We start from the raw sequence: 72,089 nt of genomic DNA on the forward strand, positions 1-72,089 counted from the left end.
AGAGCTAGAAGACCTTATCGACTGGTCCTGGGAAGACCCCCAGTTGGCAGGTGGAGATGGGATCGAGGTCTCTCCACTGGCCCAAAGCGATGCTGGGCAGCCGGCCCAGATCTTCAACCCCAGGTGGAGATGTTAGGAGTGGGAACAGTCGGTCTCTCTCCCCAGCGACAGTGTGAGGTCCAAGGAGAGAAGTGTTCCGTCCTTTCTCCCCAGCGGCAGTGTATACAACAGGGAGTGGAGCGTGTCGCCCTTTGGGAGTGGAGATGGTTGGTCTCTCTCCCCAGCGGCAGACAGAGGTACAGGGAGAGGATAGTATAGACCTCCATCCCCAGCAGCAGTGTGTGTTACAGGGAGTGGAGACGGTTGGTCCCACTCCCCAGTGGCTCGGGCTGTCGCCCAGAGACAGGCCCCCTAGCCTGGATGGTGCAGATGGGACAGAGGTCTCTGCACCAGTCCTACAAGGGATGTTGGGCAGCCTACCCAGATCCACAGTTGTCCATTCCCAGCCATGGTCCAGGTGCAGGAGAGGGAACTATGGCCTCTACTGACCTCCTTCGAACAGAAGAGCTTGCATCTGGGCAGAGCACAGCTGGCCTTTGCCCTACCTACCCCTTTGTTCTGGGGGCTGATGACACACCAACCAACCCAGCTGAACCGCTGGCTATGGGACAGAGCGCCGCTGGCCTCTGCCCACTATGCATGGATAAGGGAAACTGCACCCTCCTTCCCCAGCGAGTACTTGGTCCAACCAGGGGGAAGTCTATCCAGGTTGTTTCCCCACAGGACACTGGATGTACAAATGGGCACTTGTGGCAGGAGGCCATCTGGACAACTACACCTTTTGGGAAAGGCCACCAGACTATCACAAACCCAGAACGATTGGAGGTCTGGGGTCTGGATAGCCTCCCCAGAAAGGGGAAGATATGTGACAAACTCCCCTCTCCAAGTGAGTTTGCCACGAGCTCCTGGAGGAGCCCGCTTGCCAGCCTCCTGCCCACACACTATGGGCCCTGCAGAGAAACCTGTAAAAGACTACTGAACTTGACCAACTATTAGCACTGATTTCCCTGGAACTGTTTTGGATATGGGGACATGCTTGCAGTCGGTCAATGACTTCCAGGAAATTCCTGAACCCCTTAAGTGATCTGGGTGATTTTTGGATATGTTGTTCACCCAGATCGAGGCTATCAGGGGATCTTACAGGGTTGCAAACTACCCCATTATACTACATGTTATCGACAACATATCTATCCTTAAGACACTCATTTGGCCAATCTCATGGGGTAATTGTAATACCTCATTGTAACGGATCCACTGGCACCCCGACTGGGTACCTCCGTTGAAAGATGCTCCTAGCGCTTCCAGAGGACTCCAAGCACTCCACCAGACACCATAAGCACCGCAGGCTGCAGCTATCTCCCTTCAGAACGAAGCAGGAACAAGCTCTTACAAGAGCTCAGTGATTATAGCAAGGGAATATGCCTAGCATAGCAATCCCTTGTAGCAGATTCCCCCAATAAGAGACAGGACTCAAGTTGAGGGTAAAAATAGAACTCTCTGGCTGCTAGCTTGCAGCCCTTTTTATTAGGTGCTCCCATGAAGGGGAGGGACACACACAGTAACGTACATTAACCAATCACACAATAGTTACATCCCACACATAGCCCTCCCCTCTACCTGTAAACGAATTATCTGTACACACAGGAAAATACAATTATCATAGGTAGGGAAAATACAGTTTTTACACAACATTCATAACTCCCAAAATATACATCACATTCGCATAAAAATACATATTCACAATCAATCCATTCGGGGGAACAACATACTCAAAAATCATACGAATTGGACCAGGGGTTCAAAAGTTAGTACAAATGTGCATTTGACCTTCTGGAAGCATGGTTTTTCCAGCTCAAACTAGTTCCACAGAATCCTCTATCCTGGAGTCAATGGAGAAGCTGATTTAATTATATCCAGGGACAAACACAGCCTCCATTAAGCACATGTTACCAGCAACCACCAAAAGACATAAAAATACATAACTCCTGTTATACTAAACAGAACCCCCACATTCAACCCATCCCCAGATGGCTTGGATCTGAGCGCTCAACATATCCAAACAGCGCTCAGATGCCACAAACACAGTTCAAACGCCATGGGGTTTAAGTTTCGTATGGGCTGATGAGAGGGCCCATAATCCTGGGGCAGCCCAATAACCCACAGTATGCCCAAATACCGTGCATAAAGGGCCAAATCGCCCAGGGACCGTAGTCACAGGGTAAGAGGCGGGCAAGCAGCCCCCTCCAAAACACAGTGGCGAAGTGGCTTTCGCTACACTCATTATGTACATTATCTTTACCTCACATTAAGCCCTTCGGTTCACCTATATCTATTTAGGCGAGTTTATTATATCCTTCATAGATCTGATATTGAAACTGCTCACATATAGCAAGGTTGTGAGTAAATGCTATCTTGGTCTTGTTTCAGGTCCAATGCCTTCACACGGCCATTCTGGGCCTTCATTTCATTCCCATCATATGGCCTTCTGTGGAAAGCCCAATACGACCAATTCAGCCCATCATTTGGGCTTTGCATAAGTATCTTCCTGCTTCATGGGGGTTATATGTATACACCACTCTTTCTTACATTTCATTACACCACTTATACTTGCTAGGCCTATACCAACCAGCCTATACAGCCCTTATTCTGCCTGAAAAACTCCATGGTATGTTAATCCCTTATTCTATACATTGTATCCTCACTTCACATACTGTCACTTTGTTCTTGCACATTATTTGCAATGGCTTGTCTCAAGCCACCTACGTTAAGACACCATATAATCTATTGTGTTGGTTGTATACTTGTCATCCTTTGGCATGGGCCTTTTAGTCAGCCTCCACTGAATGCCACGTTATCATCCTTCTAGCTTAACTACTCTTCCTACCTTTACAAATGGACTGGACCAAACAGGAGGGCTTCATTATTGGCCATTTCACAACACCTGCACCTTGGTATGCTTATCCTTCTTTTGTTCGTTCAATTCATCCGTACCCCTCATACATCCCTATTTCTCCATCCAGCAGTTCAGGACCAACATTGAGCACATCCAGGCCAACATATCCAGGCCTCCTCGGTCTGTCACTATTTTAACTGTTTAGTACCTCCACTTTGAGGCACTTGCTAGTTGTGGTATTTCGCTTCCTGCAGTACGCTATGTGATTTGATGTGATGGTTGGTTATTTCTCATACATTGTTCAGGTCCTTCTAGTTTTAGGATGTGCAGTGGGAATTCATGCCTATATTCAGTTCAATCAGGTATTCGGTACCAGCTTTTGATGTAAACTGTTAATTTTCAGTTACTCCACATGTCTGCACTGTTTTGTCTTATATCATACCTTTCTGTCACTATCTCTACTTGCTCCAAACTTGCGGCTGGTTATCCTCAACTTGATAATTTCTAAAATTGTACCTGTGGCAAACCTAGCCACTTCAGACTATAGAACTGTGACTCTAAAGGTTGTCCTAAACACTGCGGCCCTATTCTGTTTGAATGTACTTTGCATTCTGTATTGAAATGTATGTTTGCATGTAATCCTTATAGCATTCGTATGCTTGCAGCCGAAAGCCGCTAGCATTTACATGGTTGTTTCACGAACAGCAACTTTACTGGCTGTTCGTGAAACGAACTAAGTACCGAGCCCAAGTCCACACACTGAGGGTCGTGTGGCACCAATTACCAGATTGCAACATTGTTGCAATCGGTAGTTAAGTGCTTTCCTGGGTGGCCGTCGTTCGACTACCGACCACGCGGCGGTCGGCCATCTTGGATCCTTTGTCTCCCCAGCGGTGTTTTGTCGTTGAGCGCCTGGAACTGAAAACGGCTACTCGACGGCACGATCACCGCTGTACTTCCAAGCCGTTCGGGAGCTCCGGTCTTCTATTGTGGTTCCCCATCGGTGTTCGGTACTTTCAGACGACCTTAATAATAAAGTGTATTTCGTGCGGCGTTCGGTTGTTTTAGCTGGGATCTGAGCGGTACTCTCCCGAAAGGTGCACTTAGACCCCAGCTATCTACCGAACGTCCGTTCGTCAGAATAACATGAATATTGTACAAGTGGTGAATTTAAATGTAAAATGCCGGTTCTGCTGCACGGAGGGATAATCCACTTAACGGTATATTCCAGTGGGAGTATCCCTCTCGTGCAGCAGTGCCTGATGGGAGAAATGCTCCAAACGTTAAGTCACCCATGCAGTCCATTACTGTATTACCCCTGCTATGTCAGTAAGGAAACCCCTTGCATGGGGACTTGCATAAATACTGGAAGCTGTGAATGAAGACCTCAGTTGACTCCCAGAACTGTGTTTCGTCCGGTTACTGGGGGATTTGAGATATTGCCTTACTTTTCAGCGCTGACTGTAGATTACCTTTAATACCAGCGGAGATCGTGGGATTTAATATTGCCGCTCTGCTACAGTACCCTCACCTCTTGACATATACTTCACAGGGGTCTTGTTGTTCAATTATTCTGGTCACCTCCTTAATGGTCTATATCATTATGCCAGGTCTCAACAGGTATACTTTATACCGACCATTGCATATCTGGGGGTACTTTTGCATCTATGGTCAACTGAGTCATTTAGTTGCCCATTTCCTTTAGTTAGTTTGGTAACAGATAGTATTTTGTGTCCTGGGCTCATTGCACTTACTTTACCTGCCTTACCGGCAATCTCTGTTGCATTTTCATTGGTGTCGTAGTTCTGAATTATGAACACTAAGTTCTTGGGTCTCTCTCTCTGGTTGGATTTTGGATCTCTGTAAACATTTATTTTGCCCTCCACTTTCTATTCACCTATTCTTACCATCAACCTCTAGCATAGTTTTCATATATCTGCCAGGTGTATGCCTAATCATGCCACATTTATTGTTTTGCATTTACGGTTTTCAAGTCACCACGCAACCACTCGCTCTACAGAATTTATCTTTAGCTTGGTCTGGCTGTTAGGGTTCCCTAAGTGGCCATAGGTAGTTTTTCGGCTTCTTGTGCCATTATATAGCTGTCCCGCGAGGTCAACTCCCATCTTCAACTACGGAGGTATTCGCCCCTCGGGCCAAATCATAGTTACTGCCTCGCATCTCCGCCCTCTTGGCAAGAGCAGTTAGGGCCTCACATGTCACGGCCAACTTATTTAGAATCTCTTTAATCCTCACCGAGAGGCCAACACCCCACCACAACGCTTGTTGGCAAACAATCCCAACGGGCCAAATCCTAGGTAGAACTTCTCATCGCCACTTGGCAACTACTTAGGTTTCCAAGTCACCAATTTAGCGTAATTGTTTCGCCACTTGGCATAACATAGCTCAGCCACTATCTTGGTGTAATACAGTATCTCCCACTAACAAATTTTCTTTTTCAGGTATGGTTACAAATGCTGATAAAATGTAAAGTATTGATTGTGTAATGTAGACATGTATTAAAGTGTTAAACTATTAACTTTTTGCCCTCTTTTTACAGACCTACCCGAATGTCGGTTTTGGCACACCACAACCGACTTGTGCACCACTAACATAAATCGGCTTATTGTCCCCAACCACAAATTTAGTTTCTGCAGCCATTGCAAGCCCCTCCCCTCTTTCCCCATCTTTCTGGAAAATTGTCTGTTCAGAGTCTTCTCATTGAGTGGATTTTCATTCACAGAGCTATACTACAATATTTACAAGGGCTGTGCTAAATCAGCACTTTTGTAAATTGAGGATAAAAAAGGGCATTATTATTTATTTCACTGGTAAGTTATAGGACTGAATTCACAAGGAACCATATCTATACCAACATGGACTTCTGTTAGAAAAGCCAGGATATCGCCTCACAGAAAGGGTAGAACCAGGGACCACTTGCATATTTCAGAATACACATCAAGCTCTAAATAGGATGAAAGGCAATCACTGAGTATATCTGGTTTATTTATATTCCCCCACTCCAAACACATTACTATACTATTAGAGACACAATCTCAGTACCAGAACCAATACAGCTTAATGTAGTGTTTCCGGTGCAAAGAATCGGTCCCTACAGCCGCAGCAATGCAAACAACTGAGAGAAGGCAGTGTTTACATTGTGTACTAAGGCACCTCTAGAGGCTGCCACTCAGAGAGCCACTAGCGGAGCTTCCTATCGCAATCTCTGCAGGACCAACATTCGTATCTATAATGTGCTTTACACAGAGACAATGAACTCTGCCCATAGAGATGCACTGAGTCAAAGATGCTGATTTGCGCAGTGTTGCGTTTTGCCACGCATGTGCACTAGCCTCTAAATGGTTTCTAACGGGGAAGTACTGGATTAGCTGAGATTATCTTTGATGAAGATGATCCCAGTACGTCAGGGGATTAATAAGTAAATCTTATTTATTTATTGTACATGGGGGCCCTTAATCACATCCGTATTCACAACGTCCGATTTCCTTTCATATACGGTAATTAGAAATGTAATTGATGGAGAATATGGAATATTTTGGTTCTTTAGCCACAAACAAAATGTAATGTTTATATTTGAGAAGCCAGAAAATGGCAGGGTTATCTCCTCAAATGTTAAAGGAAAACTATAGGGTCAGGAACACAAACGTGTTACTGACCCTATATTGCTAAAAATGCCCCCACATAAATATAGTAAAATCTTACTTTTATTCCAGTTTGCTGCTGCTGGCTCTACCCCTAATCTGCCTTCTTGACTGACATCACCACAAGTGTTGATCAAAGCCCATCACACTGCTTTCCCACAGGAAAGCCTTGGATTGGCTGAGACTGTCAAGGAGGCAGATCACGAGCAGCGCAAGTCTAACACAGCCCTGACCAATCAGTATCTCCTCATAGAGATACATTGAACCAATGCATCTCTATGGGGAAAGTTCAGTGTCTCCATGCAGAGGATGGAGACAGTGAATGCCAGTCACACTGTGCAGCACTGCCCCAGGAAGCACCTATAGCAGTTTATTGCAAAAAAGTCTGAAGGGACTGATTATTCTCACAAAAACCAAATACAATATGTTGTAGTTGTTCTGGTGACTATAATGTCTTTTTAACATTTGCCCTCTCAAACTGAGCCTCTATGGGAAAAAAAACACAAACAAATGTTAAGTCCATGTCTGGTGTTAATCAGGTAGATCCATCATGTGCTGCTGGTTGATGGGTTTTTATTTTAATATCCCTGGTTTCCAACAGCCGTGTCAATTTGGGTGCAGAAACCCAGTGAAAAGACGTAACTATAATCCCATAAACTTAACCAAAGCATAACACTGTGAACGCAAGGCAACATATAAAAGGTAATAAAACAGACATATTACTTAATATAATCCACAGATACATTGATATCTGGTGTGAAGACAAACTGTAATTATAGTGAATGTCTGCTTTGACATAAACATACCGCAGAATAGATTTTAATTTAAAGGGTTATTCACCAAAGTGAGAATTCAAGTTGAATTAAAAAGGTAAAAATAGCTGAACTGGATACATTTTTAAAGTCCACTCTGCTTTCAGTTCGACTGCTCTGGCTTCTTTTGGAGTGAATAACCGTGCTAGTGCAGGCTCCCCGGTACACACAGCCGGAAGGCTAAATCTTTGTAGTGGGCTCTTTCACTGTTTTCTCTGTAACAGAAAGAAGCTTTGGCAAGTTCAGTGGTGACACAGCAGAATTGGAAGCAACCATTGAATTAACCTTCTTCTTGTTGTGGGATTTCTGGTGCTTGGTGAGGGTTGAACTACGGCTGAAAGGTTTCCCACACTCAGAACAGGTGTAAGGCTTTTCTCCACTGTGGATTCGAGAGTGTATGGCGAGGTGTGAGTGCTGGACAAAGCTTTTTCCACAGTGCGCACATGTGTAGGGTTTTTCCTTGGTGTGAATCCTAGAATGAGTCATTAAGTAGGTGCTTCGACTGAAACCTTTCCCACATTCCCCGCAAGTGTATGGTTTCTCTCCAGTGTGCGAACGCAGGTGATTGTTATAATCGGAGCTCTGAATGAAACGTTTCCCACATTCAGAGCAGGAATAAGGCTTCTCTCCCGTGTGAATTCTCTGGTGCCGCAGAAAAGCAGATTTGCAGGGACAGCCTTTGCCACAGTAACTGCAGACATAGGCAGCCTTTTGAATTTTGCCACCAAGGAAGCTGCTGGTTTCCGGAGGAATGGGACACACACTTTTGTAAGTTGTGTCATTCATCTTGTAACAATTTTGTAAGTCTGAATGTGGTGGATCTGCCTCCTCTCTTGTGGGGAGTGTGGCAGCTGCGCTTTTTGTAGGTTCTGTACATGATTTGTCTCTCCTAAACTCATATTCAGAGTTAATGTTTTGCATCTTTGTGTTGTCTGTGGTTCCTGACAAAGTACAGGAGTTTTCATAATCATTTTTGGGACTATCTTCCACTTTCACTACTCTTGTCTCTGTCAAGTGGTTGGACGTTTGAGTATCCCGGTTGCACGAGCTCTTATTGGTTTCACCAGGTAGGTAGTTCTTCTTCCGCTGAAACTTCCTATGGTGGGATATGGGTCTTATATTTTCTCCTGAGCCCTTATCATAAACAAGAAATTTGCCTAGACTGGTCCGCATGATTTTGCGTGAGATTTTCTTTTCATCTTTGTAACTTTTTTTACAGCTCTCTGTTTGCTGCAAATGATCTGGTGTTTCCTCATTTTCCAATTTCACCTCTGTTTGTTGTGAATTCAACAAGCTTTCTTCTTTTCCATCTATGAGGGCCTCCCAAGATTGTGTACTGTTGTATGCAAACAGGCCATGGTCATGTTCCTCATTCTTTTTCTTGTACATGTGAAGTGTTTTTCTCCTGTGGGATTTTTTATGTTTTACGAGAGTTGAGCTTCGACTGAAGCAGTTGCCACATTCTATGCAGATGTAGGGCTTTTCCCCACTGTGGATCCGAAGGTGTAATGACAAGTGTGAGTGTTGGATGAAGCTTTTTCCGCAAACAGTACATAGATAGGGTTTCTCTTTGGTGTGAGTTCTAGAGTGAGTGACAAGGTATGTGTTGCGGCTGAAGCTTTTGCCACACTCGGCACAGGAGTATGGTTTCTCACCAGTGTGTGATCGCATATGATTGTTATAATCTGAGCTCTGGATGAAACTTTTGCCACACTCAGTACAGTGATAAGGTTTCTCTCCAGTGTGGATTCTCTGGTGCCTGATGAAAGCAGATCGACATGGGCAGCTCTTTCCACAGTACGAACAGATGTAGGTCTTTGTGGAAGGCTTCCCTTTGATGATAGACTCCACGTTGATAAATGGATATTCTCCGCCAATAGTCTCATTTCCCAAGATTTCTTGAAAGTCCAGGTGCTTCTCAAGGCAATTAGGAGGACTGTTTGTAGAGTCTGAGTTACCGTTGGCAAAACTTTCATTATGATTTTTAACTGGGGCCTCTATAACTCTGTCAGCATAGGAGTCAGTCTTATTCATGCTATCTTCATCAGGCCTGGTAGAAGTGTCTGCTGTCTCACCAGCAAGGCTTCGGAGATGGGCAATGATACTGGAGATGTCACTGGGACTACGGTCAGATTGGATGCCCTTATCTGGGGAGGTCCTGGACAGAGTAATCTGCAGGGTACTAGCGCTACACATCCCCCAGCTGGAGTCTCTGGGATAGCACGAAGAAAGATCATTATTTGGCAGCTGCATCTCCTGGGGTATGAAATGTGGGGATGAAAGCCCATTCTGGCTGTTATTCATGGAGTTGCCATCTGTGTAGGAGAGAAGAAGATGGTACAAATCATAGCTTCAAAAGTTTCAAAAGCGCCCGAAGATTTTAAATCTAGACTGGTTTGTAAAAGCTGACATTGAAGAGGATAATGGCATGTGAGTCCTCAATGCATACTAAATGGAAATCAGAGAGAATTGATTTGTCAATTGCAAGAGACTGGAGTGAGTAAGGTGTTACAAGATCAATGAAATAGCGCTGTGATTACTGACAAGTCAATGGACTACAGAATTTAAAGCCAAAGCAACATTTTAACTTTTACTTACCAGAGAGAACATTCACTCCAGCTGCACCCCTTGTAGAGAGTTGCAGCGCCTCAGAACACGTATCTGCTCCACGGTCAAGCATGGACACAATGTCAGAATGGGCTGCAGGAGGCTCTGAATCTTAAACACAAAGACACACCATCAAAGTATTTTACAAACTTAGAATTCAACATTCATTACTAATGTTACTTCTCTTTACACAGGACCGACCCATTAACTATTCAGTAGGTCACTATACAAAGGGCCCTTAACCATCCAGCTGTTCACTATACACAGTGCCGGCTCCTTAGCCCATCAATAGGTCACAATACACAGGGCCGACCCCTTAACCATCCAGCAGGTCACTACACACAGGGCCGACCCCTTAACCATCCAGTTGGTCACTACACACAGGGCCGACCCCTTAACCATCCAGTAGGTCACTACACACAGGGCCGACCCCCTAACCATCCAGTAGGTCACTACACACAGGGCCGACCCCTTAACCATCCAGTAGGTCACTACACACAGGGCCGACCCCCTAACCATCAGAAGGTCACTACACACAGGGCCGACCCCTTAACCATCCAGCAGGTCACTATACACAGGGCCGAACCCTTAACCATCCAGTAGGTCACTACACACAGGGCCGATCCCTTAACCATACACTATACACAGTGCAGGCTCCTTAACCCATCATAGGTCACTATACACAGGGCCGACCCCTTAACCCATTAGCAGGTCACTATACACAGGGCCGACCCCTAACTATCCAGCAGGTCACTATACACAGGGCCGACACCTTAACTATCCAGCAGGTCACTATACACAGGGCCGACCCCCTAACCATCAGCAGGTCACTACACACAGGGCCAACCCCTTAACGCATCAGAAGGTCACTACACACAGGGCCGACCCCTTAACCATCCAGCAGGTCACTATACACAGGGCCGAACCCTTAACCCATCAGCAGGTCATTACACACAGGGCCGACACCTTAACTATCCAGCAGGTCACTACACACAGGGCCGACACCTTAACTATCCAGCAGGTTACTATACACAGGGCCGACCCCCTAACCATCAGCAGGTCACTACACACAGGGCCGACCCCTTAACCATCCAGCAGGTTACTATACACAGGGCGGTCCCTTAACCATTCAGCAGGTCACTACACACAGGGCGGTCCCTTAACCATCCAGCAGGTTACTATACACAGGGCGGTCCCTTAACCATTCAGCAGGTCACTACACACAGGGCCAACCCCTTAACCCATCAGCAGGTCATTATACACAGGCGGACCCCTTAGAATGGGCTGCAGGAGGCTCTGCATCTTAAACACAAAGACACACCATCAAAGTATTTTACAAACTTATAATTTAACATTCATTACTAATGTTACTTCTCTTTACACAGGGCCGACCTATTAACTATTCAGTAGGTCACTATACAAAGGGCCCTTAACTATCCAGCAGGTCACTATACACAGGGCCGACCCCTTAACTATCCAGCAGGTCACTATACACAGGGCCGACCCCTTAACTATCCAGCAGGTCACTATACACAGGGCCGACCCCTTAACCATCCAGCAGGTCACTATACACAGGGCCAACCCCTTAACCCATCAGCAGGTCACTATACACAGGGCCGACCCATTAACCATCCAGCAGGTCACTATATACAGGGCGGTCCCTTAACCATTCAGCAGGTCACTATACACAGGGCCGACCCCTTAACCCATCAGCAGGTCACTACACACAGGGCCGACCCCTAACCATCAGCAGGTCACTATACACAGGGCCAACCCCTTAACCAATCAGAAGGTCACTACACACAGGGCTGACCCCTTAACCATCCAGCAGGTCACTATACACAGGGCGGATCCCTTAACCATACAGCAGGTCACTATACACAGGGCCGACCCCTTAACCATCCAGCAGGTCACTATACACAGGGCCGACCCCTTAATCATCCAGCAGGTCACTATACACAGGGCCGACCCCTTAACCATCCAGCAGGTCACTATACCCAGGACATACTTGAAAACGAGAGAAATCTCAATGTATCTTTCCTGGAACCGGGGCGAGACGGAAAACGAGCATGAAATGCCTTGAGGAGACGAGGGGCATGCACATCTTCCCGGACCACCCAAGACCTTTCCTCAGGACCATAACCTTTCCAGTCAACAAGATATTGCACCCTCCCCCGAGAATCGAGAATGGACTTGACTTCATACTCCTCCTGACCCTCTACCTGGACAGAACGAGGGGAGGACACAGCGGAGGAAAACCTGTTACAAACCAAAGGTTTCAATAAGGAAACATGAAAGGAGTTCGGGATGCACAGGGCAGGCGGAAGAGCCAGACGATACGCAACCGGGTTTATACGAGACAGAACCCTGTAAGGACCTATGTAACGAGGAGCAAATTTCATGGAAGGAACCTTCAAGCGGATGTTTTTGGTACTCAGCCATACCCTATCACCCGGGGAAAAAACCGGAGCCACCCGTCTGCGTTTGTCAGCGTGTCGCTTGGACACCGTGGAATTATGAAGAAGAATTCGTAGAGTCTGATCCCACAACTTCCTCAGATTGGCAACATGAACATCAACCGACGGTATCCCTTGGGAAGGGGAAACCGACGGAAGAACGGAAGGATGAAAGCCATAATTCATGAAAAAGGGGCTAGAACGAGTAGAATCGCAAACGAGATTGTTGTGCGCAAACTCCACCCAAGGAATCAGACCGACCCAATCGTCCTGGTGTTCAGAAACAAAACAACGCAAAAATTGTTCAACCTTTTGGTTGGTGCGTTCGGCAGCTCCGTTGGACTGGGGATGATAGGCAGAAGAAAAATTCAATTTGATGCCAAATTGAGAACAGAAGGACCTCCAAAACCGGGAAACAAATTGGGACCCTCTATCAGAAACAATTTCAGAAGGAATACCATGTAAACGAAAAATCTCCCTCGCGAAAATCTCAGCCAATTCGGGAGAAGAGGGCAATTTAGGCAGGGGTACAAAATGAGCCATTTTAGTAAACCTGTCAATCACCGTGAGGATAACAGTATGTTTTTTAGAAACAGGCAAATCGACAATGAAGTCCATAGCCAAACAAGACCATGGTTTCTCGGGAATTTCTAGGGGGTGCAAAAGCCCACATGGAAGCGTATGAGGTTGTTTAGTCCTCATACAGACATCACATGCCCCGACGAAGTCTTTAACATCCTTGCGTAACGAAGGCCACCAGAAATCTTTAGAAATCAGAGAACATGACTTGCGTATGCCAGGGTGTCCGGCAAATTTACTGTTATGAAAACACTGCATCAGTTCCAGTTGGAGTTCAGGAGGAACGAAGTATCGATCCCCAGGAACAAGTCTGGGGGCCAGATGCTGTACTTTCTTGATCTCAGCAAGCAACGGGGAGTGAATCTTGATGCTCGTGTTGGCAACAATATTACACTTGGGAACTACAGAAGAAAAAACCATATCAGACATAGTAGAAGGTTCATGTTGGCGGGACAATGCATCAGCCTTAGAGTTCTTAGAACCAGGTCTATAAGTGAGCACGTAGTTGAAATGAGTAAGGAACAAAGACCAACGAGCCTGCCTGGCGGACAAGCGCTTGGCTTCCCCTATATAGGACAAATTCTTGTGATCCGTCAAAATAGTAACCGGGTGTAAAGTCCCTTCCAACAAATGTCTCCACTCCTTTAAAGCCATAATGACCGCTAATAGTTCCCTGTCACCAATATCATATCTGCTTTCAGGCCCAGACAATTTCTTAGAAAAAAAACCACATGGGTGCAGTGGTTTATTCAAACCTAGCCTTTGGGACAAGATAGCACCTATACCTGTCTCTGAGGCGTCTACCTCGAGTAAAAAAGGCAAAGAGGTGTCAGGATGAACTAATATCGGTGCTGAGGCAAACTGTTCCTTGAGTGTTCTGAAAGCAACAAGCGCCTCAGGAGACCAGGTCTTGGTATCAGCACCCTGTCTAGTCATATTGGTAATAGGAGCAATAATAGAAGAGTACCCCTTAATGAAGCGCCTATAATAATTGGAGAATCCGATAAACCTCTGAATGGCCTTGAGTCCCTTGGGCAATGGCCAATCTAAAATTGATTGGAGTTTAACCGGGTCCATCCTAAACCCGTCTCCAGAAATAACGTAACCAAGAAAGTTTATCTGAGATTGGTCAAAGCTACACTTCTCCAATTTGCAGTACAAACCATGTTGTAGAAGCTTGCGTAATACCCTTCTGACTTGTTTGTGGTGAGTCTCAGGCTCTCTAGAGTGTATTAGTATATCATCCAAATAAACTATAACACATTCATGTTGAAATTCCCTAAGAACCTCATTAATTAGGTCCTGGAATACAGCAGGAGCATTGCAAAGCCCGAAGGGCATTACCGTATACTCATAGTGGCCATACCGGGTATTGAAAGCCGTTTTCCATTCGTCTCCCTGCTGAATTCTCACCAAGTTATAAGCTCCCCCAGATCTAACTTGGTAAAAATCTTGGAGCCTTTCAGACGATCAAATAGCTCAGTAATCAAGGGAATAGGATAAGCATTTCTGATCGTTATCTTATTCAAGCCCCGATAATCAATGCAAGGCCGTAGAGTGCCGTCTTTCTTATCTACAAAAAAGAAACCGGCCCCGGCTGGAGAAGAGGATCTCCTAATAAATCCCTTGTCTAGGTTCTCCCGTATGTACTCCTCTAAGACTAAGTTCTCCTTAGTGGATAGAGGATATACTGTACCCCTCGGAGGCATAGTACCAGGCAGGAGTCTAATCTTACAGTCAAAGGACCTGTGTGGGGGTAAAGTATCAGCCCTCTTTTTATCAAAGACTGCCTTTAAATCCAGGTACTGAGATGGTATCCGTAAATATGTGGACTGGTTAGAGTTACTTGGTGCGTCAACTACGCAAACCGGTGAGACTTTCTGTAAACAACCTCTCTGGCAACCCTGACCCCAGGAGACTATCTCACCTTGTTCCCAATCAATAATAGGGTTATGCTTCTTAAGCCAGGGATACCCCAAGACTATTGGAACCGAAGGAGATGAGATAAGCATGAGGGATATTCCCTCCTCGTGTAAAATACCAATGGTTAACTTAACTGGTATAGTCTCACGAAAAATAACATGGTCTGATAATGGTCTACCATCTATGGCCTCAACGGCCAAGGGTGTATCCCTTAGCTGAGATGGGATAGAGTGGTTTGTGACAAAGGCTTGGTCAATAAAGCTTTCAGCTGCTCCGGAATCTATCAATGCCATAGCATTAAGTACTCCCTTTTCCCAAGCTAAAGAAACTGGTAACAGAAGCCTATGATCCTTGTAATCATATATAGAGGACAAGATAGAAACACCCAAGGCCTGTCCTCTTGAGAAACTTAGGTGCAAGCGTTTCCCGGACGGTTAGGACAATTTAGGCGTAGGTGACCTCTTACTCCACAATACATACACAGACCCTCCCTTCTCCTGTATTGTCTTTCACTTTCTGAGAGACGAGTGTTACCTATTTGCATAGGTTCTGGGAGAGCTAGAGTTGTAGATTCAGAATTCTGAAATGCGGGAGCTAGTCTTAAGGAAGGTCTATGAGTTCTATCTCGAGTGTTCTGCCTCTGTCTCATGCGTTCATCTATTCGAGAAATAAATGAAATTAATTCTTCCAAATTTTCAGGAAGATCTCTTGTGGCAACCTCATCTAGGATCTCATCTGATAATCCGTTCAGAAATACGTCCATATAGGCCTGTTCATTCCACTTGACCTCTGCTGCCAAGGATCTGAACTCTAACGCATAATCCACAAGGGTTTGGCTATGCTGTCTAAGACGTAATAGTAGTCTAGCTGCATTGGCCTTTCTTCCTGGAGGGTCAAAAGTCCTCCTAAAAGTAGCGACAAATGCATTATAATTATAGACTGATTATCATTTTCCCACAGAGGGTTAGCCCATCTAAGAGCTTTGTCAATGAGTAACGAGATTATGAATCCAACCTTCGCCCTGTCTGTAGGGTAGGCGCGGGGTTGTAATTCAAAATGAATCCCTATCTGGTTTAGGAAACCTCGACAGGTATCCGGAGAACCGCCATAGCGTAAAGGGGAAGTAACACGGGAAGAGGCTCCCACTGTGGCTACCTCTAGACCTGAATTAACAAGAGAGATGGATGGTGTATGCATCTCCTCTGATTGATTACTAGGATGGGATAGCAATGCTTGCAGCGCCAGAGCCATCTGGTCCATTCTATGGTCCATGGCTTCAAATCCAGCAGCAGGTCACTATACACAGCAGGTCACTATACACAGGGCCAACCCCTTAACCCATCAGCAGGTCACTATACACAGGGCCAACCCCTTAACCATCCAGCAGGTCACTATACACAGGGCCGACCCCTTAACCATCCAGCAGGTCACTATACACAGGGCCGACCCCTTAACCATCCAGCAGGTCACTATACCCAGAACATACTTTAAAACAAGAGAAATCTCAATGTATCTTTCCTGGTAAAATATTTTATAAATAATACACAGGGCCGACCCCTTAACCCATCAGCAGGTCACTACACACAGGGCCGACCTCTTAACTATCCAGCAGGTCACTATACATAGGGCCGACCCCTTAACTATCCAGCAGGTCACTACACACAGGGCCGAGCCCTTAACTATCCAGCAGGTCACTATACATAGGGCCGACCCCTTAATATGCGCCCAATGAAAACATGCATGCATTTAATAAGACTTTTTGTCATTGGGGGTATATCTAAAACTGCAGTCGGAGTGGTTTTCATTTGTATATATTTACAGTGAGGGAAAAAAGTATTTGATCCCCTGTTGATTTTGAAAGTTTGTCCACTGACAATGATCAGTCTATAATTGTAATGGTAGGTGTATTTTAACAGTGAGAGACAGAATAAAAAAAAGAAAAAAGAAAAAATCCAGAAAAACGCATGTCAAAAAAGTTATAAATTGATTTGCATGTCAATGAGTGAAATAAGTATTTGATCCTCTATCAATCAGCAATATTTCTGGCAACCAGGTGTCTTTTATACAGGTAACGAGCTGAGATTAGGAGCACTCTCTTAACCTCTTAAGGACCAAACTTCTGGAATAAAAGGGAATCATGACGTGTCACACACGTCATGTGTCCTTAAGGGGTTAAAGGGATTGCTCCTAATCTTAACTTGTTACCTGTATCGAAGACACCTGTCCACAGAAGCAATCAATGAGATTTCAAACTCTCCACCATGGCCAGGAAGAAGAGCTGACCAAGGATGTCAGGGACAAGATTGTAAAACTACACAAGGCTGGAATGGGCTACAAGACCATCGCCAAGCAGCTTGATGAGAAGGTGATAACAGTTGGTGTGATTATTTGCAAATGGAAGAAACACAAAATAACGGTCAGTCTCCCTCGGTCTGGTGCTCCATGCAAGATCTCACCTCGTGGAGTTTCAAAGATCATGAGACTGGTGAGGAATCAGCCCAGAACTACACGGGAGGATCTTGTTAATCATCTCAAGGCAGCTGGGACCATAATCACCAAGAAAACAATTGGTAACACACTACGGCGTGAAGGACTGAAATCTTGCAGCACCCACAAGGTCCCCCTGCTCAAGAAAGCACATGTACAGGCCGGTCTGAAATTTGACAATGAACATCTGAATGATTCAGAGTAGAACAGGGTGAAAGTGTTGTGGTCAGATGAGATCAAAATCGAGCTCTCTGGCATCAACCCAACTTGCCATGTTTGAAGGAGGAGGAATGCTGCCTATGACCTCAAGAACACCATCCCCACCATCAAACATGGAGGTGGAAACATTATGCTTTGGTGGTGGTTTTCTGCTAAGGGGACAGGACAACTGCACCACATCAAAGGAACAATGGATGGGACAATGTACGTCAAATCTTGGGCCTTCCCTCGGCCAGGGCATTGAAAATGGGTCATGGATGGGTATTACAGCATGACAATGACCCAAAACACACAGCCAAGGCAACAAAAGAGTGGCCCAAGAAGAAGCACATTAAGGTCCTAGAGTGGCCTAGCTAGTCTCCAGACCTTAATTCCATAGAAAATCTGTGGAGGGAGCTGAAGGTCCAAGTTGCCAAATGTCAGCCTCAAAACCTTAATGACTTGGAGAGGATCTGCAAAGAGGAGTGGGACAAAATCCCTCCTGAGATGTGTGCAAACCTGGTGACCAACTACAAGAATTGTCTGACCTCTGTGATTGCCAACAAGGGTTTTGCCACCAAGTACTAAGTCGAAGGGGTCAAATACTTATTTCACTTATTGATATGGAAATCAATTTAAACTTTTTCGACATGCGTTTTTCTGGATTTTTTTTGTTATTCTGTCTCTTACTGTGACAGATCCATCTGTATAGACTAGTATTGCTGGTTCGTCTGTTTGCCTTTATTTTCGCTGGATTTCCTGTCTGTATGCCCCTGTTTGTGTGATTCTGGAATACCGATTGAAACTACCGAACAGACGGCCACCCAGGAGAGGAGTGTGCTGCTGGTTAACCTCTTGGCACCAATTAGAACGTTGTGGTTAACTGCAGACACCTCTCCATTCCAGTCGTCCGGGTGGTCGTCGTTCGTATGCCGACCACGAGGCGGCGGCCATTTTGGGACACGAGGAAGATCAGCGGTGTTCGGTGCAAATCCTATGGAACTAAAAAAACGGACACTTTATCTACCGAACACCGCTGGAAGCTGCCGCCCGCCTTCTATTTCGTCGAGGCGTACGAACACCGGTCAGTTCAGGAGTTTTGTGACATTAGTATGGACTTTACCCAGATAGCCGTCCCATGGCGATTCAACTAGGTACATCGATTCTGAGCGCTATTCGGTAGAAATATGCACTCAGATCCAGGCTATCTGGGGATACGTTACACGAACCATATTTATTCGGTATTGCTTCATTTATGTATTTTACTGTATTTTTCTTATTGTATTTTAAAATGGTGATTGTCTCTATCCTGGGAGATAATTAGGTTTCTTCCCAATTATCTCCGGGATAGAGAAGAAGGATTTATGGGTAAGATGGGAAGGGCTTATGTTGAAGCCACTGCGATTGGCTACTGTCCAATATGTTTTACAGTCTTTCACAATGTCCACTAGGGGAGTGTCCACCTTGTGGAGACCTGCATAAATACCGGGCAGGTAGCCCACATTAAACACATTCCTGTTTGACCCTCAAGACGGAGCTTGGTCACGTTTGTGGGGGGAATTATTACTGGGACAGCGCTTTCATTATTTCTAGCTGTGGAAGGAGCTCGACTGATTTGCTGATCGGGAGTTGCCGCGTTTGTATTCTCTGTTCGGGAGTTTGACGATCGGCTGGATGAAAACTGCATTTCCGGAGAAGGGGATTATTCACTAAACGGCGGCTTCATCTACCTGGCGGTGAGTGTCGTAACACTTACTGTTAAAATACACCTACCATTTTGAATATGCTGGGCAATTTTGGGCACCTGTTCTAAAGAAGGATATTATGGCACTAGAAAAAGTGCAGAGGCGGGCTACAAAATGAATAAAAGGAATGGAACATATCAGCTATGAAGAAAGGTTAACAAATTTAAACCTATTTAGTTTAGAAAAACGTCGCCTGAGAGGGGATATGATAACATTATACAAATATATTCGGAGCTAATACAAACCATTGTGTGGAAATCTATTCACAAACCGGACTTTACATAGGACACAAGGTCATGCGTTTAGACTGGAAGAAAGAAGATTTCGTCTAAGGCAAAGGAAAGGTTTTTTTTACTGTAAGAACAATAAGGATGTGGAATTCTCTGCCTGAAGAAGTGGTTTTATCAGAGTCCATACAGATGTTCAAACAGCTACTAGATGCATACTTGCAAAAACAGAATATTCAAGGATATAATTGTAACGGACCGTTTCAGCAGACAAGGGGTAAAAATCCGTTTAGGCGATAATCCCCTTTCTGAGACAGGCACAGCTACTGTAGAATCACCAAAACTCACGAATTGGATAGAAGTGAATGCACCAAACTCCCGAACTGCATACAAGGGAATAAGGTAGCACTCCAAACTCCCGAACTGGAACCTCACGAATAGCTGCTAGCAGACGAACAGGAAAAGCTCCCAAGCAGCTTACACTCCTGGCAGTCAGTCTCTCTCAGCATACAGTGAATCCCCCCCCCAAGAACGAGATAAAGCTCCGTGTTGGGGGTCAAGCAGTGGTCTGTTTATTGAGGGCTACCTGCCCCTGTATTTATGCAGGTCTCCCACCTGGTGGACACTCCCCTAGGGGACCAAATGGGAGACTGTAACAACGGACAGACAAGTACCAATTACAGACATACAGAAGTAAAACATGCCCACAATGCATCCTGGCTTCCTCCCCTCTGCCCTGGAGAAGTAATTCAATTATCTCCCAGGACAAAGGCAAAACTCCATTACACACGTGGGGACACAAAGACAGACTATCACTTTAAAATACACAAAGTTACTTTTTGCACATAAAACACAGACATTTCACATATCCCCAGATAGCTCAGGTCTGCGTGCACATTATTAGGTGAATGGCACTCAGACCACACGAATACAGTTTAATTGCCATGGATTCAAAGTCTTTAATTACACTAATATGCTCCATGGCATGGCTATCTGGGTTAAAACATTTCTCCAACATAAAATACCGAATTTACATGCATTCGTTAAATCCGTACGAATTAGAACCAGGGGCTGGAGGTTCAGCTGTGCCTGCACGTAAAAGTGTCCAGGTTTGGTGCATGAAAGCCGGGCAGAAAAGCGCTGGCTGCCCGGGGAGCTCCAGAACACCGCCATCGTGTGGCAGCTAGGTGTAACCGCGACCACCCAGTAACAACCAATTAAGCTGCGGTTAACCGCAGCTTCAGGGAGGTAAATGGAGGGCACACGCCAGCTTCTGGGTGGCCAATTAACAGCGCCGGCCGGCTTCCCACGGCTCTGGGGAGGCTGAAAAATGACTGTTTGTTCGGTAGATAGCATCTACCGAACGGCTGTGCAGAAAGGAAGGAATAAATCCTTCTGCACAGTAAAATTAACCCTTTAGCTGCCGGTCCATAATCCAAAGGCAGCAGGCGGGCAACCAGGCTCCTCCAATGCAATGTGGCGAGATTGGTCTCGTCACAATAATCTTTCAATGTAGGGTAACAGCTTCTCGATCCAAGGATAAATCTGACTGCCATTCTGGGGTCAAGAAGGAATTTGTTTCCTAGCTTGTTGCAAAATTGTGCTTCAAACTGTTTTTTTTTTTGCCTTCTTTTGGATCAACAGCAAAAAACAAATGTGAGGAAGGCTGAACTTGATGGACACAAGTCTCTTTTCAGCTATGTAACTATGTAATTAAAATTAGACTGATCCTTTCTTTGTCAGTGGACAAACTAATCAAATACTTTTTTCCCTCACTGTATATGCTCATTTAGGTGTGATACTAATGGTGACTCCCAGTTTGGACTGCAATAATTAAGGGATGGAATCGGGTTTAGATGGAATCGGTTGTGAATTAATTCTCCCCAGGGATTTGCTGGCTGCAGTTTATCAAGTCTTCTTCCAATATCGTAGGAAACTCTTAGGGAAACAAAACCATGGTGTCATTTCTGAACCTTCCCCCCACATCTCCTGTACCATGGCATCATTTCTGAACCTTCCCCACATCTCCTGCACCATGGCTTCATTTCTGAACCTTCCCTACATTTCCTCCACGATGGTGTGATCTCTGAACCTTCCCCACAATTCCTGCACCACGGCATCATTTCTGAACTTTTGCCCCCACATCTCCTGAACCATGGCATAATTTCTGAACTTTTGCCCCACGTCTCCTGCACCATGGTGTTATTTCTGAATCTTCCCCACATCTCCTGGACCATCGTGTCATTTCTGAACCTTCCCACCTCTTCTGCACCACTGTGACATTTCTGAACCTTCCTCCACATTTCCTGGCCCATGGTGTCATTTCTAAACCTTTCCCACATCTCCTGGACCATTGTGTAATTTCTGAACCTTTCCACCTCTTCTGCACCACTGTGACATTTCTGAACCTTCCTCCACATTTCCTGGCCCATGGTGTCATTTCTAAACATTTCCCACATCTCCTGCCCCATGGTGTCATTTCTAAACCTTTCCCACATCTCCTGCACCATGGTGTCATTTCTGAACCTTCCTCCGCATCTCCTGCACCATGGCATTATTTCTAAACCTTCCTCACATCTCCTGTACCATGACATCATTTCTAAACCTTTCCCACATCTGCTGTACCATGGTGAAATTTCTGAACCTTTTCCCCACATCTCCTGGACCACAATGTCATTCCTGAACCTTCCCCCTTCATTTCCTCCACCATTGTGTAATTTCTTCCCCACCTCTTCAGCACCATGGTGTGAATTCTGAACCTTCCCCACATCTCCTGAACCATGGTGTCATTCCTGAGCCTTCCTCAATATCTCCTGCACCACTGTGTCATTTCTGAACCTTCCCCACATCTCCTGCACTATGACGTCATTTCTTAACTTTTCCCACATCTTCTGCACCTCTGCAGGTCGGACAGAAAAGCCAGAAGTGACATTATTGAAGACATAAGCACTGGGAAAATCATCCACAGAGCAATTCAACCCATATCAACCCTAGATAGTCCTATAAACAGCCAAAGAGCATGTATTATATTCAGAATTCACAAGAGACAACAGTATCAATTCCCAGGCTGTGTGTAAAAGGAACCTCATATTCACCATCTCAAGATCCTTCCATGATTCCATCATTCTAGGGTTAGAATACAGCCGTTGTGACATAGTAACAATATAGCTGGAGGGACACTGAACACAGAAAATGTCCAACATACCAAAGAAGAAGAGGTCAAGATCGAATTCTCCATCATCTCGACCCTGCAAGGTTCCTTCAGACATTTTCCTTGGTCTTTGTGGTCCATGGAGTGTTCAGCAATGTCTTCATAGAACCATCAAAGCACTAAAAATGGTGAGAGAACGTATGTGAGATGTGACCTATCAACTTAAATAGCTGATTGGAGTTAATGAATAACAATGACCAGGATGAAAGATCTGATTTTACATTAACTCTGGAATCCACTGGTGATGCTACAGAACTTGTATTAAAACTGAAATATCAGTCTGGGCCATGTTATAGCTTAGTGTTCAGTGCTGGCCCATCCATCAACACTCACTGCTCCCTGCTGATTATATGACCTCAGGACAGGTCTTACTGAATGGATACCTCCCAACTATGTCCACATACTCTATGTAACTGCTTGCGGCTTTACGTTTTACCACCAAGCCCCTTAGAAGACTTGTCTGGAAAGGCTTTGATGACAATTTGAAATGTCAGTGTCTAGAGCAACTGTTAATTTTTTTATCTTTTTTTTGAGGGAAACATACAGTGATTTATACAGGACATTTTGGGCAGGGATTCCATGTTTACAGGGACATTCAGAGCACTAAAACAACAATAAAGGTATTCTCTAGGCACTGTAATCTCCTCATCTCATTGAAATGGTTATGGTGTCTGGAGTTCCCTTGTACCCCACTGGTTATTGCTAAATGAGAGTCTCCAGCAGTCCATCCTCTCTGTGCAGCTTGGGCTAATGAGGGAGCATTAACTTAAACAACAATGGAAGGCTGTGATTGTCTGAGAGTGTCAGCTGACTGTTTTCTGCCAATCCCAGAACCCATTGCTGGTGTCAATTGTTAAGGCTAGAAGGAAGTGTGTAATCTGTGCCTTAGCCACACCTTTGGTGGGGGAGGAGCTATGGGAAGCCAGGAATTCTCATTCAGTGTTACACGGCTCAAACATTAAATGGAGGGACAGCGCCAGGGGAATCCAGGCACTATGACCACTTCAATGAGACGGAATGGTTTAACAGTGAATGGAAGGACAGCGCCAGGGGACTCCAGGCACTATGACCACTTCAATGAGACGGAATGGTTTAACACTGAATGGAAGGACAGCGCCAGGGGACTCCAGGCACTATGACCACTTCAATGAGACGGAATGGTTTAACACTGAATGGAAGGACAGCGCCAGGGGACTCCAGGCACTATGACCACTTCAATGAGACGGAATGGTTTAACATTAAATGAAGGGACAGCGCCAGGCTACTTCAGGCACTATAACCACTTCAATGAGCCGGAATGGTTTAACACTAAATGGAGGGACAGCGCCAAGGGACCGCCGGCACTATAACCACTTCAATAAGACGGAATGGTTTAACATTAAATGGAGGGATAGCGCCAGGGGACTCAGGACACTATAACCACTTCAATTAGACAGAATGGTTTGACATTAAATGGAGGGACAGCCCCAAGGGCCTTCAGGCACTATAACCACTTCAATGACAGGAAATGATTTAATATTAAATGGAGGGACAGCGCCAGGGGACTCCAGGCACTATAACCACTTCAATTAGATGGAATGGTTTAACACTAAATGGAAGGGCAGCGGCATTGGTCTCCAGGCACTATAACTACTTTAATGTCATGAAATGGCAACAGTCGCACTGCTCAATTCTCTGCCATTGAGGAGTTAAATCACTTTGCTTGTTCCACCATAGTCACACCTCCCCTGGACACATGAAAGTAGGGTTTAGAGGTCGGACACTTACATGGATGCATCCTTCATCCAATAGGAAGCTACAGGTGATACTCAAAAAATTAGAATATCATGCAAACGTTCATTTATTTCAGTAATGCAACGTAAAAGGGGAAACTAATATATGAGATAGACACATTACATGCAAAGCAAGATAGTTCAGTTCATGATTATGACTTACAGCTCATGAAAACCCCAAATCCACAATCTCAGTAAATTAGAATATTCCATGCAATCAATAACACAAGGAGTATACATAGAACAATGTCGGACCTCTGAAAAGTATAAGCATGCATATGGACTCAGTACTTGGTATGGGCCCCTTTTGCAGCAATTACTGCCTCAATGCGGCGTGGCATGGAAGCTATCAGCCTGTGGCACTGCTGAGGTGTTATGGAAGACCAGGATGCTTCAATAGCGGTCTTCAGCTCTTCTGCATTGTTCGATTTCATGTCTCATCTTTCTCTTGGCAATGCCCCATAGATTCTCTATAGGATTCAGGTCAGCGAGTTTGCTGGCCAATCAAGCACAGTAATCCCACGGTTATGGAACCAGGCTTTGGTGCTTTTGGCAGTGTGGGCAGGTGCCAAGTCCTGCTGGAAAATGAAGTCAGCATCCCCATAAAGCTCGTCTGCGGAAGGAAGCATGAAGTGCTCCAAAATCTCCTGGTTGACGGCTGTGTTGACCCTGGACTTAATGAAGCACAGTGGACCAACACCAGCAGATGACATGGCTCCCCAAATCAACACAGACTGTGGAAACTTCACGCTGGATTTCAAGCATCTTTCAGTGTGTGCCTCTTCATTATTCCTCCAGACTCTGGGTCCTTGGTTTCCAAATGAGATGCAAAAGTTGCTCTCATCAGAAAAGAGGACTTTGGACCACTGAGCAACAGACCAGGTCTGTTTTTCTTTAGCCCAGGTAAGACGCTTGTGACATTGTTTGTTGTTCAGGAGCGGCTTGACAAGAGGAATACGACATCTGAGGCCCATGTCCAGGATCCGTCTGTGTGTGGTGGCTCTTGATGCACTGACTCCAGCCTCAGTCCACTCCTTGTGAAAGTCCCCAACACATTTGAATGGCCTTTTCCTGACAATCCTCTCCAGGCTGCAGACATCCCTGCTGCGTGTGCACCTTTTTCTTCCACACTTTTCCCTTCCACATAACTTTCTATTAATGTGCTTTGATACAGCACTTTGGGAACATCCAACTTCCTTCGCAATTACATTTTGAGGCTTTCCCTCCTTATGGAGGGTGTCAATGATGGTTTTCTGCACAACTGTCAGGTCAGCAGTCTTCCCCATGATTGTGATTCCTACTGAACCAGAATGAGAGACCATTTACAGGCTCAGAAACCCTTTGCAGGTGTTATGGCTTACTTAGCTGCTTAGAGTGGGACACTGTGAGCCTAGAATATTGCACCTTTTCACAATATTCTAATTTACTGGGATTGTGGATTTGGGGTTTTCATGAGCTGTAAGCCATAATCATCGCACTTATGACAAATCACGGCTTGAACTATCTTGCTTTGCGTGTAATGCGTCTATCTCATATATTAGTTTCCCCTTTTATGTTGCATTACTGAAATAAATGAACTTTTGCACAATATTCTAATTTTTCAAGTATCACCTGCATGTAAAGACAGAGAGAAGACCCTCGGCAGGATCAAATTGTAATAGGTCAAATAATACACATAGGGCAATTGTAGTTAAATATTCACTTCCTGTTTTTTTTTTTTTAAGTTTACTACATTTAATGAAACAATGATTTTTATTTTTAAATGCCGTGTATTCCATCTCTCTTTTTATCTCATTTATTCATTTATGACGTATTCCACTGTTACGTTATTTGTCGGTGTTACTTTATTCTATATATTATTATGATTGGACCAAGTGTCAGCACTAGGATTTTTTTGATAGGTCTAGGAGTCAATTTGTGTATTTTTTTGTAGTTTGGGATTTGTTCTTGTGGCGGTATACCCTCTCGAAGATAGGTTATTACCGCCTAGGTCGCCCCTTCCAGGCGACCTTGTGATTATAGTCGCATGCCAAAGGGTAACCGCAGAATCACTAACACTAGTCGAGACTTAGTGAAGGGTGAAGAAGAACTGTTTTATTCCAGCCAGATGGCCCACTTATATACAATTCCAGTGTACAGAAACCACGCCCAATACCAAACCCACAATATGCCCTCAGTGTCTGCATGACTCAGCACAAAATCATATAAACATCAAAAATATACATAAAACATATATTCACTGTGCCATGCCCTATATCTCCCGAAAGGTCTCTTTGGAGCGCCCACTGTGTCCAAAAAGTGCTGGAATGGGAGCTGGCTAGCCCGAATTACATGGAGGGTTGAAGTTCAGCGGTACGCGGCTAGCCCTGATCCGGCACAGAGTTCCAATGTCCTGGGTGGGTCTCCTCGGTCATTAATTAACTGCAGCGCTTTCGAACAATCATAGGCCAGTGAAATAGCGCCCTGATCCATGGGCCAGGGTCGAAAAGGGGTTTTGTTAAAGTTTTACCGACTCGTGTTGTTCGCTCGAGCCGAATAGGGGTTCCAGACTGGTTGATGGTAGCTCTCGGTCACACCCCTTTTTCCTCATTGGTTAAAACCGGCAACTGGCACGGCTCTTTTGAGAGGTCCATCACAGTTCTCTATATAACCTTGCATGGGGTCATTCCTGTATTTATTTCATGACTTTTCTTAGCGCTGACTCTTGCGTTATTTACCTTCCTACTTTCTGCTTGGTGTGTATTTTCATTACCAAATCTGCTCCTGTCCACCATCTTGTCTATAGCATCTTTCCTCCGAAATCTTGCATTTTGCTATATTTCGTTCTTTTGATAATCAGCCGTAGAGTGATTCTTCCTGTCAGAAAGGGGTGTTAATTATATGTTTGAATTTTATGATTTGTCCTATCATGTGTAATTTACCACAAATACTATTATTTTTCAGGAGACGGCTAACTTCCAGCAACACCCAAGGATGAAACCCAAAAGAATAAGCAATGACCTGGACACTACCAGAGTGGTGGGAGCAGTGACATGCCCCCTCTCAATCCAGTAATAATATTAATAATACTTTGCTCCCCCCAGTAGTAATAATAATACCTTGCTCCCCCCAGTAATAATATTAATACTTTGCCGCCCAGTCAGTAATAATATTAATACTTTGCTCCCCCCAGTAATAATACTTTGCTCCCCCAGTAATAATAATAATACTTTGCTCCCCCAGTAATAATAATAATACTTTGCTCCCCCGGTAATAATAATAATAATAATAATAATAATAATAATAATAATAATAATACTTTGCTCTCCCCCAGTAATAATAATAATAATAATAATAATAATAATAATAATAATAATAATACTTTGCTCCCCCAGTAATAATAATAATAATAATACTTTGCTCCCCCAGTAATAATAATACTTTGCTCCCCCCCAGTAATAATAATAATAATAATAATAATAATAATAATAATAATAATAATACTTTGCTCCCCCCAGTAATAATAATAATAATAATACTTTGCTCCCCCAGTAATAATAATAATAATAATACTTTGCTCCCCCAGTAATAATAATAATAATAATAATACTTTGCTCCCCCAGTAATAATAATAATAATGATAATACTTTGCTCCCCCAGTAATAATAATAATAATACTTTGCTCCCCCAGTAATAATAATAATACTTTGCTCCCCCCCAGTAATAATAATAATAATACTTTGCTCCCCCAGTAATAATAATAATAATAATAATAATAATACTTTGCTCCCCCCAGTAATAATAATAATAATAATAATAATAATAATAATAATAATACTTTGCTCCCCCCAGTAATAATAATAATAATAATAATAATACTTTGCTCCCCCAGTAATAATAATAATAATAATAATAATAATAATAATACTTTGCTCCCCCAGTAATAATAATAATAATACTTTGCTCCCCCCCAGTAATAATACTTTGCTCCCCCAGTAATAATAATAATACTACTTTGCTCCCCCCAGTAATAATAATAATACTACTTTGCTCCCCCCAGTAATAATAATAATAATAATAATAATACTTTGCTCCCCCAGTAATAATAATAATAATAATAATAATACTTTGCTCCCCCCAGTAATAATAATAATAATAATAATACTTTGCTCCCCCCAGTAATAATAATAATAATAATAATAATACTTTGCTCCCCCCCAGTAATAATAATAATACTTTGCTCCCCCAGTAATAATAATAATACTTTGTTCCCCCAGTAATGATAATAATAATAATAATAATACTTTGCTCCCCCCAGTAATAATAATAATAATAATAATAATACTTTGCTCCCCCAGTAATAATACTTTGCTCCCCCAGTAATAATAATAATAATAATACTTTGCTCCCCCCAGTAATAATAATAATAATAATAATTTGCTCCCCCCGTAATAATAATAATAATACTTTGCTCCCCCCAGTAATAATAATAATACTTTGCTCCCCCAGTAATAATAATAATTCTTTGCTCCCCCAGTAATAATAATAATAATTATTATTATTTGCTCCCCCCAGTAATAATAATAATAATAATACTTTGCTCCCCCAGTAATAATAATAATAATAATAATACTTTGCTCCCCCAGTAATAATAATAATAATAATAATAATAATAATAATAATACTTTGTTCCCCCAGTAATAATAATAATAATAATACTTTGTTCCCCCAGTAATAATAATAATAATAATAATAATAATAATAATAATAATACTTTGCTCTCCCCCAGTAATAATAATAATAATACTTTGTTCCCCCAGTAATAATAATAATAATACTTTGCTCCCCCAGTAATAATAATAATAATAATACTTTGCTCCCCCAGTAATAATAATAATAATAATAATACTTTGCTTCCCCGGTAATAATAATAATAATAATAATAATAATAATAATAATAATAATAATACATTGCTCCCCCAGTAATAATAATAATAATAATACTTTGCTCCCCCCAGTAATAATAATAATAATAATAATAATAATACTTTGCTCCCCCAGTAATAATAATAATAATAATAATACTTTGCTCCCCCAGTAATAATAATAATAATAATAATAATAATACTTTGCTCCCCCCAGTAATAATAATAATAATAATAATAATAATAATACTTTGCTCCCCCCAGTAATAATAATAATAATAATAATAATACTTTGCTCCCCCCAGTAATAATAATAATACTACTTTGCTCCCCCAGTAATAATAATAATAATACTTTGCTCCCCCAGTAATAATAATAATAATAATAATAATAATAATACTTTGCTCCCCCAGTAATAATAATAATAATAATAATACTTTGCTCCCCCCAGTAATAATAATAATAATAATAATAATACTTTGCTCCCCCAGTAATAATAATAATAATAATAATAATAATGCTTTGCTCCCCCAGTAATAATAATAATAATACTTTGCTCCCCCAGTAATAATAATAATAATAATAATAATAATAATACTTTGCTCCCCCAATAATAATAATAATAATACTTTGCTCCCCCAGTAATAATAATAATACTTTGCTCCCCCAGTAATAATAATAATACTACTTTGCTCCCCCAGTAATAATAATAATAATAATAATAATACTTTGCTCCCCCAGTAATAATAATAATAATAATACTTTGCTCCCCCCAGTAATAATAATAATAACAACAATACTTTGCTCCCCCCAGTAATAATAATAATAATAATACTTTGCTCCCCCCAGTAATAATAATAATAATAATACTTTGCTCCTCCAGTAATAATAATAATAATAATAATAATAATAATAATAATACTTTGCTCCCCCAGTAATAATAATAATAATAATAATAATAATACTTTGCTCCCCCAGTAATAATAATAATAATAATACTTTGCTCCCCCAGTAATAATAATAATAATAATAATACTTTGCTCCCCCAGTAATAATAATAATACTTTGCTCCCCCCCAGTAATAATAATAATAATAATAATAATAATACTTTGCTCCCCCCAGTAATAATAATAATAATAATACTCTGCTCCCCCAGTAATAATAATAATAATAATAATACTTTGCTCCCCCAGTAATAATAATAATAATAATAATACTTTGCTCCCCCAGTAATAATAATAATAATAATAATTTGCTCCCCCAGTAATAATAATAATACTTTGCTCCCCCCCAGTAATAATAATAATAATGATAATACTTTGCTCCCCCAGTAATAATAATAATAATACTTTGCTCCCCCCCAGTAATAATAATAATAATACTTTGCTCCCCCAGTAATAATAATAATAATAATAATAATAATAATAATAATACTTTGCTCCCCCCAGTAATAATAATAATAATAATAATAATAATACTTTGCTCCCCCCAGTAATAATAATAATAATAATAATAATACTTTGCTCCCCCAGTAATAATAATAATAATAATAATAATAATAATAATAATATTCTCCCCCAGTAATAATAATAATAATAATACTTTGCTCCCCCCCAGTAATAATACTTTGCTCCCCCAGTAATAATAATAATACTACTTTGCTCCCCCCAGTAATAATAATAATACTACTTTGCTCCCCCCAGTAATAATAATAATAATAATAATAATAATAATAATAATACTTTGCTCCCCCAGTAATAATAATAATAATAATAATACTTTGCTCCCCCCAGTAATAATAATAATAATAATACTTTGCTCCCCCCAGTAATAATAATAATAATAATACTTTGCTCCCCCCCAGTAATAATAATAATACTTTGCTCCCCCAGTAATAATAATAATACTTTGTTCCCCCAGTAATAATAATAATAATAATACTTTGCTCCCCCCAGTAATAATAATAATAATAATAATAATACTTTGCTCCCCCAGTAATAATACTTTGCTCCCCCAGTAATAATAATAATAATAATACTTTGCTCCCCCCAGTAATAATAATAATAATAATTTGCTCCCCCCGTAATAATAATAATAATACTTTGCTCCCCCCAGTAATAATAATAATACTTTGCTCCCCCAGTAATAATAATAATTCTTTGCTCCCCCAGTAATAATAATAATAATTATTATTATTTGCTCCCCCCAGTAATAATAATAATAATAATAATACTTTGCTCCCCCAGTAATAATAATAATAATAATAATACTTTGCTCCCCCAGTAATAATAATAATAATAATAATAATAATAATAATAATAATAATAATAATACTTTGTTCCCCCAGTAATAATAATAATAATAATAATAATAATAATAATAATAATACTTTGCTCTCCCCCAGTAATAATAATAATAATACTTTGTTCCCCCAGTAATAATAATAATAATACTTTGCTCCCCCAGTAATAATAATAATAATAATACTTTGCTCCCCCAGTAATAATAATAATAATAATACTTTGCTCCCCCGGTAATAATAATAATAATAATAATAATAATAATAATAATAATAATAATAATAATAATACTTTGCTCCCCCAGTAATAATAATAATAATAATAATACTTTGCCTCCCCCCCCAGTAATAATAATAATAATAATACTTTGCTCCCCCAGTAATAATAATAATAATAATAATACTTTGCTCCCCCCAGTAATAATAATAATAATAATAATAATAATACTTTGCTCCCCCAGTAATAATAATAATAATAATACTTTGCTCCCCCCAGTAATAATAATAATAATAATAATAATAATACTTTGCTCCCCCCAGTAATAATAATAATAATAATAATAATAATAATAATAATAATAATACTTTGCTCCCCCCAGTAATAATAATAATAATAATAATACTTTGCTCCCCCCAGTAATAATAATAATACTACTTTGCTCCCCCAGTAATAATAATAATAATACTTTGCTCCCCCAGTAATAATAATAATAATAATAATAATACTTTGCTCCCCCAGTAATAATAATAATAATAATAATAATACTTTGCTCCCCCCAGTAATAATAATAATAATAATAATAATAATAATAATACTTTGCTCCCCCAGTAATAATAATAATAATAATAATAATAATGCTTTGCTCCCCCAGTAATAATAATAATAATACTTTGCTCCCCCAGTAATAATAATAATAATAATAATAATACTTTGCTCCCCCCAGTAATAATAATAATAATAATAATAATAATAATACTTTGCTCCCCCAATAATAATAATAATAATACTTTGCTCCCCCAGTAATAATAATAATAATAATACTTTGCTCCCCCAGTAATAATAATAATACTTTGCTCCCCCAGTAATAATAATAATACTACTTTGCTCCCCCAGTAATAATAATAATAATAATAATAATAATACTTTGCTCCCCCAGTAATAATAATAATAATAATACTTTGCTCCCCCCAGTAATAATAATAATAACAACAATACTTTGCTCCCCCCAGTAATAATAATAATAATAATACTTTGCTCCCCCCAGTAATAATAATAATAATAATACTTTGCTCCTCCAGTAATAATAATAATAATAATAATAATAATACTTTGCTCCCCCAGTAATAATAATAATAATAATAATAATAATACTTTGCTCCCCCAGTAATAATAATAATAATAATACTTTGCTCCCCCAGTAATAATAATAATAATAATAATCCTTTGCTCCCCCAGTAATAATAATAATAATACTTTGCTTCCCCCAGTAATAATAATAATAATAATAATAATACTTTGCTCCCCCCAGTAATAATAATAATAATAATAATAATACTTTGCTCCCCCAGTAATAATAATAATAATAATAATAATAATAATAATACTTTGCTCCCCCCAGTAATAATAATAATAATAATAATACTTTGCTCCCCCCAGTAATAATAATAATAATAATAATAATAATACTTTGCTCCCCCCAGTAATAATAATAATAATAATAATAATAATAATAATAATAATACTTTGCTCCCCCAGTAATAATAATAATAATAATAATACTTTGCTCCCCCCAGTAATAATAATAATAATAATAATAATAATACTTTGCTCCCCCAGTAATAATAATAATAATAATAATAATAATAATAATAATACTTTGCCCCCCCCCAGTAATAATAATAATAATAATACTTTGCTCCCCCAGTAATAATAATAATAATAATAATACTTTGCTCCCTCCAGTAATAATAATAATAATAATACTTTGCTCCCCCCAGTAATAATAATAATAATAATAATAATAATACTTTGCTCCCCCCAGTAATAATAATAATACTACTTTGCTCCCCCAGTAATAATAATAATAATACTTTGCTCCCCCAGTAATAATAATAATAATAATAATACTTTGCTCCCCCAGTAATAATAATAATAATAATAATAATAATACTTTGCTCCCCCAGTAATAATAATAATAATAATAATAATAATACTTTGCTCCCCCCAGTAATAATAATAATAATAATAATACTTTGCTCCCCCAGTAATAATAATAATAATAATAATAATAATACTTTGCTCTCCCCCAGTAATAATAATAATACTTTGCTCCCCCAGTAATAATAATAATAATAATAATACTTTGCTCCCCCAGTAATAATAATAATACTTTGCTCCCCCAGTAATAATAATAATAATACTTTGCTTCCCCCAGTAATAATAATAATAATAATAATAATAATACTTTGCTCCCCCCAGTAATAATAATAATAATAATAATACTTTGCTCCCCCAGTAATAATAATAATAATAATAATAATACTTTGCTCCCCCCAGTAATAATAATAATAATAATAATACTTTGCTCCCCCAGTAATAATAATAATAATAATAATAATACTTTGCTCCCCCCAGTAATAATAATAATAATAATACTTTGCTCCCCCCAGTAATAATAATAATAATAATAATAATACTTTGCTCCCCCAGTAATAATAATAATAATAATAATAATAATACTTTGCTCCCCCAGTAATAATAATAATAATAATAATATTTTTCTCCCCCCAGTAATAATAATAATAATAATAATAATAATAATAATAATAATACTTTGCTCCCCCCAGTAATAATAATAATAACAATAATAATAATAATAATAATAATAATACTTTGCTCCCCCCAGTAATAATAATAATACTACTTTGCTCCCCCAGTAATAATAATAATAATAATAATAATAATTTGCTCCCCCAGTAATAATAATAATAATAATAATAATACTTTGCTCCCCCAGTAATAATAATAATAATAATAATAATACTTTGCTCCCCCAGTAATAATAATAATAATAATAATAATAATACTTTGCTCCCCCCAGTAATAATAATAATAATAATAATAATAATACTTTGCTCCCCCAGTAATAATAATAATAATAATAATAATAATAATAATAATACTTTGCTCTCCCCCAGTAATAATAATAATACTTTGCTCCCCCAGTAATAATAATAATAATAATAATAATACTTTGCTCCCCCAGTAATAATAATAATACTTTGTTCCCCCAGTAATAATAATGATAATACTTTGCTCCCCCAGTAATAATAATAATAGCTTTGCTCCCCCAGTAATAATAATAATACTTTGTTCCCCCAGTAATAATAATAATAATAATACTTTGCTCCCCCAGTAATAATAATAATAATAATAACTTTGCTCCCCCAGTAATAATAATAATAATAATACTTTGCTCCCCCCAGTAATAATAATAATAATACTTTGCTCCCCCAGTAATAATAATAATAATAATACTTTGCTCCCCCAGTAATAATAATAATAATACTTTGCTCCCCCAGTAATAATAATAATAATACTTTGCTCCCCCAGTAATAATAATAATAATAATAATAATAATAATACTTTGCTCCCCCCAGTAATAATAATAATAATAATACTTTGCTCCCCCAGTAATAATAATAATAATAATAATAATAATAATAATAATACTTTGCTCCCCCCAGTAATAATAATAATAATAATAATAATAATAATACTTTGCTCCCCCAGTAATAATAATAATAAATAATAATAATAATAATACTTTGCTCCCCCCAGTAATAATAATAATAATAATAATAATAATAATAATACTTTGCTCCCCCAGTAATAATAATAATAACAATAATAATAATAATTAATAATAATAATAATAATAATAAAACTTTGCTCCCCCAGTAATAATAATAATAATAATAATAATACTTTGCTCCCCCCTAGTAATAATAATAATAATAATAATAATAATAATATTAATAATAATAATAATACTTTGCTCCCCCAGTAATAATAATAATAATAATACTTTGCTCCCCCAGTAATAATAATAATAATAATACTTTGCTCCCCCAGTAATAATAATAATAATAATACTTTGCTCCCCCAGTAATAATAATAATAATAATAATAATAATACTTTGCTCCCCCCAGTAATAATAATAATAATAATAATACTTTGCTCCCCCAGTAATAATAATAATAATAATACTTTGCTCCCCCCAGTAATAATAATAATAATAATAATAATAATAATAATACTTTGCTCCCCCAATAATAATAATAATAATAATACTTTGCTCCCCCAGTAATAATAATAATAATAATACTTTGCTCCCCCAGTAATAATAATAATACTTTGCTCCCCCAGTAATAATAATAATAATACTTTGCTCCCCCAGTAATAATAATAATAATAATAATAATAATACTTTGCTCCCCCAGTAATAATAATAATAATACTTTGCTCCCCCCAGTAATAATAATAATAACAATAATACTTTGCTCCCCCAGTAATAATAATAATAATAATACTTTGCTCCCCCCAGTAATAATAATAATAATAATACTTTGCTCCCCCAGTAATAATAATAATAATAATAATAATACTTTGCTCCCCCAGTAATAATAATAATAATAATAATAATAATAATACTTTGCTCCCCCAGTAATAATAATAATAATAATAATAATAATAATAATAATAATAATAATAATACTTTGCTCCCCCAGTAATAATAATAATAATAATAATAATAATAATAATAATAATAATAATACTTTGCTCCCCCAGTAATAATAATAATAATAATACTTTGCTCCCCCAGTAATAATAATAATAATAATAATAATAATAATAATACTTTGCTCCCCCCAGTAATAATAATAATAATAATAATAATAATACTTTGCTCCCCCAGTAATAATAATAATAATAATAATAATAATAATAATAATAATAATAATACTTTGCTCCCCCCAGTAATAATAATAATAATAATAATAATAATACTTTGCTCCCCCAGTAATAATAATAATAATAATAATAATACTTTGCTCCCCCAGTAATAATAATAATAATAATACTTTGCTCCCCCAGTAATAATAATAATAATAATAATAATAATACTTTGCTCCCCCCAGTAATAATAATAATAATAATACTTTGCTCCCCCAGTAATAATAATAATAATAATACTTTGCTCCCCCAGTAATAATAATAATAATACTTTGCTCCCCCAGTAATAATAATAATAATAATAATAATAATACTTTGCTCCCCCAATAATAATAATAATAATAATAATAATAATACTTTGCTCCCCAAGTAATAATAATAATAATACTTTGCTCCCCCAGTAATAATAATAATAATAATACTTTGCTCCCCCAGTAATAATAATAATAATAATACTTTGCTCCCCCAGTAATAATAATAATAATAATAATAATACTTTGCTCCCCCAATAATAATAATAATAATAATAATACTTTGCTCCCCCAGTAATAATAATAATAATAATAATAATAATAATAATACTTTGCTCCCCCCAGTAATAATAATAATAATACTTTGCTCCCCCAGTAATAATAATAATACTTTGCTCCCCCAATAATAATAATAATAATAATACTTTGCTCCCCCAGTAATAATAATAATAATACTTTGCTCCCCCAGTAATAATAATAATAATAATAATAATAATAATAATAATAATAATACTTTGCTCACCCCAGTAATAATAATAATAATACTTTGCTCCCCCAGTAATAATAATAATACTTTGCTCCCCCAGTAATAATAATAATAATAATAATAATAATAATAATAATAATACTTTGCTCCCCCAGTAATAATAATAATAATAATAATAATAATAATACTTTGCTCCCCCAGTAATAATAATAATAATAATAATACTTTGCTCCCCCCAGTAATAATAATAATAATAATAATAATAATACTTTGCTCCCCCCAGTAATAATAATAATAATAATACTTTGCTCCCCCAGTAATAATAATAATAATAATAATAATAATAATACTTTGCTCCCCCAGTAATAATAATAATACTTTGCTCCCCCAATAATAATAATAATAATAATAATACTTTGCTCCCCCAGTAATAATAATAATAATACTTTGCTCCCCCAGTAATAATAATAATAATAATAATAATAATAATAATAATAATAATAATAATAATAATACTTTGCTCCCCCCAGTAATAATAATAATAATACTTTGCTCCCCCAGTAATAATAATAATACTTTGCTCCCCCAGTAATAATAATAATAATAATAATAATAATAATAATAATAATAATACTTTGCTCCCCCAGTAATAATAATAATAATAATAATAATACTTTGCTCCCCCAGTAATAATAATAATAATAATAATAATACTTTGCTCCCCCAGTAATAATAATAATAATAATAATAATACTTTGCTCCCCCCAGTAATAATAATAATACTTTGCTCCCCCAGTAATAATAATAATAATAATAATAATAATAATAATAATAATACTTTGCTCCCCCAGTAATAATAATAATAATAATAATAATAATACTTTGCTCCCCCAGTAATAATAATAATAATAATAATACTTTGCTCCCCCAGTAATAATAATAATAATAATACTTTGCTCCCCCAGTAATAATAATAATAATAATAATAATAATACTTTGCTCCCCCAGTAATAATAATAATAATAATAATACTTTGCTCCCCCAGTAATAATAATAATAATAATACTTTGCTCCCCCAGTAATAATAATAATAATACTTTGCTCCCCCAGTAATAATAATAATAATAATACTTTGCTCCCCCCAGTAATAATAATAATAATAATAATAATAATAATACTTTGCTCCCCCAGTAATAATAATAATAATAATAATAATAATACTTTGCTCCCCCAATAATAATAATAATAATAATAATACTTTGCTCCCCCAGTAATAATAATAATAATACTTTGCTCCCCCAGTAATAATAATAATAATAATACTTTGCTCCCCCAGTAATAATAATAATAATAATACTTTGCTCCCCCAGTAATAATAATAATAATAATAATAATAATAATAATAATACTTTGCTCCCCCAGTAATAATAATAATAATACTTTGCTCCCCCAGTAATAATAATAATAATAATACTTTGCTCCTCCAGTAATAATAATAATAATAATAATAATAATAATAATAATAATAATAATACTTTGCTCCCCCAGTAATAATAATAATAATAATAATACTTTGCTCCCCCCAGTAATAATAATAATAATAATAATAATAATACTTTGCTCCCCCAGTAATAATAATAATAATACTTTGCTCCTCCAGTAATAATAATAATAATAATAATAATACTTTGCTCCTCCAGTAATAATAATAATAATAATAATAATAATAATAATACTTTGCTCCTCCAGTAATAATAATAATAATAATAATAATAATAATACTTTGCTCCCCCAGTAATAATAATAATAATAATACTTTGCTCCCCCAGTAATAATAATAATAATAATACTTTGCTCCCCCAGTAATAATAATAATAATTATAATACTTTGCTCCCCCCCTAGTAATAATAATACTTTGCTCCCCCCCAGTAATTATATTTTGGGGTCCCACCCCGGCTCCCTCTAACCTGCTCTCAGGCCGGTGGTGTTGAGCTTAGTCTGTCTCCCCAGCGCTGACAGTGAGGAGGAAGAGCCTGGCGCGGTGCATGCCGGGATATGGAGTCCTGTTGCTGCCACTCACTGCGTTACATCCCGGCACTGGAACTACATATCCCGGCAGCAACAGCCCGCTGTCTCGCTCTGACAGAGCCGGGCGCGGTGTGTGCCGGGATATGGAGTCCTGCTGCCGCCACTGACTGCGTTACATCCCGGCACCGGAACTACATATCCCGGCAGCAGCAGCCCACTGTATCGCTCTGACAGAGCCGGGCGCGGTGTGTGCCGGGATATGGAGTCCTGCTGCCGCCACTCACTGCGTTACATCCCGGCACCGGAACTACATATCCCGGCATGCAGCGCGGCTCCGCCTTCCCTGGCTGCGTCAGAGCTGGGACCCCGAGATGGGCAGTTGGGGGGCACTGGTTGGCACCCTGCCGGGGTGAGAGGGGCAGCTGGGTGAGGGGGAGAGGGGCAGGATCTGGGCAGGAACGGGCGGAGCCAACAGCTGCTTCCGGTGACTGGAGCCTCCCTGAGCAGCAACATCAAGGTAACACTCAGGTGGGATTACCCAGAGAGCACCGCGACTGGGGGGGGGGGCACTGACTGACTGACTGGGGGGGGCACTGACTGGGGGGGGCACTGACTGACTGACTGGGGGGGGCACTGACTGACTGACTGGGGGGGGCACTGACTGGGGGGGGCACTGACTGACTGACTGGGGGGGGCACTGACTGACTGACTGGCTGACTGGGGGGGGGCACTGACTGACTGGGGGGGGGCACTGACTGACTGGGGGGGGGGGCACTGACTGACTGACTGACTGACTGACTGACTGACTGGGGGGGGCACTGACTGGGGGGGGCACTGACTGACTGGGGGGGGCACTGACTGACTGGGGGGGCACTGACTGACTGGGGGGGGCACTGACTGACGGGGGGGGCACTGACTGACTGGGGGGGGCACTGACTGACTGACTGGGGGGGGCACTGACTGACTGGGGGGGCACTGACTGACTGACTGGGGGGGCACTGACTGACTGGGGGGGCACTGACTGACTGGGGGGGCACTGACTGACTGACTGGGGGGGCACTGACTGACTGGGGGGGCACTGACTGACTGACTGGGGGGGGGCACTGACTGACTGGGGGGGCACTGACTGACTGACTGGGGGGGCACTGACTGACTGGGGGGGCACTGACTGACTGGGGGGCACTGACTGACTGACTGGGGGGGCACTGACTGACTGGGGGGGCACTGACTGACTGACTGGGGGGGGGCACTGACTGACTGACTGGGGGGGCACTGACTGACTGACTGGGGGGGGGCACTGACTGACTGACTGGGGGGGCACTGACTGACTGACTGGGGGGGGCACTGACTGACTGGGGGGGGCACTGACTGACTGGGGGGGGCACTGACTGACTGACTGACTGGGGGGGCACTGACTGACTGACTGACTGGGGGGGCACTGACTGACTGGGGGGGGCACTGACTGACTGGGGGGGCACTGACTGACTGACTGACGGGGGGGGCACTGACTGACTGACTGGGGGGGGCACTGACTGACTGACTGGGGGGGGGCACTGACTGACTGACTGGGGGGGGGGCACTGACTGACTGACTGGGGGGGCACTGACTGACTGGGGGGGGCACTGACTGACTGGGGGGGGCACTGACTGACTGGGGGGGCACTGACTGACTGACTGACTGGGGGGGCACTGACTGACTGACTGGGGGGGGGCACTGACTGACTGGGGGGGCACTGACTGACTGACTGGGGGGGCACTGACTGACTGACTGGGGGGGCACTGACTGACTGGGGGGGCACTGACTGACGGACTGGGGGGGGGGCACTGACTGACTGACTGACTGGGGGGGCACTGACTGACTGACTGGGGGGGCACTGACTGACTGACTGGGGGGGCACTGACTGACGGACTGGGGGGGGGCACTGACTGACTGACTGACTGGGGGGGGGCACTGACTGACTGACTGGGGGGGGCACTGACTGACTGGGGGGGCACTGACTGACTGACTGGGGGGGCACTGACTGACTGACTGGGGGGGCACTGACTGACTGACTGACTGGGGGGGCACTGACTGACTGACTGACTGGGGGGGCACTGACTGACTGACTGACTGGGGGGGCACTGACTGACTGGGGGGCACTGACTGACTGGGGGGGACTGACTGACTGACTGGGGGGGACTGACTGGGGGGGGCACTGACTGACTGGGGGGGGCACTGACTGACTGACTGGGGGGGACTGACTGACTGACTGGGGGGGCACTGACTGACTGGGGGGCACTGACTGACTGGGGGGGCACGCACTGACTGACTGACTGGGGGGGCACTGATTGATTGACTGACTGGGGGGGCACTGACTGACTGACTGGGGGGGGGCACTGATTGATTGACTGACTGGGGGGGCACTGACTGACTGACTGGGGGGGGCACTGACTGACTGACTGGGGGGGGCACTGACTGACTGACTGGGGGGGGGCACTGACTGACTGACTGGGGGGGGCACTGACTGACTGACTGGGGGGGGCACTGACTGACTGGGGGGGGCACTGACTGACTGACTGGGGGGGGGCACTGACTGACTGACTGGGGGGGGGCACTGACTGACTGACTGGGGGGGGCACTGACTGACTGGGGGGGGCACTGACTGACTGACTGGGGGGGCACTGACTGACTGACTGGGGGGGCACTGACTGACTGACTGACGGGGGCACTGTCTGACTGACTGACTGGGGGGGCACTGACTGACTGACTGGGGGGGCACTGACTGACTGACTGACTGGGGGGGCACTGACTGACTGGGGGGCACTGACTGACTGACTGACTGGGGGGGCACTGACTGACTGACTGACGGGGGCACTGTCTGACTGACTGACTGACTGGGGGGGCACTGACTGACTGACTGGGGGGGCACTGACTGACTGACTGACGGGGGCACTGTCTGACTGACTGACTGACTGGGGGGGCACTGACTGACTGACTGGGGGGGCACTGACTGACTGACTGACTGGGGGGCACTGACTGACTGACTGGGGGCACTGTCTGACTGACTGACTGGGGGCACTGTCTGACTGACTGACTGGGGGGGCACTGACTGACTGACTGGGGGGGCACTGACTGACTGACTGACTGGGGGGCACTGACTGACTGACTGGGGGGGGGGGGCACTGACTGACTGACTGACTGAGAGAGACAGACAGACTGACTGACTGGGGGGAGACAGACAGACAGACTGACTGACTGGGGGGAGACAGACAGACAGACTGACTGACTGGGGGAGACAGACAGACAGACTGACTGACTGGGGGAGACAGACTGACTGACTGACTAGGGGGAGACTGACTGACTGACTGGGGGGAGACAGACAGACAGCCTGACTGACTGGGGGGAGACAGACTGACTGACTGGGGGGAGACAGACAGACTGACTGGGAGGGGACAGACAGACAGACTGACTGACTGGGAGGGGACAGACAGACAGACTGACTGACTGGGAGGGGACAGACAGACAGACTGACTGACTGGGAGGGGACAGACAGACTGACTGACTGGGGGGGACAGACAGACAGACTGACTGGGGGGGGACAGACAGACAGACTGACTGGGGGGGGACAGACAGACTGACTGGGGGGGGACAGACAGACAGACTGACTGGGGGGGGACAGACAGACAGACTGACTGGGGGGGGGACAGACAGACAGACTGACTGGGGGGGGACAGACAGACAGACTGACTGGGGGGGGGACAGACAGACAGACTGACTGGGGGGGGGACAGACTGACTGGGGGGGGGACAGACTGACTGACTGGGGGGGGACAGACTGACTGACTGACTGGGGGGGGGACAGACTGACTGACTGACTGGGGGGGGGCAGACTGACTGACTGGGGGGGGGGCAGACAGACTGACTGGGGGGGGACAGACAGACTGACTGACTGGGGGGGGACAGACTGACTGACTGGGGGGGGACAGACTGACTGACTGGGGGGGGACAGACAGACTGACTGGGGGGGACAGACAGACTGACTGGGGGGGACTGACTGACGGGGGGGACTGACTGACGGGGGGACTGACTGACGGGGGGGACTGACTGATGGGGGGGACTGACTGACAGGGGGGACTGACTGACTGGGGGGGACTGACTGACTGCCCTGGGGGGACTGACTGACTGACTGGGGGGGACTGACTGACTGACTGACTGACTGGGGGCACTGATTGACTGACTGGGGGGTCACTGACTGACTGACTGGGGGGGCACTGACTGACTGACTGACTGGGGGGGGCACTGACTGACTGGGGGGGCACTGACTGACTGACTGACTGGGGGGGCACTGACTGACTGACTGGGGGGGCACTGACTGACTGACTGGGGGGGCACTGACTGACTGACTGGGGGGGCACTGACTGACTGACTGGGGGGGCACTGACTGACTGACTGGGGGGGCACTGACTGACTGACTGGGGGCACTGACTGACTGACTGGGGGGGGCACTGACTGACTGACTGGGGGGGGGCACTGACTGACTGACTGACTGGGGGGGGGCACTCTCTGACTGACTGACTGACTAGGCGGGGGCACTGACTGACTGACTGACGGGGGGGCACTGACTGACTGACGGGGGGGCACTGACTGACTGACTGGGGGGGCACTGACTGACTGGGGGCACTGACTGACTGACTGGGGGGGGCACTGACTGACTGACTGGGGGGGGCACTGACTGACTGGGGGGGGCACTGACTGAGTGACTGGGGGGGCACTGACTGACTGACTGGGGGGGCACTGACTGACTGGGGGGGGCACTGACTGACTGGGGGGGGCACTGACTGACTGGGGGGGCACTGACTGACTGGGGGGGGCACTGACTGACTGACTGGGGGGGGCACTGACTGACTGGGGGCACTGACTGACTGACTGGGGGGGCACTGACTGACTGACTGACTGGGGGGCACTGACTGACTGACTGGGGGGGCACTGACTGACTGACTGACTGGGGGGGCACTGACTGACTGACTGGGGGGAACTGACTGACTGACTGGGGTGGCACTGACTGACTGGGGTGGCACTGACTGGCTGGGGGGGCACTGACTGACTGGGGGGGGCACTGACTGACTGACTGGAGGGCCACTGACTGACTGGGGGGGCACTGACTGACTGGGGGGGGCACTGACTGACTGGGGGGAGGGTTCGGCGACAGTCTGTGTTTGGGGGGACAGTACGACGACAGCCTGGGTTTGGGGGGACAGTACGACGACAGCCTGGGTTTGGGGGGGACAGTACGGCGACAGTCTGGGTTTGGGGGGACAGTACGGCGACAGTCTGGGTTTGGGGGGACAGTACGGCGACAGGGTTTGGGGGGCAGTACGGCGACAGACAGGGTTTGGGGGGGCAGTACGGCGACAGTCAGGGTTTGGGGGGGCAGTATGGAGACAGTCACGGTTAGGTGGGCAATACGGCGACAGTCAGGGTTCGGGGGGGGGGGCAGTATGGAGACAGTCTGCCCCCAGAACTCTGTTCCAGGCTGGTTAATGTCAATTCTGTGCATATTTTACATCTATTCTCGGCACGCACAGTACGCCTGCAAGGGGAAGATGCCTCTCCTCCTCCCCCTCCTCCCCAGCTATGTTATCCCCTCCTTTTTTCTTCTTTTTTTTTTTTTTAATGATAATCTCTCTCCCCTTCTCCCTCTTTCCCATTCTTCCACAGAGTGGATTCAAGAAAAGAGGAGTGAATTCAGGAGAGAGAGAGAGATCTTGAGGACTTGGGAGAGAGATGGAATAGGTTGAGAAAGATGAGGTTGTGTCGACCATGGAGTGGATACAGGGGACACAGAGATGGGGACAATTCAGGGCAAAACATACTTAGTGGCCCATGGGGACATTAGCACTTTCCTCGCACTGCTTGCTTACGCGTACACAGAAAAACACAGGTCTATGCGACCGTCTGATTGAAATAGGGGAGTTTTTTTCAGCTGCAGGCTTAAAACGTGGGGACATGGCACCCAGATGACTTCATTGAGATAAAGTGGGTATAGAGTCCCTTTAACCCAAAATATAGTGGCTTAGAGCTGGAGGGTCTACCCCCTTTTGCCTGCTGTTTGTATGACGTATGTATTAATTGACCTCTCTCATTGGTTCTCCTGAGAGGTATGAAGTTCTCCTTCTCTGTGTGACTGCCTCTGCATCCTGAAACTGGATCTGAACTCTCTGACTTGTGGTCGTCATCACGCTCCTTTTTTAAGGTGACTGCACCCATCAAAATCCATATAAACACACTGGGTCTGCTCTTGGTGAGAAATGTGGGAATCAATTCAAGTATAAATAAAGCTGATGGTGAGAAAAAGTCATACCTTGCTAAATAAATGCATAGAGCTAAAGAAATGTTGCTACATGTAATGAGGCTGGATTTTTTTCTTAGTGCCAGTAAGGTCCTGGTGGATGGGGGCAGATGGGCGCCTAAGCCAGCTATGTTATCTGTTTGCCCTTGGTCTTCACCGCACTTATGCTGGGAGAGAATGCACTGGAAACTCCACGATTTGCTGCATAATCTCACACATAAGGGGACGCATGAGGACAGCAAATATCTCACTGGGATCCCTGTGTATATATAACCCGAGTCCTGTGTATGTGCTACATGTAGTGATTGGCATCTGACCTCCCACAAAATGGTGGGGCCTGTATAGACACTTTCTTCATCGTCATGCTTTGTTCTTCAGATGTCCGTTGTTGCCTTTGGCTAATAAGGCCACAAACAATTTGTAGACACTGTGGTGGATCACCAGATTATCACCGCCAGATGTTCCCATTCCCTCAGTGGTTATAGCTCTCCAGAGTAGCTTCAGTGATTATAGCTTTAGACGTATAGCCTCCCTCCCTCCCGCCCCCTCCACCACCCCCCACCCAATACATTTGACAAGTCTTAATACAGGGGGGAGTGGAACTGATTTATTGAACCACAGCACAAACCTATATAGAAGTAATCACAACAGGGAGTCATCAAACAAAACAAGTCACTCCCCGGAATCTTGGTGTCTAGGACATATTTAGATTAAGACTCCATAATTGAATTACCTGCCTGACACTAATAGCTGCAATAACTTAAAGGAACACTATAGGGTCAGGAACACAAACACCATCTAATCCCCCTGGCCCTCCCCTTACTCTCCTAAATATAGTAAAATCTTACCTCTATTCCTGTTTGCTGCTGGCTCTACCTCCGATCTGCCTGCTTGGCTGACATCAGCAGAAGTGTTGATCTCAGCTAATCACAATGCTTTCCGATAGGATTGGCTGAGCATGCCAAGTAGGCAGAACAGGGGCACAGCCAGTACAAGCCAAACACAGCCCTGGCCAATCAGCATCTCCTCATAGAGATATATTGAATCAATGCATCTATATGAGGACATTTGTCAGTCACACTGCGCAGCACTGCTGCAGGAAGCACCTCTAGCAGCCATCTGAGGAGTGGCGAAAGGAGATATCCTTAGTCTGTAATGTAAAAATAGCATTTTCTCTGAAAAGACAGTGTTTACTAAAAAAAAAAGCCTGAAGGGAATGATTCTACTCACCAGAACAAATGCAATAAGCTGTAGTTGTTCTGGTGACTATAGTGTCCCTTTTAATTACCTTACCTTCACTTTTACATTTAAACAATAACTCAACAATGACAGAGTAAGATGACTTAATAAATAATAACTTAATAAAATAAGTTCAAAAGACAAAAGGGGTCTCTGGAACCAGGCCCCCAGTCACAATGATTATTGTCTTTTATGGGTGAGGTGAAGGACTACAATTCCTGGGTGACCGGTCACATACACAACTAGAAATTTAAAAGTGTCTTCAAAATGTCCTGATAACTTACGCTACCTGGAGAGGTAAAAGACAGACAGAGGTCTTCTTTCAAGATGTTTTCTGGACATGGCGATTTACCGCCAGCAATGTATCTGTCACAAGCCTGCCTGCAGCATAACAATGGAAAGAGCCGTGGAAAAGATTCATTAATATTTTTAGTGCCCAGAGGAAACGTTTTATAAGCAGACAATAGACTTAGAACCTCCGGTCTGCTTTTGTAATAAAGGAACAACTGTTTTTTATTTAGCGTGACATGCCTAAAACTGGGCAGAAACTCACATGTACTTTGGCTTGCTCTTCTTTCCATCCCAGTGTAGAAAATGTTCTGTTTATGTATACGCTTGTAGGAGGGATATTGTTTTTTCATTGCCCCCATTACAATGGGAGAAAGTGTGTTTTACTTATCATTGTTATGTAGAACATTTTACATATGTTCTCTGACCCTCTGTCTTCTTTTCCTTCTAGGCAGACGTGATGAGCGATCAGAGGGAGCGGACATTTGTGTGGGTTCATCCGCCCTCTGATGAGGAGACACCTGAAAGACCTTATGTCGGTAAGGGGAAACCCAAAATCTTTCTACCCAAACACAGAATGGATTATGAGGGAGAGGGTGTGTGTAGAACCAGGTGTATAGATGAGCCTGAAAGAACTGTGTAAAACCAGAGAGATGGATGGAGGAGAGGGTATGGGTAGAACAAGGTTAATGGATGAGAGTGAAAGGACTGTGGGTAGAATTAGGGAGATTGATGAGAGTGAAATGACTGTGGGTAGAATTAGGGAGATGGATGAGAGTGAAAGGCCAGTGGGTAGAACCAGGATAATGGAGTGGGTTAAAGAACTGTGGAAAGAACCAGGGAGATGGATGGGGGATAAAAAGACCATGGGTAAAACCTAAGGATTAAAGGTCTGAGGGTAGAACCAGGGAGATGGATAAGGATTAAAGGTCTGAGGGTAGAACCAGGGAGATGGGTGGGTGGGAGATGCATGATGGATGAGAATTTGGTGGGACATGGATGACCCGTGAAGGTGCATATTGAGGCCTGTATTTACTGATTATTCCAATTCCTAAATGCTCTTCCTGCATATTCTGTCTGCACTCTTTACTCCCTGTGAATCCATGCTAATTTTAGCCTGTTAAGCCATTTATATGTACACTTCAGGAGTAGAACATATTTTCTTGTTCTTTCTCTTATTGTTTTTAATTGGGACTTTTGGAACATCGATTATCTTTGTTTTTTTCACAGAGGGCTTTGGCCCAATTAATGGCGATGAAGAGAGTGCTGTGTTTATCGAGCAGTGTGGGGTGCTCTTGGACTGTCATGATGATGTTTCAGAGTCAGCTCCTGGTGAAGAGAGCGAGGAGAGTTTATTTGACCCCGATAAGAAAGACCTACTCTCTAGTAGTCCGTCTGTGAAGCCAGGCCCCAGTGGCAAGAGCGCCAGCAAGCTATCCAATATCATCGCCCATCTTCAGAACTTGGCGAGTGAGCGGGAGTCTACACGGAGAGAGACAATAGTGGAGGACTCAGGTGGGTTTCAGATGGGAAATAGTCCTTACACCTTTACCAACGAGGGAATGGCCTTTGAAGAACACACAGAAAGTCTAGCCTCCGCAAGGGCTCACTCGCACTCTTCAGATCAAAGGCTAAAGGCATTTAAAGCCATAAAAATCCTACAGGACACGGACGCAAAAGACAAAAAGTATATTTGTGTAGAGTGTGGAAAAACGAGTCGTTATAAATCTGCTTATTTGCGGCACAAGCGAACGCACACAGGTGAGAAGCCTTTTAGTTGCACAGATTGTGGGAAATGTTTTCGGAGAAGCTCCCAGCTTGTGACTCACCAGAGAATTCACACTGGTGAGAAGCCCTACACTTGCTTACGTTGTGGCAAGAGTTTCAGTTGCAATTCCACTTTGGTGACTCATCAGAGAACCCACACAGGGGAGAAACCCTACACTTGCTTAGAGTGTGGAAAAGGCTTCATCCACAGCTCCGACTACAATAGACACCACCGGGTACACCGAGGGGAAAAACGCTACACATGCAAAGAGTGTGGTAAAAGCTTCAGCCAAAGCTCTTATCTGGTCATTCACCAACGCATTCACACGGGTGAGAAGCCGTTTGTGTGTAACGAATGTGGGAAGTGCTTTAGCCGCAATTCATCACTGGTAACGCACCAGCGGGTGCACACAGGAGAGCGGCCCTACACATGCGCCGAATGCGGGAAGAGCTTTCGTCAAAGCTCCCATCTCCTCATCCATCAGAGGACACACACACCAGACAGTCACCTGGCCCTGCGCGCTATGATGTGAGACGTTTTCAATGTAACTGGGTCTCTGGTGGCCAACAGGGGATTATTGGTGCACAGTAGCTGCCCCCCTACCAAAGATAGCAAGTATGTAGGAAACTCCAGCAATGCTCCATCTACCAAGGGCTACATCCATCCCCTGCAAGACCAAGCTAATGGACTTCTTGGTGCTAATGGAGACACGTAGGAAAAACACAGTGACTGCCATTGTATTCCGTATAGTTGGCTAATGTTTCAGGTCAGCCATGGCCATCCCACAGCAGGCCCCTAGCCCTCTTCCCTTCTCTAGTCCCTGTCGCACTATCTATTTATACACAATAGCTAGATATTCCATAAGAGCCCTATCAGTGGTCTGGCTGTTCCCTGCATAGCCCTGATTGCATGCTTCGGTCGCCATTCACGAGCCGCTCGTAGTGTTTGCTATCTTATTATGTTTAGGATTTTGGTTGTTTCATTTAAAATGTGTTAAATGAGAAAATTGATGTGTGTTTCTTCGTCTTGCCGCCTTGCTCTGTTTGTCATCCTGGCCTTTAAGTCAATATTCCCTTACCCTCCTATTAGGATGTAGTAAGACCTGACTTCATTAACACTGCTTAATCTAAATTCAAATGGTTTTAATGGCTCTAGCAGTGGGGTGAGACGTGCTTTGTCACACCAAAATATATTTCCAGTAAACACTGAGTGATTTCTGCTTCTTGTGTAAAGCAACCCATCTATCCCATACGCTCTATGCTCATATTATGTGCCCCATATACACATCAATGAGCATGTATCTTGTATATATACATGTTGCACTATTCCAGATGTTCTATAGATCTGTCTATCCCATATACACACTGCGCTAATCCTAACTGTCCCGTATACACACTGCGCTAATCCTAACTGTCCCGTATACACACTGCGCTAATCCTAACTGTCCCGTATACACACTGCGCTAATCCTAACTGTCCCGTATACACACTGAGCTAATCCTAACTGTCCCGTATACACACTGCGCTAATCCTAACTGTCCCGTATACACACTGCGCTAATCCTAACTGTCCCGTATACACACTGCGCTAATCCTAACTGTCCCGTATACACACTGCGCTAATCCTAACTGTCCCGTATACACACTGCGCTAATCCTAACTGTCCCGTATACACACTGCGCTAATCCTAACTGTCCCGTATACACACTGCGCTAATCCTAACTGTCCCGTATACACACTGCGCTAATCCTAACTGTCCCGTATACACACTGCGCTAATCCTAACTGTCCCGTATACACACTGCGCTAATCCTAACTGTCCCGTATACACACTGCGCTAATCCTAACTGTCCCGTATACACACTGCGCTAATCCTAACTGTCCCGTATACACACTGTGCTAATCCTAACTGTCCCGTATACACACTGTGCTAATCCTAACTGTCCCGTATACACACTGTGCTAATCCTAACTGTCCCGTATACACACTGTGCTAATCCTAACTGTCCCGTATACACACTGTGCTAATCCTAACTGTCCCGTATACACACTGCGCTAATCCTAACTGTCCCGTATACACACTGCGCTAATCCTAACTGTTCCGTATACACACTGCGCTAATCCTAACTGTCCCGTATACACACTGCGCTAATCCTAACTGTCCCGTATACACACTGCGCTAATCCTAACTGTCCCGTATACACACTGCGCTAATCCTAACTGTCCCGTATACACACTGCGCTAATCCTAACTGTCCCGTATACACACTGCGCTAATCCTAACTGTCCCGTATACACACTGCGCTAATCCTAACTGTCCCGTATACACACTGCGCTAATCCTAACTGTCCCGTATACACACTGCGCTAATCCTAACTGTCCCGTATACACACTGCGCTTATCCTAACTGTCCCGTACACACACTGCGCTTATCCTAACTGTCCCGTACACACACTGCGCTTATCCTAACTGTCCCGTACACACACTGCGCTTATCCTAACTGTCCCGTACACACACTGCTCTAATCCTAACTGTCTCGTATACACACTGCTCTAATCTTAACTGTCCCGTATACACACTGCGCTAATCCCGTTTTTCCCATATACACACTGCTAATACTGTCCTATATATACACTGCGCTAATCCCAATCTACTAGTTGAGGAAATAGCTAAAATGACAATGAAGGGGGAAGTTATCATCATGGGTGACTTTAATCTTCCTGATGTGAACTAGAAAACCATAATAGCTGCTTGTGCCAGGAGCACACATATTCTAAACTCCCTGTTTCATTTAAAATGTGTTAAATGAGAAAATTGATGTGTGTTTCTTCGTCTTGCCGCCTTGCTCTGTTTGTCATCCTGGCCTTTAAGTCAATATTCCCTTACCCTCCTATTAGGATGTAGTAAGACCTGACTTCATAAACACTGCTTAATCTAAATTCGAATGGTTTTAATGGCTCTAGCAGTGGGGTGAGACGTGCTTTGTCACACCAAAATATATTTCCAGTAAACACTGAGTGATTTCTGCTTCTTGTGTAAAGCAACCCATCTATCCCATACGCTCTATGCTCATATTATGTGCCCCGTATACACATCAATGAGCATGTATCTTGTATATATACATGTTGCACTATTCCAGATGTTCTATAGATCTGTCTATCCCATATACACACTGCGCTAATCCTAACTGTCCCGTGTACACACTGCACTAATCCTAACTGTCCCGTATACACACTGCACTAATCCTAACTGTCCCGTATACACACTGCGCTAATCCTAACTGTCCCGTATACACACTGCGCTAATCCTAACTGTCCCGTATACACACTGCGCTAATCCTAACTGTCCCGTATACACACTGCGCTAATCCTAACTGTCCCGTATACACACTGCGCTAATCCTAACTGTCCCGTACACACACTGCTCTAATCCTAACTGTCCCGTACACACACTGCTCTAATCCTAACTGTCCCGTATACACACTGCGCTAATCCCGTTTGTCCCATATACACACTGCTAATACTGTCCTATATATACACTGCGCTAATCCCAATCTACTAGTTGAGGAAATAGCTAAAATGACAATGAAGGGGGAAGTTATCATCATGGGTGACTTTAATCTTCCTGATGTGAACTAGAAAACCATAATAGCTGCTTGTGCCAGGAGCACACATATTCTAAACTCCCTACTGGGATTGTCTCTAAAACAAGTTGTTGAGGAGCCAACTCGTAAGGATGCCATACTAGATTTAGTGTTAACAAATGGAGATTTAGTATCAGATATTACTTTAGGTGAAAGTTTAGGATCCAGTGATCAGTCAGTGTGGTTTAATATAAGAACAGTGACTGAGTCACACCACACAAAAACAAAAGTTTTAGACTTGAAAAAAAAAATGACTTTTCTAAAATTAGAATAAGTGTAAAGGAGTCATTATCAGGCTGGAGCAGTTTAAATTGAGTCCAAAAGAAATGGGATTATTTAAAAGTTGCACTACTGAAGGCAGCAGAAATTGCATTAGGCTTGTCAGTAAGAGCAAAAAATAAAGAAACCACTGTGGTACTCCGCAGATGTGGCCACAATAGTAAAAAACTAAAGTTAGCATTTAGTAATTATAAAAAAAAAACAGAGTGAGGAAGACAGAATGACCTATAAGATTAGGCAGAAAGAGGCTAAGCAAGTTATAAGAGCTTCCAAATCACACACAGAAGAGAAAATAGCACAGTCAGTAAAAAGAGGGGACAAAACATTTTTTAGATACATAAATGAGAAAAGGAAAGGAAAACAAGGGTTAGTTAGATTAAAAACAAAAGAAGGAAGGTATGTAGATGAGGATAAAGGTCTAGCTGACTGCCTCAATGAATATTTTTGTTCAGTATTTACAGAAGAAAATGAAGGAAAGGGACCTCAGTTAAGAAAATGGATAAATTAGTGATTTGTTACATGTGAGTTTACAGAGGAAGAGGTTCTATTTCAACTGTCAAAAGTAAAGACAAATAATTCAATGGGGCCTGATGGAATACACCCAAAGTTATTAAAAGAGCTTAGTGGTGTACTAGCAAAACCATTAACAGCTTTATTTAACCAATCATTGTTAACAGGAGTAATCCCAGAAGATTGGAAGTTAGCGAATGTTGGCCTATTCACAAGAAAGGTAGTAGGGAGGAGTCGGGCAACTATAGGCCACTAAGCCTAACTTCAGTAGTCGGGAAAGTAATGGAAACCATGTTAAATGATAGGATTGTTGAACATCTAACATTACATGGACTTCAAGATCAGAGACAACATGGGTTTACTTCAGGGAGATCATGCCAAACTAATCTTATTAATTTTTTTATTGAGTAACTAAAATAATAGATCAGGGTGGTGCAGTAGACATTGCTTAACTAGATTTCCGTTAGGCTTTTGACACTGTTGCACATAGAAGGCTTATCAATAAACTGCAATCTTTAAGTTTGGATTCCAATATTGTTGAATGGGTAAAGCAGTGGCTGAGTGACAGGCAACAGAGGGTTGTAGTCAATGGAGTATATTCAAAGCATGGGCTTGTCTCCAGTGGGGTACCTCAGGGACCTGTACTTGGACCCATTCTTTTTAATATTTTTCTTAGTGATATTGCAGAAGGTCTTGATGGTAAGGTATGTCTTTTTGCTGATGATACTAAGATATGTAACAGGGTTAATATTCCAGCAGGGATAAGCCAAATGGCAAATGATTTAGGTAAACTAGAAAAATGGTCAGGGTTATGGCAGCTGACATTTAATGTGGATAAGTGCAAGATAATGCATCTTGGACGTAAAAACCCAAGGGCAGAGTACAGAATATTTGATAGAGTCCTAACCTCAACATCTGAGGAAAGGGATTTAGGGGTGATTATTTCTGATGACTTAAAGGTAGGCAGACAATGTAATAGAGCAGCAGGAAATGCTAGCAGAATGCTTGGTTGTATAGGGAGAGGTATTAGCAGTAGAAAGAGGGAAGTGCTCATGCCATTGTACAGAACACTGGTGAGACCTCACTTGGAGTATTGTACGCAGTACTGGAGACTGTATCTTTAGAAGGATATTGATACTTTAGAGAGAGTTCAGAGAAGGGCTACTAAACTGGTTCATGGATTGCAGGATAAAACTTACAAGGAAAGGTTAAAGGAACTTAACATGTATAGCTTGGAGGAAAGACGAGACAGGGGGCATATGATAGAAACATTTAAATATATAAAGGGAATCAACACAGTAAAGGAGGAGACTATATTTAAAAGAAGAAAAACTACCACAACAAGAGGACATAGTCTTAAATTAGAGGGACAAAGGTTTAAAAATAATATCAGGAAGTATTACTTTACTGAGAGGGTAGTGGATGCATGGAATAGCCTTCCAGCTGAAGTGGTAGAGGTTATCACAGTAAAGGAGTTTAGCATACGTGGGATAGGCATAAGGCTATCCTAGACTTAAGATAAGGCCAGGTAATGAAAGTATTTAGACACAGACTAGATGGGCCGAATGGTTCTTATCTGCTGCTGCCCGTTCTCAGCACTCTCTTGCGACCCATTTTTTTGCTCTCCACAAGTTTAAAGGGTAATCCAGACGTGGATTGCCTAACAAGGCTGAAACTATTGTCTGGGGTTGCTGTGTCTCTCGTGCAGAGGGAACCTATTGGCATTTCGGATCTGGACTGCCCGTATGGGTGGGACCAGTCTGATATGTTTCATAGATGTTCTCTCTGTAATGGCACAAGATGAGCAAATACCAGCTTGAGATCTGAGCGGGGACCCACCGAAGGGCAGGCTATTTCATCTGCTGCCCGTTCTCAGAATACTCTTGCGACCCATTTTTTTGGTTCTTATCTGCCGTCACATTCTATGTTTCTATATACACACTATGCTAATCCTAACTGTCCAATGTACACACTGTGCTAATCCCATATGTTCCATATACACACTGTGCTAATCCCGTCTGTCCCATATACACACTGTGCTAATCCTGTCCGTCCCATATACACACTGTGCTAATCCCGTCCCATATACACACTGTGCTAATCCTGTCCGTCCCATATACACGCTGTGCTAATCCTGTCCGTCCCATATACACACTGTGCTAATCCCGTCCCATATACACACTGTGCTAATCCCGTCCCATATACACGCTGTGCTAATCCTGTCTGTCCTATATACACGCTGTGCTAATCCCGTCCCATATACACGCTGTGCTAATCCCGCCTGTCCCATATACACGCTGTGCTAATCCCTTCCCATATACACGCTGTGCTAATCCTGTCCTATATACACACTGTGCTAATCCCGTCCCATATACACGCTGTGCTAATCCCTTCCCATATACACGCTGTGCTAATCCCTTCCCATATACACGCTGTGCTAATCCTGTCCCATATACACACTGTGCTAATCCCGCCTGTCCCATATACACACTGTGCTAATCCCGCCTGTCCCATATACACACTGTGCTAATCCCGCCTGTCCCATATACACGCTGTGCTAATCCCTTCCCATATACACGCTGTGCTAATCCTGTCCCATATACAGGGGCGGACTGACCACTCGGGCATATCGGTCATGGACCGAGGGTCCGAGGCAGCCAGGGGCCCGGCAGCAAAGCCATGCTCCAGCTGGAGAGATCAGAGATCTCTCCAACTGGAACGGCAAAAAAATAAAAAAAGTATTTTCCTTTATTAGGTTGCTGGGGCCCCTGATGCAGCGCAGGGCCCCAGCAACCTACCGCTCTGTAAATCTCCCCCCTCTCACCCTCACCCGAGACCTGGCAGCTTCACCTCCTCTCTGCCAGGTCTCCTCCTTCCTGTCCCATGCGGCTCTGTGTGATGGGAGAGGCGGAGCCAGGAAGTGACATCACTTCCTGTATTCTCCTCTCACACAGAGCCCGATCACAGCCACCAGGGGAGGGAGCAGCAGCCTGGAGAGAAGAGGGAGCAGAGAGACAGGTAGGCACTAATCACCCCCCCCCCCTGTCACTAGTCACCCCCCGTCACGGTCACCCCTCCCTCTGTCACTAGTCACCCCCTCTGTCACTGTCACCCCCCCTCTGTCACTGTCACCCCCCCTCTGTCACTGTCACCCCCCCTCTGTCACTGTCACCCCCACTCTGTCACTGTCACCCCCCCTCTGTCACTGTCACCCCGCTCTGTCACTGTCACCCCCGCTCTGTCACTGTCACCCCTCCCTCTGTCACTAGTCACCCCCCTCTGTCACTGTCACCCCCCCTGTCACTGGTCACCCCTCCCTCTGTCACTGGTAACACCCCTGTCACTGGTTACCCCCCATCTGTCACTGTCACCCCTCCCTCTGTCACTGTCACCCCACCTCTGTCACTGTCACCCCACCTCTGTCACTGTCACCCCCCCTCTGTCACTGTCACCCCCCCTCTGTCACTGTCACCCCCCTCTGTCACTGTCACCCCCCCTCTGTCACTGTCACCCCCCTCTGTCACTGTCACCCCTCCCCTGTCTCTGTCACTAGTCACCCCCCTCTGTCACTAGTCACCCCCCTCTGTCACTAGTCACCCCCCTCTGTCACTAGTCACCCCCCTCTGTCACTAGTCACCCCCTCTCTCTGTCACTAGTCACCCCCTCTCTCTGTCACTAGTCACCCCCTCCCTCAGTCACTAGTCACCCCCTCCCTCACTGCCACAAGTCACCACTCCCTCCGTCACTGTGTCACTAATCACTCACTCCCTCCGTCACTGTGTCACTAATCACTCCCTCCCTGTGTCACTGTGTCACCCCCACCCTCCCTCTGTCACTAGTCACCCCACCCTCTGTCACCCCTTCCCTCCCTCTGTCATTGTGTCACCCCCTCCCTCTGTCATTAGTCACCCCTCCCTCTGTCATTAGTCACCCCTTCCCTCCCTCACTCTGTCCTTAGTCACCCCCTCCCTCCGTCACTAGTCACCCCATCCCTCCGTCACTAGTCACCCCATCCCTCCCTCTGTCACTAGTCACCCCTCCCTCTGTCACTGTGTCACCCCTCCCTCCCTCTGTCACTAGTCACCCCTCCCTCTGTCACTGTGTCACCCCCTCCCTCCCTTACTCTGTCACTAGTCACCCCCTCCCTTACTCTGTCACTAGTCACCCCCTCCCTTACTCTGTCACTAGTCACCCCCTCCCTTACTCTGTCACTAGTCACCCCCTCCCTCACTCTGTCACTAGTCACCCCCTCACTCTAGTGACAGTGAGGGAGGGGGAGGGTGTGACTAGTGATAGAGGGAGGAGATGACTAGTGACAGAGTGAGGGAGGCATAGGGTGACTAGTGACAGAGGGAGGGAGGGGGTGACTAGTGACAGAGGGAGGGAGGGGGTGACTAGTGGCAGAGGGAGGGAGGGGTTGACTAGTGACAGAGTGAGGGAGGGGTGACTAGTGACAGAGTGAGGGAGGGAGGGGGTGACTAGGGACAGAGGGAGGGTGTGACTAGTGACAGTCACCCTCTCCCTCCCTCTGTCACTAGTCAACCCTTCCCTCCATTACTCTGTCACTAGTCACCCCCTCACTCACTCTGTCACTAGTCACCCCCTCTAGTCACCCCCTCACTCTGTCACTAGTCACCCCCTCACTCACTCTGTCACTGTCACTAGTCACCCCTTCCCTTCCTTACTCTGTCACTAGTCACCCCCTCCCTCACTCTGTCAGTAGTCACCCCCTCACTCTAGTGACAGAGTGAGTGAGGGGATGACTGGTGACAGAGTGAGGGAGGGAGGTGGTGACTAGTGACAGAGTAAGGGGGACAGTCACCCCCTCCCTCACTCTGTCACTAGTCACCCCCTCCCTCCCTGACTCTGCCTCCAGGTACCCCCTCACTCTGCCACCTGTCACCCTCTCCCTCACACACTCTGTCACCTGTCACATATGCATTCACACTGACACTACATCCAGACATGCACAAGTGCATTCACACAGACTCAAATACAAACATGCATTAATACACAGGTCTTCACAATATACACATCCAAAGGAATGCTGTATTATATGAGAGTTGTATTTAAAGGGACACTATAGTCACCCAGACCACTTCAGCTCAATGAAGTGGTCTGGGTGCCAGGTCCCTCAGGTTTTAACCCTTCAGATGTAAACATAGCAGTTTCAGAGAAACTGCTATGTTTACTTAGCAGGGTTAATCAAACCTCTAGTGGGTGTCATCCTGACGTGCAGAACGTCTATAGGAAAGCATTGAGAAATGCTTTCCTATGGACTGTTTGAAAGCGCACTTGCCGCGCATGCGCATTTCGCTCCACTCATGAGCTGACGTCGGCGGGGGAGGAGAGGTCACCAGCGCCGAGGGGGCCCGGTGCTGGATAAAGGTAAGCTGCTGAAGGGGTTTTAACCCCTTCAGCGCAACGGGAGACCCTTAGGGCACTAGTGTCAGGAAAACAAAGCGGTTTTCCTGACACTATAGTGATCCTTTAACATTTATTTAATGCACATATATTTGTGCATTCAAAGGGCCTGGGATCTAATTTTGCCCGGGGGCCCCAAAGGCTCTCAGTCCGCCCCTGCCCATATACACACTATTGCTAAGGCAGTGCTCCACACTGATCTAATCATAACTTTCTTAGTTATACACTGCACTAATCCTGCCTGAAATTGAGAAAGTAATTTGTTTGTATAGTCATTCACAAGGATTGCACAATGCCAATAGGACTGGAAATAACAAGAAGTGATTTGACTGTGACAAAAAATATTGTTTTTGCTATAAGATTATGGTGTAAAGAGGTCCTCTGTCTCCCTGCACACAGTGTATTATAACTGCAGCTATAAGGTTATGGTTTAAGTAGGTCCCCTGTCTCCCCGCACACAGTGTATTATAACTGCAGCTATAAGGTTATGGTGTAAGGAGGTCACCTGTTTCCCCGCACACAGTGTATTATAACTGCAGCTATAAGGTTATGGTGTAAAGAGGTCCCCTGTCTCCCCGCAGAGTGTATTATAACTGCAACTATAAGGTTATGGTGTAAGGAGGTCCCCTGTCTCCCCGCACACAGTGTATTATAACTGCAGCTATAAGGTTATGATGTAAAGAGGTCCCCTGTCTCCCCGCAGAGTGTATTATAACTGCAGCTATAAGGTTATGGTTTAAGTAGGTCCCCTGTCTCCCCGCACAGTATATTATAACTGGAGGTATAATGTTATGGTGTAAGGAGGTCCCCTGCCCCCCCCCCGCACAGTGTATTATAAATGCAGCTATAAGGTTATGGTGTAAGGAGGTCCCCTGACCCCCCCGCACTAAGTATTATAACTGCAGCTATAAGGTTATGGTGTAAGGAGGTCCCCTGTCTCACTGCACACAGTGTATTAAAATTGCAGTTATAAGGTTATGATGTAAGGAGGTCCCCTGTCTCCCCGCACATGGTGTATTATAACTGCAGCTATAAGGTTATGGTGTAAGGAGGTCTACTGTCTCCCCGCACATGGTGTATTATAACTGCAGCTATAAGGTTATGGTGTAAGCAGGCCCCCCTGTCTCCCCGCACACAGTGTATTATATCTGCAGCTATAAGGTTATGGTGTAAGGAGTTCCCCTGTCTCCCTGTACACAGTATATTATAACTGCAGCTATAAGGTTATGGTGTAAGGAGATCCCCTGTCTCCCCGCACACAGTGTATTATAACTGCAGCTATAAGGTTATGGTGTAAGGAGGTCACCTGTTTCCCCGCACACAGTATATTATAACTGCAGCTATAAGGTTATGGTGTAAGGAGGTCACCTGTTTCCCCGCACACAGTGTATTATAACTGCAGCTATAAGGTTATGGTGTAAGGAGGTCCCCTGTCTCCCCGCACACAGTGTATTATAACCGCAGCTATAAGGTTATGGTGTAAGGAGGTCCCCTGTCTCCCCATACACAATGTTTTATAACTGTATTATAAAAAGAATATGTAGGCCTTGTGAAGACTTGCCAATATCTTAAAAGAGCTGCTACAAAATAGTTATTTCCCACTAGAGAATGTAATGGATTAAATAACTATATGTTTACAAGGATTGCAGGGAAACGATAAAGAACAAACATTTTGACAACAAACAAACAAACCCAAAAATGGATGGAACACCCCAGGGCACATAAAGGCCCTGTTAATTTCTGACAAAGTAAAGAAAAGGACCACTATGTAGCTTACCAATGATAGAGAGGACTTTCTTTTGAAAATATTGATGGCCTTTGAAAAAACTTTTTATGTTGTGTCATCTCGAAGCTGTTCATGGTTTTGGCGTTGAGGGATGACCCTATGGGTAACGTCTGCTGGGTGTTGAGGCTCGCTGGAGGATGGGAGAACAGAGTCACCCACCTCACATTCTCTCTCTTTCCTCTAGTCAGCAGCAGAATCACCACAGACGATTGTTCGAGCCTGTTGGATCTTTCAAAGCTACCAGGATTCTGATTTTACTATTTCTGTAGTCCGTACTTTGTCTTATGTATACCTTTTGATTGTTCTAGAAATTCCAACATATTATGAGGGAATTCTGCCTTTACACTACACCCAGGAGTGGCCGCAATGTTCTATATTGTGATTGCTCTGTTTGCATGTTTATTGACAATGATAGGCTCAGCTATGATATCCAAATCCCATTATTGAACATTTACCTAGAAACATTTTAAGGTTGTTCTAGGAGATCACTTGTCTTGCTTGGAGGCTTTCACATTGATCTGATTTTGGTTTCTATATTGAAGGATTCCTAATACAATGTAATACCATTATGTCTGCTTTACCAGGGATCTTTTAACATCGATTACAAGTGTATTATGTAACTTCCCATTATTTAATCAACTCCATCATGGTATAATGGCATTAAATCTTCAAGAAGTATTGATACCAAGGTATTCATAAACACATTTAAAGTATTTAATTACCCACTTACGTTCCCCTTTGTACCAGATTCTATACAATGAGCTGTAATGAGTGATGGTCAGACATTTAAATTTAAGGACAAAGAGGAAATTTAGGGCACATCCAAAACATGCATTTTACAGGAATGGTGCTGCCGTAGAGACAAAATTTATACTCAATACATATTAAGGAACGGAGTACACATAAGAATACAATTTTAAATCTTATAAGACGAATTAAAATCCCTTATCTCAGCACACAAATATGGGGATTCAGTTACACCATATGGCCATAGGAGGATTATGATCAATGAACAAACAAAACAACAAAAAACGGAAATGTATCCAAACCTATAATCCTCACCATACGAATGGAAGCCTTTTCCCCCCCCTATACAGAAGAAGCAACCATATAGGGAAAACAGAAGACCAGTAGATAGAAGGCAATATCCAGCGATGGAAAAAAGTAGAAAGCAATACTCTATGGGCCATCATATGAGAAGAACTATCGGCATCGGTCAGACCTACCCCCATGTAATCAACTTGGCCATGTGAGAACAATCAAGACTCCGACACATGGAAGATTTCTACCCAAAGATTCTAGGGAGCCCCAACAGAAATTACCAAGAGTGAAAAAGTCTAATGAAGTAATAATTGTCCCATGACCACAGGAACCCTTTTATGCATTTTTTTTAGAGAAGCGAGAAAAGAAGATAATTGAGACCAAAAGAAAATGAGCCTCTAATATACAAAGGAAACAATGGTAGCAGAAACAAGGGGGAGTAACCCCTAAACTGTGAACAACACGTTTGAAAAAAACTAAGAAAACAAATTAAAAATCTACCAACAATGTATTCCTTACTGAGAGAGTATTTAAAACTTAACTTTTAATCAATATCAAGAGTTTAATAAAACTTGTATGCAAAAATAACAACGTTACAAAATAAAAACAAAATGGAAGTTACAGTCCTCTCTATTGAGGGCAAATAGACAGCAGGAATATAATACTAAGATCCTAGAGGTGATAAAGTGCAATATTTTCTAGGTTATAGCAGCTTGTAGGTTATGGAGAAAATGGGAATAATGTCCTTAAAGTTTATCTCCTTTCAAAATTCTAATGTGCTTTCGAGGGCACCCCTTAAAAAAAATCCTGCTCTATTGCACCGCCTGCAGCTGCAGCTGCTAAAGTCAGGGATTCAAACTGTAGCCAAAATGTTACAAAGTTATTCAAGGACTGTGCAACCATTTAAGAACAAGGAGGCTACACTCTTGTTTTGACGTCTATCTAAAACTAGAATAGTAGTAAATGTTAACAACAAGCTTGTGTTCTCTGCTATCTGTAGTGAAATTACTAATGGATGTTAACACCGAGAGTTTAAGGAGTGAGCCTCCTGAGCCCTGACGCGCGCGTTTCGCCAGAGTGGCTCATCAGATTAGAATCTTGAAAGGAGATAAACTTTAGGGACATTATTCCCCTTTTCTCCATTAACTACAAGCTGCTATAAACTAGAAAATATTGTACTTTGATCACGTCTAGGATCTTGGTATTATATTCCTGCTTTTTATTTGCCCTCAATAGAGAGGATTGTAACTTTCATTGTGTTTTTATTTGTTATCATTGTTGTTATTTTTGCATATATATTTTATTATACTCTTGGTATTGATTACAAGTTTTAAATACTCTCCCAGTAAGGAATACATTGCTGGTAGATTGTTCCTTTGTTTTCTTTTGTTTTTTCAATAACTGCTCTAAAACAAACTTGGAGAGAATGGAGGGTCCTTCGTGGTCCCGACATCAAGAAAAAAACACCAAGAGAACAAGACTGAGACCTAACAATGAATTGAAAGGATGTGATGAGATAAATTATAAAAATAAGTATATTGACATTGTCTAATCTTATTTTGGACAACCATGAGATGTCACTGCTAAAAAGGGAATGACATTTTCCCCTACTTCCTGTAATTCCAATTTGTTTATTGATGTACATAAATTCATCAGGAAATTAACAGTCAAATGATTCTTCTTAGAGAATGAATATATGAAACAAAAAAACAGAAGAAATCTGTGACGAGACCAATCTCGCCACTGTGCATTGGAGGAGCCTGGTTGCCCGCCTGCTGCCTTTAGACTATGGCCCATGTTGAAACGCTTGATTTTCCCCTGCAAAGACACGAAAGCCAGGTCATTCGGTACTTGCCCTATTTGAACAGTGATACCCCAGATAGCTATGCCATGGAGCCCATTCGTATAACGAAAGACTATGTGAAAGACTTTGGCTCCATGGTTATTGAACTGTATATATGTGATCTGAGCACCATTCAGTAATGATGTGTGCTCAGATCTAAGCTATCTGGGGATATGTTGAATGTACCTGTTTTATGCAATGGCTGCACGGTTATATATTTTTATGTATTTTATTGTCTTTTGCTACCATGTGTTCAATTGAGTTTTGCCTCTGTTCTTGGAGATAATTGGATTACTTCCCAATTATCTCCAGGATAGAAGACTCGGTGGAACTGGTTTTGGGCAGAAAAGCCATGCTTCATTTGGTCACAAAGAACTACGATCTATCTTTTGAACCACAGAACCAATTTGTATGATTTTGACGTATGTTTGTATTTGGAGTATGCTGATTCTGAAAATGTGATGCATACTTTTAAAGTTATGAATAATATGGAAAAAATGTATTTCTCTGCCTGTGATAATTACATTACCCATTGTAAGGTAATTGTATCACAGGCAGAGGGGAGGATTTTGTGTGGGAGTGTCTGAGTGTATTGTACGTGTTTATTGGTTGTTTTCCAAAACCCTGTGGGTGGTACTAATGTGTATATAAGAACAATAAACCCACAGCTCTGGCTGTTCCTGTTTGACCCTCAAAACGGAGCCTTGTCTCGTTCTGGGGGGGATTTATTGTATGCTGTTCCAGTTTGACTGCTAGGAGTGTAAACCTATTCGTATGGTTTTTCCTATTCGGCTGTTTACAGCATTTGTATGTTTGAAAGCATTCACATGCTTCTCCGGTTCGGTGGATTGGTGTCTACAGTAGCTGTGCCTATGTCTCTGGAAGGGGAAGATCTACTAAACGGCGTTTAACCCCTTTTATGCCCGGGGTGTCGTTACAAAAACTATACACATACAAATGAGAAAATGGTGGCTATGGAGTTGAGATCTCTGAAAACACAAAGTTAAAGACAATTTGACGAAAAAGGAATGTGGAGCTCTGTAGCGGAGCACTAGTCCTGACCAGGACTCTCCTCCACTGGATCTGTAGTAACTGGAACTCAGGAACAAGGCGCTGAAATGTGAATAGCTCTTCTCCTCCCCAGTAACTGGACGACACACAGTTCTGGGAGTACAACTGATTGTATTCATCACAAACTCAGCCTTTTATGCACAGACTCCCAGCATGAGGTCTCCATTCAAAACAATACAAACCCGTCCCAGATGTCCCTGTGTCTGGGAGATAATTGAGTCAAAACATAGTAACTCTATTATCTCTCCGTTGCAGGAAACCACATGAAAAATATATAAAACACCCCAAAAACAGTCATAATCCACAAGAACCCCACCATTCTTATATCCCTGAATAGCCCGGATCTGAGCACTATTTGGACAACTTGGGCGCTCAGATCCAGGCCGTTTGTGGAACAGAATCGCCATTTGGGTAAAGTTTTGAGCGGCCGGCCATGATGTGATAGGCCAAACCTATTCCATTGAAAAGATCCACTTTCGGGAGTTCCTGTGCAAACACGACGAATGCTCCCCCTGGCTTTTATGGAGTGAATGCCCCCCCCCCCAGTCAGTAGTTCCTATCTCCTGAACTTTGTTCGCAAAGCTGGTTGGGAAGTGGGAGAGGCAGCGGTACAATCTTTGCCTGGGTTCACGGGATTGCATTGCCGAAAAGAGTTCCAGGCGTTTAATGACCAGGTATCGCTGCCTGTGTTCAGGAGACAAAATGGCCATTCACCTGAGCACGTGCATTCAGTTATACGAATGGCCTCACCCAGATAAAGCAATCAAGTTAATTGCTTGTTTGTGGTTAACAGCCAGGGGTGGTCAGTGTTCAGGGAGGTATAAAAAAGCGACCACACATCATTTATTCAGGAAACAAACAATGGGGGTACGGACAACAGAACAGAAAGGCAATTAATCTACTACAAGCTCTAAAGAATTTGATGGAAGACCAAAATATCATCATAAGAGCAGCAGACAAAGGTGGAGGATTGGTAATCATGAATATCTTAAACTATGAGGGAGCAAGTGAAAGACTGCTGAGTGATTCAGAAACCAATTGGAATATAACCCCAGTGGTAAATATATGGAAGAATTTAGAACTTCTGAATGAAGGAAAAGAGAGGGGTATTCTCCGCAAGAGAGAATACAACTATATCTGGTGCAAGCTTCCAAGGGTACCCACGTACTACCACTTGCCCAAAATCCATAATCAGCTTATTAACCCTCCTGGGAGACCCATAATTTCACGCATTGGTTCCCTCACATCTAACTTGTCAGAATATGTAGACCAGTTTCTTCAACCGGTGGTTACTAAATTAAGATCCTATCTGAGGGATACAACTCAAATCATCTAAATCCTATCAAATATTGATTGGAAGAAGGAATATACCCTTGTCACGGTAGACTTGACATCCCCATACGCGATGATCTACCATTTACAAGGCTGTGAAGCCATTCAATATGCCCTAGCCATCCATTCAGAGTTAAAAAATTACCAAATAAACTATGAGGGAACTGCCATGGGAACCAGGTTTGGGCCAAGTTATGCCAACCTATTTATGGGTAAATTAGAAGAGGCGTTTATTTGGAGTAACTGCCATAGGACCAGGTTTGCTCCAAAAAGGTAAAGATATATTGATGACTGCATTTTTATCTGGGAAGGAGACCTTGCATCCTTGGAAATATTCAAAGAATATTTGAATCCCTACAATTTTAAGTTTACCTTCCATCAATCAAAGAAGACTGTCAAGATCCTAGAACTTAAAATATATATTAAGGATGGAGAGATACATACCAAAACGTTTAAAAAAAAAAACAGTAGATTGTAATAGCTTTATTACCTCCGATAGTCATCATAAAAAGACATGGTTAGACAACATTCCATAAGTCAATTCAAAGGCTAGATGAAGACATGAATCGAGCTTTGGAACTTCCTAGGGAGAACACCTTGGAGAACAAACCAAAGACATCACAATCGACAATAGAAATTTTATCTTTCATCACTCAATTCAGATAAGCAATATCCTAAACAAATATTGGAATATTCTGAAAGGTGACCCAATATTGGCTCCAATATTGAGGAATAAACATGAGATCATTCATTCTAAAGAACCCAACATAAAAATGATGCTGGCTCCCACAATAAAGGAACAGATGAAAATAGGCTCCAAATCAGAAGGAGTAGGCTTTTACAAGTGTGGCAAATGTGTAGGATGCAGGAACAATCCTACTCAAGAACTTCAGATTAAAGAATTCAGTGATATGGAAAAGGAGGAGACCTTCAAAATCAAAACCTGCCTCGTTTGTAATTCAGTAAGGGGTTGGTCTCCTTATCTGCAAGTACAACAAATATTCCATAGGAAGAACCAAAGACAATTTAAAAAGATATTAGGAGAGCGCATTTATAACATCAAAGAGGGGCTACTTACGTATAATAGTTACAGACATTTTTGGATACATCATTCGAAGAACCCGGAAGGTTTAAGACTTATGGATATAGAACTAATCAATAAGCATTGGAGAGGGGATGATTTGGAAATAGCACTAGACAGAGCAGAGGCCAAGTGGATCTTCCAGCTGAATTCCTTGGTGCCAAGAAGTCTTAATATAGACTTTGAATGGAATGCTTTATTTTCCTGGCTAATCATGAAAGCATTTACCTGTGGGTTAGCTCCTCCCTCTAGCCAATAGGACAGGGAAAACTTCAATTAAACAATTAAGAGGACAGGAAGCTCCAGGTTAATATGTAGCCCACCTCTTAGTAGATGGGAACCCCTGGAGGCTGCAGAGATTAGTATCTCTGCAGTACACCTTGGACCCTGCTCCTGCAAATCCATACTGCCAGGCTTGACAGGTTGGTGTTCGGCAAGTGTCTAACCTCTGGTAAGTCTTCTGCCGGTTTCCGCCTGTGTTGACATTCTTACAGTCAGATTTGACACGAAGGCGTTCCGTTCGAGTATAGTAGTCGTGCGCATGCGCAAATAGCAATGCCGGGATGACCCTAGTTCGCCAATTCTAAAGATGGCTGTCGGGTCTTTTTTCAGGCCATGCACACATGCGCACAGATTTAAAGGTGCAAGGCGCGAAAATGTAAAACTGAAGCTTTGAGCTTTTACAGATTGTTAGTTTTCTCTGTACTGATCCTTTTTTTTTTTTTTATTTGACAATTTTTATTGTTTTCTTTTTCATCAATAGTCGGTGGGGGGTGGGGTGTCAGTTTCGTTTCACATATATACAAGTCATGCATGGTATACACAAACTTTGGTACAGTTATTTTTCGTTACCACAGTGAATTGCGTCAATATATACAGTATTTCTTATTTGTAGTGTCTCGACCTGGCTCTACCTATTGTTAGTTCCTTAGGTGTCTCTGACTTTACCGTGGGGTTGGGTAGGGAACCTTTATTTGTGATGTCTTTGTCTCCATGTCTCCCAGGCAGCCATTTTTGTCTTGTTAGGAGGGCATATGTTATGGCAGTGCTTCTGATAGATTTGCTGGTTATCTACCTCTGCCAGGACTGTCTGTATTGATAGGGTTTTACTCGATTTCCATGCCCTTGCGATTACGCGTTGGGCCGTAAATAGAAGGTGGTATGTAATTTTCTTTATATGCGGAGGTGTCCTGGGGGGGGGGAGTATAAGGAGTAGGTATGTGCACGGGTCATAGGTTAATTCAGTATGTGTGATATCTCAAATTGTCTGTTGGATAGCCTGCCAAAAAGATTTAACCTGTGGGCATTGCCACCAAATGTGCAGGACCGTGCCCACCTGTGTGGTGCATCTCCAACACTTAGGTGAGCTAGCTGGGTAGAGCTTATGTAGCTTTGTCGGTACTAAGTACCATCTGTAGATCATTTTCATGTGTTGTTCTATGAGTGGTGCTGATTTAATCAACATTTTAGGGGAAACCACTAAGTCGTCCCACTGTCGTTGTCTGATATCTTCCCCATGCTCGGTTTTCCATTGTGTTGCCTGAGTAGCCTCCATCAGAGGTGTATAGTCTAAGAGTAGTTTATAGCACATAGAGAGTGGTCTGGTGGACTTGGGGAGTTTTTTGTTGATACATATGCTTTCTCAGGTGGTAAGGGTGTCTGGGTCCATGCATTTCCTCTGCGGGTCTGGGGGTTCGTGTTTGCGGAGTAAGGATGTCAGTTGTCTATATGAAAAATGTGAGGTGGATGGGAGACCTTGTGTAGTTTTTTTTTTGAAGTCTATGAGTTTTTCCCTCTCGTAAACCTGTGTTAGGTGCGTGAGGCCTTTCTCTTGCCATGGTTGTGCGTGAAATGTGGGTACGCAGTATGTAAGGGCCCACAAGGGTGTAGCTTTGGAAATTAGGGAGCTGGAGCTCAGCTTGGTTCTGTGTGCATCCCAAGTTTGTACTAGTAGTGCTATTTGGGCAGGTGGGTTGGTAAGCGGCGGCCTAAGGTGTTTGGGTAGCCATAGGATGTGTGGGAGTTCATACGGGTCCATTAGTCTCTTTTCCAGGGATACCCACTGCGGGGAGGGTTGTTCTAGGAAGTGTGGTAGTGCCATTGCTAGTATGGAGGCTTGGTAGTATGCACGTACGTCTGGGACTGCCAGTCCTCCTCCTCTCATTGGCGCTTTTAGTAGTTTTTGGGCCACTCTGGGTTTCCCTCCGGCCCAGATAAATTTGTTAATGTCTCTTTGTATTGTTTTGAAGTATGAGTGGGGCACGTGTATCGGTAGGGTCCTAAAGACATATTGTAGTCTTGGGAGTATGGACATTTTTAATGCGATTATCCTTTCTGTCCATGTAAGAAAGAGGGATCTCCAGCTTTTGAGTGTTATTTTGCACTCATTCCACACTTTAATGTAGTTTCCTGATAGTAAGTCTTTGTTTTGTCTAGTAATTAGGAGTCCCAGATATGTTATGTGGTCCTTTCTCCATTCAAAGTTATATTGGGTATTCAGTGTTTGTATCAGGGAGGAGGGGAGGCCTATCCCCATGGCTTGTGTTTTTGCAGTGTTCAGGGAGTAATATGACAATTGACCATACTCTTTTATCACCTGCATAGTTTGTCGGAGGGTTTCTTGGGGTTTTGTGATGTATAGTAGTATGTCGTCGGCGAAAGCACTGATTCTGTATTCAGTGTTTTTGACTGTAAAACCATGTATATGTTGGTGCGCCCTGATGTTGCAAAGACTGAGTTCCAATGCTAATACATATAGGAGGGGGGAGAGTGGACAGCCCTGCCCAGTCCCGTTGGAGATGGCGAAGGGGTCTGATTTAAAGCCGGATTGAAGGACTTGGGCTGACGGTGTTGAATATAGGGCGAATATTTGATGTATTACTGGAAGAGGGAATCCATATGCTCTTAGTGCACGGTCTAGGAAAGGCCAGCTGAGGCGGTCAAACGCCTTTTCCGCGTCTAAGGCGAGGAGTAATCCTCCCTGTCTGTCTTTTCTCAGTCTCTCTAAAAGCAATGTCAGTTTTCGTTTGTTGTCTAGGCCCTGTCTTCCTTTCACAAACCCTGTTTGGTCGTCCCTGATGAGGTCGGGTAGTATGTCGCTAAGTCTGTTAGCCAACACCTTCGCATATATTTTTGCATCAGTATTCAATAGTGAATGGGGCAGTAGTTTTGGCATCTGTCCGGTGTCTTGCCCGGTTTTGGTAAGGTTACAATAGTCGCTAGCAGCATTTCTGGTGGTAATTTCCCTGTGTTTGCGGCTGAGTGGTACACTTTGAGGAGGTTTGGTGCGAGTTCTTTAGCGTATTATTTGTAGTAGGCATTTGTAAGGCCATCTGCCCCCGGTGATTTTCCCCCTGGCAATCCCGCTATCACTTTCAGTACTTCTTGTAGTTCTATAGGTTTAGTCAGGTCAGCTATATGGGTCTGGGAAACCTGGGGAAGATTGATTTGTCATCTTTTTATGTATTGCTTTCAGTTGTGCTGCTAGTTGGGATGAGGGCAGTATTTTGTTTTGTTTAGTGAGTATTGCTAATTGTTTCTGGCAGTCTAGGAGATTGGTTTGGTGGTGCCTCTTCAGGAAGGAGGCTCTCTGAATAAATAGCCCCCTCATGACTGCTTTGTGGGCTAACCACACTGTAGTATCCAAAACTCCCCCTCCACTGTTGGTGGTAAAGTATGTCTACAGGACATGCCTGATTTCATTGGCAAAGGCGGTATTTGACAGTAGTGAGTCGTTCAGCCACCACGTACCCTTCCCTTTAAATTGGTAGGCGTCTAGTAGTTCTATGTATACTGGTCAGTGGTCTGACCACGTTATGTCCCCCATAGTGCATCTAGTCAGTTGCTCTAAAAGTCGCCTGTCAGTGATGAATGCATCTATGCGTGTGTATGTGTTATGGGCTTTGGAGTGAAAGGAATAATCTTTTTCCCCCGGATGTAGTGATCTCCAAGCATCGTATAGGTCATAATTGTCTATGAGTTTAGTGAAGGACTTACTGACAGAGACCATTCTCCATTTGCTGTTGCCTGTAAGAGAGGCAGTTGTGTCCAGTGTGGGCGATTGGACACATTTGAAGTCTCCACACAGTATTATATTGCCTTGTTTGATTTTATCTATTTTGTGGAGTAGCATTTGCATGTATTGCCCTTGCTTTTCATTGGGGAAGTACGTTGCTATGAGCGTGAGTTGAGCATTGTTGAATTGGCCTACTATCGTACACTTTCAGGTCTATACACTGTGTTTGTATCTTAACTGCTATGTCTTTGTGGATGAGGATGGACACCCCTTTAGACCTAGTACTGGCAAGAGAGTGGAACTGGACAGGGTATTTCTTCCCATATACTGTTGGGGTGTGGCCCTCTCTAAAGTTCTTTTCTTGGATGCAAGAAACGCACTTTAGAGAGGTCCACACCCCAACATTGTGGATTCCTCCCCATTGTCAGTGAGTTCTTTGAGTAATAATCTTCGTTTATTCGGGGTATTCAACCCTTTTACGTTATAGGAGACTAATTTCATGTTGGTGTGGTATGTGGTGGTTGGCTTCTACTTGTATAGCTGTCATACATACATTTCAAAGTTATAGGCATGGAAGTAGTGTAGCTGAGTAGTGGTATTTGATATTGTTTGAAGCTGGTTGGGTCTTCAGGATAGAGGATATGGTCGGGTATGGAAACCATGGGGAAGGTATAGGAAATGGAAGGGCTATACACCCTAAAGAGCTCCGCCAGTGGGAGCTGAGATGCGCCTGGGCTGTGCCGGTCGCATAGCATGGGGGTAGGAGTCTGAGCCTGTCCATAAGTGGATGGCTCAGGTGCGGCCGAAGCGGTGGGGAGGAGATGTA

General features: G+C 42.8%; 2 protein-coding genes across 7 annotated transcripts; one reads left to right on the forward strand and one right to left on the reverse strand.

Moving 5' to 3' along the window:
- Positions 1-7,377: 7,377 nt before the first annotated feature.
- LOC134609274 (zinc finger protein 420-like) lies at positions 7,378-39,909 on the reverse strand. 3 transcript variants are annotated; one of them, XM_063452922.1, is made up of 5 exons: positions 39,561-39,909; positions 27,350-27,484; positions 22,855-22,979; positions 10,026-10,145; positions 7,378-9,742 (listed from the first exon to the last, which is right to left on the reverse strand). In XM_063452922.1, the coding sequence occupies exons 3-5, from the start codon at positions 22,916-22,918 to the stop codon at positions 7,608-7,610; spliced, it is 2,319 nt and encodes a 772-aa protein (XP_063308992.1). In that variant the 5' UTR covers positions 22,919-22,979; positions 27,350-27,484; positions 39,561-39,909; the 3' UTR covers positions 7,378-7,607. The 3 variants fall into 3 exon arrangements, with proteins under 3 accessions (XP_063308992.1, XP_063308993.1, XP_063308991.1); XM_063452923.1 differs by having other exon boundaries at positions 10,026-10,139; positions 27,350-27,488; XM_063452921.1 differs by having other exon boundaries at positions 27,350-27,488.
- On the forward strand, positions 27,664-50,248 carry LOC134609278 (zinc finger protein 239-like). 4 transcript variants are annotated; one of them, XM_063452934.1, is made up of 4 exons: positions 27,664-27,682; positions 45,756-45,943; positions 47,927-48,014; positions 48,706-50,248. In XM_063452934.1, exons 2-4 carry the CDS (start codon positions 45,941-45,943, stop codon positions 49,773-49,775), a joined length of 1,161 nt encoding a protein of 386 aa, XP_063309004.1. In that variant the 5' UTR covers positions 27,664-27,682; positions 45,756-45,940; the 3' UTR covers positions 49,776-50,248. The 4 variants fall into 4 exon arrangements, with proteins under 4 accessions (XP_063309004.1, XP_063309003.1, XP_063309005.1 ...); XM_063452933.1 differs by lacking the exon at positions 27,664-27,682 and adding an exon at positions 39,986-40,138 and having other exon boundaries at positions 45,758-45,943; XM_063452935.1 differs by lacking the exon at positions 27,664-27,682 and adding an exon at positions 39,986-40,138 and having other exon boundaries at positions 45,766-45,943.
- The last annotated feature ends 21,841 nt before the right edge of the window (positions 50,249-72,089 follow it).

Source organism: Pelobates fuscus, chromosome 4, assembly GCF_036172605.1.
Source record: "Pelobates fuscus isolate aPelFus1 chromosome 4, aPelFus1.pri, whole genome shotgun sequence".
NCBI lineage: Eukaryota > Metazoa > Chordata > Amphibia > Anura > Pelobatidae > Pelobates > Pelobates fuscus.

Excerpts from the sequence above, each read along its gene's own strand:
- LOC134609274 (XM_063452922.1), bottom strand. The coding sequence starts at position 22,918 with ATGTCTGAAGGAACCTTGCAGGGTCGAGATGATGGAGAATTCGATCTT. Across the intron at positions 10,146-22,854 it reads TCTTGACCTCTTCTTCTTTG|ATTCAGAGCCTCCTGCAGCC; the intron begins GTATGTTGGACA and ends TTTGTGTTTAAG. Across the intron at positions 9,743-10,025 it reads TGGAGTGAATGTTCTCTCTG|ATGGCAACTCCATGAATAAC; the intron begins GTAAGTAAAAGT and ends TCTCCTACACAG.
- LOC134609278 (XM_063452934.1), top strand. Across the intron at positions 48,015-48,705 it reads ACCTGAAAGACCTTATGTCG|AGGGCTTTGGCCCAATTAAT; the intron begins GTAAGGGGAAAC and ends TTTTTTTCACAG.